The sequence below is a fragment of the Suncus etruscus genome, chromosome 4 (assembly GCF_024139225.1).
Source record: "Suncus etruscus isolate mSunEtr1 chromosome 4, mSunEtr1.pri.cur, whole genome shotgun sequence".
Lineage (NCBI taxonomy): Eukaryota > Metazoa > Chordata > Mammalia > Eulipotyphla > Soricidae > Suncus > Suncus etruscus.
Genome location: NC_064851.1, coordinates 155,050,030 through 155,122,118, shown reverse-complemented (window position 1 = coordinate 155,122,118; position 72,089 = coordinate 155,050,030). Strand labels below are relative to the sequence as shown.

Genomic DNA, 72,089 nt, shown 5'->3' with positions numbered 1-72,089 from the left:
CTGTGGTATATATACAGCTGTCAGGAGAGATAAAGTCATGAAATTTTCCTATACATGGATGGACATGGAAACTATTACGCTGAATGAAATACGTCAGAGGGAGAGAGAGACACACAGAAGAGTCTCACTTATCTATGGGTTTTAAGAAAAATTAAAGACATTATTGTGATAATGCCCAAAGATGAGGACTGGAAGGACCTGCTCATGATATGAAACTCACCTCAAAGAAGGGTGAGTGCAGTTAGAGAAATAATACACTAACAACTAGCACAACAATGTTAATGAATGAGAGAAGTAGAATGCCTGTTTAGAATACAGGCATGGGATGTGGGAGGAGAGAGATGGGGGCATTGGTGGTGGTAATGTTTCACTGGTGAAGGGGGTGTTCTTTTGGTGACTGAAGCCCAACTACAGTCTTGTTTGAAATCACTGTGTTTAGATAAAATTTTAAAAAAACGTTGAATCCAACATTCTACTGCCTACAAGAAACACATCTGCATAGTCAAAACAAACAGACTCAAAATCAAAGTTGCAGGCACAAGTCAGGAAGGAAGAAGGGACCTGCATGAGTAGCTTAATGACACAGCTTATAAAATTAAAAAACAATCAACAAGATGAACCCAAAATGGGTAGGCAGAAGGAAATAACAGCTTGTAGCAGAGATTAATGAAGTGGAAACCCAAAGGACAATCCAAAAGAACAATGAAAGCAAAAGTTGGTACTTTGAAAAACAAACAAGATTGATACACCACTAGCAAAATTCACCAGGAGTGGAAGAGAGAGGAGTTTGATAAACCAGATTGGAAATGAAAAGGGGGAGATCACTACAGAGATCAATACAGAGATCCAGGGGGTGATCAGAGACTACTTTGAGAGACTCTATGACACAAAACATGAGAGACCCTAGAAGAAATGGAAAAAAAAGAGAAAAGACATTATTGTAATAATGCCCAGAGATAATAGAAATGAGAGCTGGAAGGATCTGCTCACAATATGAAGCTCACCACAAAGAGTGGTGAATGCAGTTAGAGAAATGACTACACTAAGAACTACCATGACAATGTTGATGAGTGAAAGAAGTAGAATTCCTGTCTCGAATACAGGCAGGAGGTGGGGAAGAGGCAGAAAGGGGGCATTGGTGGTGGTAATTTGCACTGGTGAATAGGGGTGTACTTTCTATGACTGAGACCCAACTACCAAATACTGGGCCAGAGAGATAGCATGGAGGGCTGGAGAGATAGCATGGAGGTAGGGCATTTGCCTTGCACATAGAAGGAAGGTGATTCTAATCCCGGCATCCCATGTAGTCCCGAGCCTGCCAGGAGCGACTTCTGAGTGTAGAGCCAGGAGTAACCCCTGAACACTGCCGGGTGTGATCCAAAAACCAAAAGCCTCACCCCCTAAAAAAAAAAAACAAAAAAACAGTACCAAATACTAAGTTATAATAACATGAGGGAATAAGAAATTAAGACAAAAAAAAAAAAAGAAATTAAGACATTGGAGACTTTAAAATTATCAATATATTATCATATCCTATAAATAGCAAGGTTTTGATTTGCTTCTTTTACTATTTGATTCCTTAATATCTTTTTCTTGCCTAATTTCTCTGGTTAAGACTTTTAAAACAATGTTTAATAATAATAATGAGAGCAAAAATTCTTATTAAGTTCTGAATCTTAAAATAAACACTCAATTTTCCACCACTGTGTTTGATGCTGGCTGTGGATTTATAAAATGTAGACTCTTTTTTTTTTCTTTTTTTGGGGAGCACACATGATGATGCTCAGAGGTTACTCCTGGCTATACGCTCAGAAATCACTCCTGGCTCAGGGGACTATATGAGATGCCAGGGATTGAACCCAGGTCCATTCTGGGTCAGCTACGTGTAAGGCAAACACCCTTCCACTGTGCTATCAATCCAGTCCCAAAAGTAGCCTTTATTATGTTGCGATATGTTCCTTTTATTTCCAATTAACTGGTGTTTTATTAAAATCATAAATGAATATTAAGTTTTGTCAAAGACTTCTTAGCATATATTCATATGTGATTTATAACTTTCTGCCATGTGGTACCATAGTAATTGATTTGTACATATTGATTCGTTCACGCTTCCCAGGAATGAATCACACTTGATAGGATGAATATTCTGTTGATATGTTACTGTATTAGCTTTTCTAAAAGTTTTGGAGAACTTTTTCCTCCATAGTCATAAAATATATCATTCTGTGGTGTTTATTTTTTGTGTAGGGTGGGACAATTCTTCCTGCATGAATTTTTCAAAGAACTTGATCTTGAGGAAATTCCTCTTTGAAAGTTGTATAGAATTTATTGGTGAACTGAATTTATCTGGTCCTGCACTTGTTGCAGTCCTTCATAGTATAAGCTTCATTTTCTTCCTGATTTAATTTTAGAAAGTGTCTGGTGTTTTTCAATTGTTCATTTCTTATAGGTTTCCCAGTTTTGTTTTGTTGTTTAAATTATCTTATGGTCCTTTGTGTTTTGGGTTATTTTATTTTTGGTGGGTGGGGGGCATACCCAGCAATGTGCAAGGCTTACTTCTGGTTCTATGATCAATAATTACTCCTGGCAGTGTGAGAGAGACCATGTGTGACCAGGGATGGAATTCAGGTCAACCACAAGGCAAGTGCAAGTGCCCTATCTACTGTACAATCTTATTGGCTCAAGTCCTTTGTATTTGGGACCAGGCAAAATGCATCTAGTATGTATTTTCAAGATATGTAGTATATTCTCAGGGCCAGAGTGAGAGCATAGCGATAGGGCATTTACTTTGCATGCAGACGATCCGGGACAGACCCCAGTTTGATCCTTGGCATCCCATATGGTCCTCCGAGCCTGCCAGGAGCGATTTCTGAGTGCAAATCCAGGAGTAACCTCTGAGCGAGGCTGGGTGTAGCCCCAAACCAAAAACAAACAAAAACACATAATATGTCCTCTACAACAAACATAGCACTAAAACTTTAAGTTCTGATTTCTTTTCAAAAATTTTTTTCCGGGCCCGGAGAGATAGCACAGTGGTGTTTGCCTTGCAAGCAGCCGATCCAGGACCAAAGGTGGTTGTTCGAATCCCGGTGTCCCATATGGTCCCCCGTGCCTGCCAGGAGCTATTTCTGAGCAGACAGCCAGGAGTAACTCATGAGCACTGCCGGGTGTGGCCCAAAAAATAAAAAAATTTTTTTTTCCTTCTCTATCAACTTTACTTATCCTTTTAGAGATCTAGCCAGTTTCATTGATCTGTAGTGCCTCCATTTTGGTTTATACTTCATTTATTTCCATTCTAATCTTTATGTGTCTTTTCTTATGTTGATTTTTTCCCCGTTCCTTTTCTAGTTCCTTTAGTTTTAAGGTTTTATTAGTTTTTGTGTATTTGGGGAAGCCTTTATTTCCCTCATGATATTTGTACCCTTTACCTCTGCATTGTTGTTTGGAGTGGTTGTAGTGACCAAATATTGTACACACTTGGTTGTGGTGCTGACATGCCTGTTACATTGTGATGTTCACTGAGGGTTGCCCACTTCTGTTTGCATGCTCGTGGCTGCAGTAGAGACCACATATTTGGGTTACAGTGATCATAAATGGCAATGTTGGGTTGCAACTTGGCATGTGAGGCAATGCTGGGGATCAAACTTGTGGTTTGATGCCTACAAAGGTTATGCTAGACCATTAAGCAGCATTTCTGGCCCCTTACAATTGTATTTAAATTATAACATTTAGGGGCTGGGGAGGTGGTGCTAGAGGTAAGGTGTCTGTCTTGCCAGCGCTAGCCTAGGACGGACCGTGGTTGGATCCCCTGGCATCCATATGGCCCCCCAAGCCAGGAGTGACTTCTGAGTGCATAGCCAAGAGTAACCCCTGAGCGTCACCGGGTGTGGCCCGAAAACCAAAAAAAAATTATAACATTTAAATATATTTTGATATATATGCCTTATTACATTTAGAAATGTGAGAGTTTCCTTAGTCTACTGGATTTCAGTGGTAGATTTTTTCCTCCCTAAAGTCTTAGGAACTTTCAACTATTGTTGCTTTAACTAGGCATTATATTCCCTTATTTTTCATTACTTTCTGAAAATCAGCGTATCCTAATATTGCATCTTATAAAGGAATCTTATATTTCTCAAAGGGGCTTTTTTTCTCTTCTCTTCCATTTGATTCATTATTAGAATATTGTTTTCAATTTCTGATATTCTTTCCTCTGCGACATTGAGCTTGCTATACTTTCCTTGGAGGTTTTCATTTCATTCTGATTTTTATTTCAACCAATTCCTTCTACTCCCAATCTCAGGAAGAACACCCTCTTTTGCATTTCCCTATTTCATAAAAGTTCACTTTGAATTATTATGTAATTAATGTATTTAATTTTCTTCATAGTAGTTCTTTTAAATTTATTGTCTGCTAAACTCCTGTTTCTGACACATTTAGGATGACCTTTGAAGAGATTTCTCATTGATCTAGTTCTCTTCTTTTTCAGCATTTGGTTTGTTTGTCCACTACGAGGGGTTGTGACTTTTAGTTTGAAGATGCATTTGCTTTTCAGAAACAGGTGTATAGGTCAGAATGGTCCATCTGTCCTGTGAGAAAGTTTCTTTTCTTTCTGGCCCATGTCTGGAGGAGCAGCTTGAGTATAGAGTCTCTTGATCCCTCATCTCTTGTGAGTGTCTTTGTCTGAGATGTTCTTCTAGGCCCAGCTTTAAGCTATACCTCCTGCTGTTGGTAGCCTTGCTACAGCGGTGCCCTTACCATGATTCCCAATAAAGAGTTGGTGGGGTTGAGTGTGTCCTGCCACCCAAGTGTGGGCACTGATCCCTCTACAATACTGATCCATGGGTGAATTTGTGAACCAAAGACTTTTACAGTTCTCCTCAGTAGTCAGTCACTTGCCCTGCTTGGCTCATAAGCTCATGCAGTCTCAGCCTCTGCCCTGCCCCAGAGTTCCTCAGCAGCCCATGGGCTGCCCATGGGTCACCCCACCTGACCTTCCCCTTCCCTGCTCTGTCTATGATTCTCACTAGTAGCCCTGACCTCCCTTCCTCTCTCCATCATTGATCACACATCCTCCAGTGAGAGAGGTCTGAGCATCATGATATATAGAGATGATTTTTATTTTGACTTCTAATATTATGAGGGACTTTCAAACCATACTCAGGAGGCCCCCCAACACCCCCCCCCAGGTCACTCAGTTCAAAGCAAAGGGCATGATACTGCTCGTGCCCTGAGATTGCAGGAATGACCTGGCCTATCCACTTGTGCTCAAGGGCCTCCAGGGCTACACTCATCAATGTTCAGGAAACCATGTGTTGCTGGGGATCAAACCAGGGTTGGTCACATGCAAGGCATATGCATTAAACCCACTGTGCCCCCTGCTTTCTAAGGGGATTTTTCTTTGCCAGGATCTTTCCCTTCACGTGAACAGTGACTTTATAAACTGTTAAGGTTCTTTTTGTTTTTGTTTTATGTTGTGTTTTGGTGGGAACTACACCTGGCCTAGAGATCACTCCTGGTGGTACTTGGAGAACCATATGGAGTGTCAAGGAGAAAACCTGACTCAGCTGCATGCAAGGCAAGAGTTTAATATCTTTACATCACCTCTTTGACCCCAGAAAAAATTTTTACTAGATGAATAGGGCTACAAAATTCAAAACTTGGTCCAGAAAGCAGAACAAGTAACAGTTGTTACTTGTTACTTCAGTGTGACAGAAAGGACTGAGGCTCAGGTGCCTGAAGAGAAAGAGCTTCATGAGGAACAGCCAACTTAATCAAGTTTTCTGTATAGTGCTGGACCCCAGCATTGAACTGTATGGCTTAGTTGGTAGAGAAACATCAGGAATGGTTCATAGGTCCCCTTGGCAATGCTTAGGAGACAGCAAACCCCTATCCCCCAAAAAATAATTTAAAAATTTTACTTTAACCACTTTTATCAGGGTATCTGGATTTATAATACTGTTAATCACATAATTTTTATGCATCCATTATTCCAACATCACATCCATAATCAGAGTCTGCTTCCCTCGGCAGCCTCCCAAACCCCTCTTATGAAATCTCAGTTAGAGAAACACAATCTTCCTTTCTAATGACTTTGACCATTGTTGTTTCCTTACTGTTATTTTTATCCTTCATATGGAGTAATATTTTATTTTTAATTGTAGAGATGGAAATACTACACCAAATAAAAACTAATTTACCAAAATTAAATTACAAACGATCATAAGTTGATAAGTAAAATATTTTAAACTATATCTTTCTTTTATAAATGCATAAAAACTAAAAATTATAATGAATAATTTTAATTCATTTAGCTTAATGATTAGTATGAGTAATTCTGTTCTAATACATTTAAAATTTATATGATGTAGATAAATTGTACAAATGTAAAATTAATAAGAGTAAAGAAATGGGGCTGGAGAGATAATATGGAGTTAAGGCTTTGCCTTGCATGCTGAAGGACGGTGGTTTGAATCCCGGCATCCCATATGGTCTCTAGCCTGCTAAGAGCAACTTCTGAGCATAGAGCCAGGAGTAACCCCTGAGTGCTGCCGGGTGTGACCCAAAACTCAAACCCCCCCCCAAAAAAAAAAACAAAGAGTAAACAGAATTAAGAAAATTTTAAGGAAAAACTCCAAATAAACCTATCAAAGTATAGAACACACTTTTATATTAAAATATAAAGAATTTATTTGGACTGACTCCCATAGTTAGACATTGACCTGTTTTCTTCAACTATGAAATATGAATTCAGAGCTAAGGAAAAGTATCTTAGTGTCTTGTAATAAATAATTTGGAACAACAAAAGACTAACATTTTACATTAAGAAACAATATTAGTGTGTAGGGAATATCAGTGGAGTGTGAAAACTCAAAATACAGAAATTTTGATTAGTTGAACTGAATACAAAGGAAGTCTTATAGAAATAAAATTAAAATTTAATTACAACTGTTAACATGGACTACACATTTCAGAGTATCACACAGTGTATAAAAAAGCAGAGTTCCACCTTAACTGTGCTGTTTAAAAGAAACATAATGGTGTAAAAAGAAAGAAATTTCAAGATTGAATAGACTATTCAAACATTAATAAAAATAAAGTTGTTATCCTATATGTCAAAAAAATAGACTGTGGGCCCATAGAAATAATATAGCAGATAAGGCACTTGGTTTGCATGGGACTGATACAGCTTCTATCCCTAGCCTCCCATATGGTCTCTGAAGCACCACCAGGAGTGATCCCTGAGCACAGAGCCAAGAGCAAGCTCTGAGGACTTTCAAAGGGTATGCTTTTGGGCTATGACCCCAAAACAAATATACTTTACATTATATGTATTATATATGTTATAAAGCAGAATATATTTCATATGGAATATATTATATACACACTGTATATGGCATATATACAAAAAGGGGTCAGATATTTCATGACACATATACACTTGATAGTATTTAATAAGTATATATAGTAATGCAAAGTATTAAGACTATACTAGGAATAACTCTTACATGTAGATAATTTACCTGAAAGTCATCATTTTAATCCTTGTTAGCCTAACAATGTAACCACAATCTATATAAGGAACACTTGAAGAATTTCAAAGAAAATATAAAAACTTGGGAGAAGTAAAATGTATTATAAAATTGTTTCAAACTAGTGTGTGTGATATAGATATAGATACAAATGGATAAAGGTACATGCTAGCATATATAAATACATACACATTAAATAATTTATATGTAATGTATACAATGTGTATAATGTGTGTATGTATGTATGTATACACTTGTGAGTTTCTTCTTGTAAGGTGCAAGGAGAAACAAACTCATGTTCCAACACAGCAGGACTTTCTCCTAATATAATCTTCGCAAGTTCACCTTTGCCAGTCATTTCCAGGCAATAAAAATCTAACTTGTCTCATATAACAATTCCTTTTTTCCCTGGCTCATCCTACCTGGGTTCAAAAGCCCCTGTCTGGAAGCAGGATGCTATGGGCTTGCTTAACTCCCCTCCCGCACACACGTCCCCTTCACTTCCTGCCTGTGATTGGTCAGTGAGAAGAGAAGGCGGGGAAGAGAAGGCTCACAGTTTTGCAACCTGCTATGATCTCTACTTAGAGCAGCACATCCAAATTCTGACTCTCCTAAGAACATCCGAGGAAACTTTAAAGATAACCCTTATTATTCACAATTCCCGGGACTTGAAGCTAAATTCAAGCAGTTTATCTACCCTAATCTTCCTAGGAAATCTTATGTCTCCCTCCCAAGCACCCATAAAATACCTAGAAAACTACAAACTTGCTTTTGCCCTAAAAGCAAAGTTATAGATATCTAACTTGATATTCTACTGTTTAGGATATTTTTTCATGGGTCATATAACCATTGTGATGTCCCTAAATCCTTTTTTTTTTTTTTTTTTTTATGTCCCTAAATCTTAATAAACACTTAAGGAGCTGTTTGAAGCACATGGCAGGCTTTGAAATGAAAGTAGCACTAGCACAGCCTTGTGGAAAAGAGAAATACTACAGCTCTCTGACTCTCCTCTTTTCCTTCTTCTGGCCTGGTCTCAAACCATCTTGCTATGAGCAATTATCTCAAATTAGTAACCAGTTTCATATTCTCTTCCAGTGCTCAGGAAAGATGGCTATTAGCAAGATATGTTATTGCTAAAGCAGTAAAACAACAAAGGGTCAGAGAATTTGTGACACACATATCACTCAGCACCAAGGTTTAAATCCTATAAAGTATAATATAGAGCAATAGAAAGAACTCAATAGATTAAGTAGTTGTCTTGCATACAGGATGACTAAATTCAGTTCCCAGATCCATATGGGCCCTTAAGCACCAAGCCAGGAGCAATTCCTGCCGGATTATGGTTCAACGCTCCCTTCAAGAAAACATCAATCAAGGTTTAACTCATAAAAGAACCAATATGGGGGCTGGAGAGATAGCATGGAGGTAAGGCGTTTGCCTTTCATGCAGAAGAACGGTGGCTCGAATCCCGGCATCTCATATGATCCCCCAAGCCTGTCAGGAGCGATTTCTGAACATAGAGCCAGGAGTAACCCCTGAGCGCTGTCGGGTGTGACCCGAAAGCCAAAACATAAAACAAACCAAACAAGAAAAAGGAACTAATATGCTGCAAACATTTCACATTCTTATCTCATATAATAACCTTTATTGCAGATTTAGTAATCTTAGTAAATAGAAAGAGAAACAATCTTCAAGTATAGCAAAATGTGAAATAAAAATTTAAATTAGTCATAGGTCAAAGGAGAAAATAAAATTATAAAATAAACCTGATTCACAAAGGAAATTCCTACGTATCAAAACTTGTGCATCTGACATGTAATAAAAAGATATTAGAGGCATATACGAAGAAAACCATGTGTGTATAAAGTAAGAATTTTAATCTTTACTGAATGACAGTAGGGTGCTGTTTGTATATTTTATTATATTAGATCTTGTACACTCTTTGTGCCTTTAAAAAAGAGCAATCATTATAAGTTTTTTATTTTATTTCTTGGTGATCTCTAAAATAATTTTTCTTTTTCATAGTTAAAAATTGAACAAGTAAATTAGTGTTTAAGTGATGTGATACTGAAATGTTGTGTTATTACAAAAAGCTTTTCCATTGAATCAGGTAGACATCTGGAAGCATATTTTCTGCATCTCAATCGATTATTTTTAAAAACCTAGGCATTTTAGGGTTTCTTTCAAACTAGGAGTTAAGTGGTGGGCAATGCTCAAACTCAATAAGAAAAAGAAAGCTTTTTGCGCCCTCTGCTGCTTTACAGAGAAAATTCCAAGAAATAAAAAGTCAAATTTAATAAGGTAAATACATCTCAAGTTAATATGATTTGTTTGTTTGTTTTGGGGGCTACACCCAGCAGCACTCAGGGGTTACTCCTGGGTCTACACTTAGAAATTGCTCCTGGCTCAGGGGATCATATGGGATGCCGGGGATCAAATCCAGGTCCAATTTATGTCAGCCACTTGCAAGGCAAACGCCTACTGCTGTGCTACCACTTCAGCCCCAGTTAATATAATTTTTTAAATATCAAAAGTATTCACATTTGTTTGTGTAAATGAAGCGTCTATGGGGAAATATGGGAGGAGAGGAGGGGAGAAGAATTGACCTATCTATATCCAAATGCTGTTTGATTTAGCAGAAAGCTTTTTGTTTCATCCTTGTTCTACAAAGATTTTTTTTATGATATCTTAATTTAAACCCGTGGTCACAAACATAATTGTAGTTGGGTTTCAGTCATAAAAAGAACACCCGCACCCCTTCACCAGTGCAACATTCCCACCACCCATGCCCTAACTCCTCCCTTCCCCATTCCCGTCTGTATTCGAGACAGGTTTTTTATATCCCTCATTCAATGACATTGTTATAATAGTTCTCAGCATAGTTATTTCTCTAACTGCACTCACCACTCCTACAAAGATTTTTTAATTAATATCTTTTAAACTAAGACCAAATTGTTATAAGATTGGAATCTCCTATTTAATCCAATTATGGATTTGTCATAGAATTTAATAAGTTATTTGTTATGAAGCCAGTTTTACATTATAAAGTTCTATTGATTGCTAAATGGATGTGCACACGCTTTGTTAACTATCTATAGATAGCTCATAGGTACTAGACCTTTGAACTGCTACAGTTTAAAAACAAAGTCCCAATTCCTGTGGAGTCCACAGTAAGCCTTTCACAGCCAGCTTAGCTTCCTTTATCAATAACTAGATCATTCCAAGAGATTGTGGGATCACAGTCTGGACTCAGAGTTTTATTGAGGTATGGTGCCAGCAATGCATGCTCTTTAACCTGGGAGACTGACTCTCTGTGTCTTGGGCAGATGTGCTGTCAAATGGTGGTAATAGTAAGAGCTATTTCAGAGTTGTGTCAAAAGAGTATAATCAATATAAATAGCTTGAGTCAGTGCCTAGAAACCAGTAAGTGCACAGCAAATACAAGTTGTCATGATCAAATTGTGAAGCATAGGGGCCAGAGAGATAGCACAGCGGTAAGGCGGTTGCCTTACATGCGGAAGGTCGCTGGTTCAAATCCCGGCATCCCATATGGTCCCCCGAGCCTGCCGGGGGTGATTTCTGAGCATAGAGCCAGGAATAACCCCTGAGCATTGCTGGGTGTGACCCAAAAACCAAAAAAAAAAAAAAAAAATTGTGAAGCATAGTGAGTGCCTCATGAGATCATATTAGTTTGTGAAATTTTTATTAGCAGCTGGAATCAGGAGAGAAAAATATAAAGAGTATATATACAACTTTGAAATGTGGGTAAAAAGAGACTGAACCATTGAAAGAAATACCCATTAATGTAGAATTTTTCTTCCAGAAAAATGAGCTCTCAAAAGGAAAGAGGAAATAAACTTTCTCAAGAAATGAGATGAGGATCTGGAGAGAGAATGCAGCAGGTAAGGCTCTTGCCTTGGTTTGTTCCCTGGCTCCATAGACCAAAGAGGAATGATCCCTGAGTTCAGAGACAGGTGCAAGGCTTGATCACTGCCAGGTGTGGCCCATTTTTTTTTATAAAGGATATACAAGGGTATTTATTAACAAACACTCTGCCTACAACTTTGGTAACCTAGTAGAACAATTTCTCCAAAGATACAATCTACCTCTTAAAAGTGCACTCCTAAAATTTAAGAACTCTACAACCTAATTCAAAACAGTCACATCATTAAAGAAAATATATTGGTAGACAATAGTTGTAAGAGAATATATTCAATAACATGTGTTGTTAGGAACTGCAGATTTAAAGAACAATGAGTAGGGGTCCGAGAGAGAGCACAGGGGTTAAGACACTTACCTTGCATGCAATTGACTCAAGTTTGATTCCTGACACCACATGAGAATTGTCAACTCTGACCAAAAAGGGAAAAATTAAACATGCTCTAAGCTTACAACAAAGAAACTATACTTTTTTGGCATTTATCTAAGTGAGGTGAAAAGTTAAATTCATAGAACTAGGGATGTGACTCAGTTCCCTGCGTCATGAGGTCTTGGATTCAATCTCCAGTGCCACAAAGAAAAAACAAAACCAGGTCCATATTACATCAATATTGGATTGACCTGCAGTGCTGAGGGACCGTGATGGTTCCTGGAATCAAACTCTGGGCCAGTACGGTTAGGCATGTGCCCTACCGCTTAAGCTATCTTCTTGGCCCTCTGCTCTTTTTATTTCTAGTAAATCTACAACTTCTCTAAATCCTATCAAATACAAAAGAACAAAGAAAAAGTGACAGTTTGGAATCTGATAAGGATTAAAATTCTGCCCCTTAAAATGCATGTAAATGTTAGCCCTTACATTCAGTGATTAATTTTTCTCAGAAGAAAATCAAGATAGGCGGGGATGTGGAAAGAAAGGACCTCTCATTTTACTGCTGGTGGGAATGCTCTCTAGTCCAGCCCTATGGAAACAATATGGAGATTACTCAAAAAAAAAAAAAAACTGGAAATTGAGCTCCCATATGATCAGCTATACCACTCCTAGGGATATACCCCAGGAACACAAAACTACAATATTATGCAGCTTTCAGGAGAGATGAAGTCATGAAATTTTCCTATACAAGGATGCACATGGAATCTATTATGCTGAGTGAAATAAGTCAGAGGGAGATAGACACAGAATAGTCTCACTCATCTATGGATTTTTTTTTAAGTAAAGACATTATTGTAATAATCCCAGAGACAATAGAATTAAGGGCCAGAAGGACTGGCTCACAGTATGCAGCTCACCACAGAGAGTGTTGAATACTGCTAGGAAAATAACTACACTAACAATTATGCAGCCATCTGGAGAAGTGAAGTCATAAAATTTTCCTATACGTGAATGTACATGGAATCTATTATGCTGAGTGAAATAAGTCAGAGGGAGAGAGATAGACACAGAATAGTCTCACTCATCTGTGGGTTTTAAGAAAAGTTAAGGACATTATTGTAATAATGCCCAGAGACAATAGAGTTGAGGGCCAGAAAGACCAGCTCACCACAAAGAGTACTGGTGCAGTTAGGGAAATAACTAGACTAACAACTATCATGATAACCTTAATGAGTGAGAGAAATAGAATGCCTGTCTCAAATACAGGCAAGGGTTGGGAGGGTGGGGCATTGGTGGTGTGAATGTTGCACTGGTGAAGGGGGGTGTTCTGTTTATTACTGAAAACCAAACTACAATCATGCTTGTAATTATGTTTCTTATAAAAGATTTTATTTAAAAAAAAATACCGGGGTGCCGGAGCGGTGGCACTAGAGGTATGGCTTGCAAGTGCTAGCCTTGGACAGACCACATTCGATCGCCATGTCCCATATGGTCCCCAAGCCAAGAAAGATTTCTGAGTGCATAGTCAGGAGTAACCCCTGAGCGTCAACGGGTGTGGCACAAAAACAAAAACAAAACAAAAATACCAGTATAGGGGCCAGAGAGATAGCATAGAGGTAAGGTGTTTGCCTTGCATGCAGAAGGTTGGTGGTTCAAATCCCGACATCCCATATGGTCCCCCGAGCCTGCCAGGAGCAATTTCTGAGCATAGAGCCAGGAGTAACCCCTGAGCGCTGCCAGGTGTGACCCAAAAACAAAACAAAACAAAACAAAGAAACCAGTATAGGGGAACGTGGCCAACACAGGTTCAAATCCCGGTATTCCATATGGTCCTCGAGCCTGCCAGTAGCAACTTCTGAGCGTAGAGCCACTGGATGTGAGCCAAAACAAACAAAAAGAAAAAAGAAATACCAATATACCCAAAACAATTACAACTGAGGAATCAGTAGGTTAAATGTTTTTCAATATTTATTGCTAAAGAAAAACTGTAAACTAGCAACAATAACTTTAAAACTTTCAAGATCAGAAAACCATAAAAATAAAAAAGAAAATCAAGATAATATCTATGCTGCCTAATATTATTTGGCTTTCACACAAGCTAATGAAAGAAAAGCTCCCAAGAAAACTTACTCTACACTATAAATTTAGTATTTATTAATTTCTGAGCTTTTCTTTACAGCCATTAGTACTTAGCAATCCCTCAATCCCTCAATGATGTGGTATATGATGGGCAAAGAAATTTCCAGGAGTGATACATAATCAAAAGTGTGGTCAGAGCCAAAGAGATGGTGCAGGGATTAAGGCTCTTGTCTTACATGCAGCTAGCTGACTTCTTTTTGATATGTTGCGCCATACATGATCCCCTAGCACCACAAGGAGTGTTCCCTGAGCGCCACTGGGTGTGGCCCCAAACAAAAGTATGGTCATAGATGCAAAAAATTATGGCACTATGAGACCAAGCTTTGACATTACCAAAAACAAATGTTGTGAACTCATCATCTAGTACAACATTAAATAGTAGTCAGAACCCGTGTTCAGAGTATGAGATTTTTTCTCTGTCCCCTGTCCTAGGCTCTAGCTTCAGAATCTGCTTTATTTGCCTTGTCTGGACTGAATTAAAAAATGTTGCTTCCTATAAGGCCTCCTGGCTCATTTTCCCCCAATTTTGAAACTGGAGGAATGACCGCATTTTTCACCATTACTGGTTATTACAATTGTTCAATTTAGATTTTTTTTTTTTTTTTAGCTTTCCTTCTGGAAAGGATTATACCTCTCAGTAGCTAAATTTTGAAGTTCGAAAGATGAGAAAACTGGGCACTGTTAGGAATCGAATTAAATCAAGAAATCAACATGATTGTTTTACTCAAGCACATCAAGGCAGATACACAAACTTAAAACATTATTTGCACTATGATGAAAGATTAGTAAAAATGTTCAACACACCAGAAAATAAAAACAAAACATGTATATCCTATAGATAATGTAAGTTGACTCATTTCTCAGAAAAATATCTCAAATTAATCATAAAAAATTCTATTTTAGGACTGGAGAGATAGCACAACGGCATTTGCCTTGCAAGCAGCCGATCCAGGACCTAAGGTGATTGGTTCAAATCCCGGCGTCCCATATGGTCCCCGTGCCTGCCAGGAGCTATTTCTGAGCAGATAGTCAGGAGTAACACCTGAGTACCACCAGGTGTGACCCAAAAAACAAAAAAAAAATTTTATATTTTAAAAATCAAGAACACATCTATATTTGAAATAACTCATAAAATGAAGAGCTACAGAATGAGCCTCTCTGGAAAATAGAAAGAAAATGATGAGTGATGCAGTCCTATTCCATGACTCACCATTATGGATATCTATGGATCAAATAGCCTTGTATCAACGTAATTAAATAAAAAGTTATAAGGAACTCAGAGGAAATAGAGACACATTTATTATGAGAGTTTTTAATTCCCACATCTCAGTTCTTGATATAGTGAGTGAATAAGAAATGGGTTTGTCAATGGAATCAATAAATCATGTGATTAAGAGGCAGAGATAGAATTGCTTTGCCTGGAATTAAGTCCTATAGCTTCATATTTTCTTCACAGTCATATAATGCTGGTCATATTTTAGGGCATGAATAAACCAAAGTCAATTTAAAAAATTTAGATGACAGAAGTAAAAAAGAAGTGTAACTGTTGTGAAGGATGAGAAATAAAAACCAATCAATTCATTGACTACTGAAATCAATCCAAGTCAGTGCAGTAACTGGTTATAAAATTAATATGATCAAATTGAAAGCCTTTTATAAATAAATAATACTTAGAAAAAGAATATAAAATACTGCCATAATGGCAACAAAAAAGAAAATATCTAAAAAAAAACTTAAAAATAATTGGGTTTGGGGTCAGAGCGGAGGCGCTAGAGATAAGGCATCTGCCTTGCAAGTGCTAGTGTAAGATGGAACACGGTTTGATTCCTCAGATGGTCCCCCCAAGCCAGGAGTGATTTCTGAGCACATAACCACGAGTAACCCCTGAGCGTCAACGGGTGTGGCCCAAAATCCAAACAAACACAAAAATTAGGTTTATGTTTTAATTTGTTTCCTGGGCCAAAACCATGAATTCTCGCGTGCAAGCAAATGCCATACTTCTGAGCCACTTAAGTACTGTATTTAAAAAAAAAAGAAAAAAGACTATATTGAGTAAGGGTCCTGAGTTAAAAGGGAGAATGCTAATTTTAATATCTAAAGCAGATCCTGCCCAGCTAGTTTCAGATGTAAAGTTTTTGGGGTTAGCAAGGAGCTAAGTTTCTAAGTCAGGTTTCCTATTTCTGCAGGAAGACTCTCTGTGTAATAGGACTAGGTGAAAGAGCCATACTAAAGAAATGCAAATTTTATACCTGGTAAGAAGTTTTAACAGTCCAATGCTAGATCCTGACCAAGCTTTTTTGATGTAAATTCAGAGCTGACAGAGAGAAGAAAATTGTCTCTAAATGTCTTTGGTGCTGAAATTCTCTAGGTAAAAAGAAATTTAATCAAGGCTAATTTTTGGCCTGTAAATACACACAGCAGAAGGGAGAAATATTATAAACCAAATAAATGTGAAGGAATTATAATGTCAGGACCATAACACGAATCTCAAAAATATCTCTATGGAATTTTACCCATTATCTGTGCAGGGGTGAGGAATACCAGTGGGCCTTTTGGTGAAAATTCCTTGGGAATATTCGAAACAGTCCATCCACACTAAGAATATGACATCCTAGCAAGCCTTCTGTCTGTCCTCCTCATAGAAATATAGAAATTCCTATCAATGGTGCAACAGTTTAGTAAGCTCTTGTTATTAGCTGTCTATTCTGTTAAACTGGAGTGTTCTTTTAGGATGACATCATCAAACAAATGAAGTTGTCCAAAAAGGCAAAGCATTATTAGTGATAATATTACTTTTAGGGGCAGATACTCAGCTGCTAGGCCTGTTGGAAGAAGGAAGATAGGGGGCAGGGTGTCCATATTCACTCCCAAAAGCCCTGGTGATAAAGCCCTCAAACCAGTGTACCTGAAGTGTGGTTAGATTGGTGTCCCTAAAGAAATCATAGAGGCAGGGCCACAGGTGAAACAATTCTGGGTAATGGAGAGAGTATGCTGCCACATTTAAGAAAAATGTTTCTAGTTTCTTGTCAACTTTGGTGTCTGCCTATATTGTGAATAAATGTACAACTTACGAAATGCTTTCACCTGTTTCTATTGGCCGTATCAAACACCTTTACTTTTATCAATAAATAAATTCTTTAATTGAATCACAGTCTACTTTTACTTGGATTGCCTTTATATCTTTGAGTAAAAATATCTACATAGTTTTAATTTTTGTTGGTGGGAGAGGGAAGGGGACCCCCAAGCAACTCTCAGGCAGTCCAGAGGCCACTTTCACCATACAAGGCTCAGTTGCTTGCAGCTCTTATGACCCATTGCTCAGGCCAGGCAGTCTCCAGGGCTATACTTGGGGGCCATGTGAAGCTAAGCAACAAATTAGAAACATTGAACATGCTGGACATACACTACAGCCGTTTAAGGTATCTTTTCACTCTCCTATTTAATCTCTTTAATTTTCATTTTCCTTTGGACAGGCTTCCAAGTGTTGCTCAAGGGTCCTAGAACCCCTCTCTGTGAGTTGTCTGAGAAGCAAGTAGATTAGTTGGACATGAAGACTTGAGGACCATACAATACTGTTTCAGGGGTCACCAGGATTAATTTAGTGGTCTTTAGGAGCCTCTAGGGGGCTATATTGTGAAATTCCAGAAATGATGTAGTATCAGGGGTTAAATCAGGATTTTAGTATGCAAGACATGCACCCTAATCCCTAAACTACCATATATACTCTTGTATAAGCCAAGCCAAGTATAAGTCACCCCCCCCCAACTTTACCTTGAAAACTTAGTGACTCGAGTATAAGCCGAGGTGGAAAATGCAGCCACTGGTAAATTTAAAAAAAAATTAAAATATATACCCCCCAAAATTACAATAATTGAGAAATAAGTAGGTTAAATGTCTTTCAATATTTATTGCTAAAGAAAAATTGTAAGTTAGCAACAATAACTTTAAAACTTTAAATAAAATGCAGAAAACCATAGCTTAACAGGTAATCAAGCTAAATCCCAAAGGTTAAAATCCTTCAAAACTGGATTCCTCCTCCTCCTCATCTGTATGTCCAAACAGAGCTTCAGCTGTATCTGATGTGAGGATGTCAGCAGAGACATTGTTATCATCACTGAGTTCACAGATATCATCATCACTGCTGTCGGTATCATACAAAGCACAGAATATTGTGGGTTAAATAGTTCAGTGGCCTCCAATTCAGTTCACCTGCAACTTGTGGACTGAGCTGAAGCACCATCCCTCCAGCTGATGGCAGAAGACCACTGGAGACTACATTCATTTGATTTGGTATGCTACGCCAAATCAAATAACCTGTATTGTTGGTGTACCTAGCTAAAACCCTGAAGTTGGGTGCAAAGACCCTAAGACCCACCCATATCTGGGAGGGGTCTTGGGAACCGGATAATAGGTGTAACTACCTGCAAGACCTCCCATTTCTGGGAGGGGTCTGGAAAAGGATAGATAAACCTCTGAGCCAGGGGATTCGGCCCTTTTGCCGTTTCTCTCTTGGCCCGGCTTGGCTTCCTGGCTTTTGGATCTTTGGGCCGCATGGAGCCCAAAGGGAAGATGGCTAACAGGAGATAAGATGCAGGGCTAGCAAAATATAGCTGAATGCTTAAAAGGTTGACATAGGCCACACACCTGTGGTGGCTAGGGCATAAATAAAGATGATTCTTCCTGAAGGCTGCGTGTGAGTGAGTGATTTCACCTGGGCCTGGAACTCGCCGGCTGCATGGAGGTTGCAGAGCCATGTGGGCTGGATGGCATCATCCACCATCCAGCCCCATCGTTAATTATTTAATTCTACACTGTATGACCCAAGTATAAATTGAGTTCGGTTTTCTCGACACAAATTTTGTATATACTCGAGCATATAGGGTATCTATCTTCCCTGCCTCCTGACTAAATCTTAATGTATATCATCACCACATCACCATCCTTTTCCTCTTTATGACTCCACTTTCTAACATTTCATCTCTATTGATAAGTTATAGATATCTTATTAGGATATCAACCAAAATATATAATCACCATAGATATCTTTGCTTGTTCGGGGAGAACATTAAAGTTCAGAGTCAGAAAGATTAATTATAGAGGAGGTAAGATACTTGTAATGCTCACGGTTTCCTGAGCGTCACAAGGGTGACTCCTTAACATTGCAAGTTAGCCAGTGTTTAGTACTGGTAAGTTCAATGCAAAATTTGAAATAGTTCTTCTCATCCTACTCTTCCCAATTTTTGGAGAAGTTGAACAAGTATTTATATGGGTTGGGTCCACTTCATGTTGAGTGAGGCCTTAACTCTGATTCATTTGCTGACCTGTCCTTGATTATTTAACAGACTCATTCTACTCTTGCTAATGAGACTCAAGCTCTTCACCTCACAGTAGAAAACACACAATATTCATATACATATTGCATGGTTGTTTTGGGCTGCGTTAAGAATATAACATGTTCTCATTTATTTCAGAGGTTTTTGTTTTTTGTTTGTTTGTTTGGGAGCCACACCCGAGGCACTCAGGGGTTTCTTCTGGCTCTGAAGTCAGAAATCACTCCTGGCAGGCTCAGGGGATCATATAGGATACAGGGGATGGAACCGGGTTCAGTCGGGTAGGCATGTGCAAAGCAAATGCCCTACTGCTGTGCTATTGCTCTGGCCCCACTACGTCTCATTTGATGTTATGAGTAGATTCTTGGAAACTGCCGCTATAAAAATATTACACTCAAATGGGAAATAATTTTGTTTGCTTGTGTTTTTGAGCCATATAAGCAAAGTTTTACTACAGAACTCACCTATTATAGCATTTAGAGGAATGAGCTCACCTCAACAGCTGTATCACCTCACACTAAGTCGCCCTCAAACTACCTATTACAAGCAGTGTTTATTGTTTTCCTTTTATGTGAGCTCTTGCTCCTTCCTTCCCACCCCCACTCCTCACACTCTGTTGTGCTCAGGGCTCACTTCTAGCTCTGTGCTTAGGGATCACTCCTGGTGCTGCTTAGGGACCATATGTGATGGCAGGGATCCAATATGAATGGCTGTATGCACGGCAAGTACCTTAACCCCTGTACTATCTCATGTAACCCCATAGCCTCCCTTATGAAAATGACCCAAACTCAGGCATATTGTTTTTTGTTTTTTTCTTCGTTAAGGACTTTGATTGTTGTTTTCATAGCAAGACTAACTACTTACAGTATCATGTCCTACAGTACCTTCTGGAAACTAAACCTAGATGGCCAAACATTCAGATTGACCTGTGTTTGGATTGGGTAAGAGTTGTCAGCAAGGGGAACAAAGCAAGTGATGAAGTCTTGGTAGCCTTCCAATGAGATGTTTCAGCTGCTCACAACTGTCCAACTCAGGAGAAGTGAGTTCCTGACAGAATCTCCTGATTTCTCAAAAACAAACAAGTAAACAAAAATTGCAGGTTTTTTTTTTCCCCCAAGGGGAAAAAGTGAACAATTTGGTGTTAATGCTCAACAGTTTTTAAAGTGAGTTCATCTCCTTTATTTTACCTGCCTGTGTAAAGACAGGACTGTGGAGACTTGCAGAGTTAAGTGTGTACAAGGCAGTACAAATACACAGCTAGCATTGGGGGAGCTGCAGACTTCAGGACTTTGGATTTGAAGTCCTTTGTTATCTATCTGATCTCTCCCTTTTAATAGCAGTTTCAAATCATTCAAAATGCATTAAGTCCCCTGTTCTCATGCCCTTCAACAGATGAATGGCTAAAGAAACTGGTACATCTATGCAATGAAATATTATGCAGTCATCAGGAGAGATGAAGTCATGAAATTTTCCTATACATGGATGTAGAATCTATTATGCTGAGTGAAATTAGTCAGAGGCAGAGACACACAGAATAGTCTCACTCATCTATGGGTTTTAAGAAAAATTAAAAACATTGAGATAATCCCCAGAGATGAGGGCTGGAAGGACGGACTCAAGATGTGAAGCTCACAGTCATGAGTGCAGTTAGAGAAATAACTACATTAAGAACTATTATAGCAATGTCAGTGAGTGAGGGATGTAGAAAGCCTGTCTTGAATACAGGCAAGGGCTGGAGAGGGAAGATATGGGACATTACTGATAGGAAGGTTGCACGAGATGAATCCGGGTGTTCTGTTTATGACTGAAACCCGACTACAATTAGGTTTGTAATCACGCTGTTTAAATAAAGAAATGGTTAAAAAAAATTTAGACAAAACCGAATTTATCAACAAACCCAAATCTAGTGTGCATGTGAAAGTAAGAAAATGAACAGCCATGTCAAGCAAATAACTTTCATTTTAAAATGAAAAAGAAAAAAGAAAACTCAGAAATCCAGGTTTCTTCAGATTGAGATAGACTTAGTCTGTAAAATTGTCAAATTGTCAAATTTCAAACTTAATCTTGCTCCAAATCTCCAAGCCCCATAAATAAGCCAATACGTGGCTTGCCTACAGCCTCTTCTGGTGTTCAAATAAGCTCCAATGACACTGTGAAAGAATGCAACCCACTTTAAACAAAACAAAACAAACAAAAATGTCCCCTGTTCTCTAATGAGGCCCTGTCAGTCGGTGGAGACTAATACTAGCTGGTCTCGATAGGCCCTTTGGTAGCCATGGCAAAACACTAGGAACTGGGCCGGGCGGCCATTGCACAAGGTGGAGGACTCCGCAAAAAGATCCGGCTGGGTCTTCGAAGCGAGTCCCACGGCCAGAGGCGCGGAGGTGGGCCACGTGCAGGGGCGGGACAGTGTGTGCTGCGGCACCTGAGTGTGCTCTGCGCCGGAGGGGGCTGAAATCAGGGGCCGGAGGCCACGTGACTCGAGCGGCGTGCGGAGGTGGGAGGTGAGCGGGGCGGGGCGGCGTGCAGGGGGCGGGGCTGTATGCTCGGGCGGGGCGGGGTGGCGTGCCTAGGGCTAGGTGGGAAAGTGTTTAGGGGCGTGGCTATATGCCGGGGATGGAACGGGGAGGTGTTTAGGGGCGGGGCTGTATGCTGGGAAGGGGCGGGGCTGTTGTCGGGGGCGGAGCGGAGAGGGATGTTAGGGGCGGGGCGGAGAGGCTTTAGGGCGGGGCTTATGTCGATGCGGGCGTGGCTTTGTGGCGGGGAGGGGAGGGGCATCGTGCCAGAGGCGGGGCTTAGAGGCGTTTGGGGGCGGGTGGTCATGCGCCGGGCGTGGCCTCGCCGGAGGATGGCTTGTGTAGGTGGGCGTGGCTTGTTCCGGGGCGGGGCAGGGGCTCGTCGACGTGGCAGCCTCGGGCGCATGCGCGGCGGCCATCTTGGAGGCGGGGTCGCGCGGGGCGCTCTTACCTGCCGCAGTCGTCGTCCAGCTCCGCACCTGCGTCCCGGTCCCCAGGTGAGCGCCCGACAGAGACAGCCCAGCCGCAGCCTCCGCGGCCCCCGACGCGAAGCCCCAAGCGTGAGGCGTCCCGGGGCGCCTTTGGCCGGGGGCGCGAGTGAGACCCTAGGGCCCCTCGTGAGGGTCTGCCTGGGCCCCTCCCGCAGATGGGCGCCGGTGCCCCCCGACCCTTTGCCGCCCCTCCCGGAGAGGCCCGAAGCAGCCGGGCCGTGCCCGTGACCTTAGCCCGGCCTGGCCTGGCCTGCCCTGCCCTGCCCGCGCGGGGACGTGGCAAGGCCCGGGGAGGCCGGGCCTGGGACTTTTGCACCCCCTGCCCAAGCTAAGCTCCCTTCGTGCCTGGGGTCTTCACCCAAACTCGGGGGGACCCCCCTCCCACCCTCTTTTCCTCCCTGGCTGAATTTAGAGGGTTTGGAAGTAGAGTTCTTTGCAGAGACAACAGGTACCCTTTGATGAACTGGACCCTGGAGAATGGCAGCCTGCTTTTTCAGCCTGGTTTGCATTTAGCTCTTATTTTAAATCAGTTTAAGAAAGTTTTATTTGGGGTGGGGTGGGATGGGGAATCAGCAAGTTTAGAGAAACTCACTTAGCCCGATTCCAACTCTCTCTCACTATTAAATTCATTTCAGGAGACAAATCTTCCCATGGTGGGGGTGGGGGGGAATCAGTGGTTGCAATGGTGCAATCACCATTGCTTTTAATCAGTTTTTTTTTCCTTTCTATTTCGTGCATCCTTGTAAGTAGTTGTCCGCTTTTTAATAGAAAATGCAAGACAGGAACGCAATTGGCAGAAGAGGGCTTGGTCAGACTTTGGACTCAGTTAATCAGCCCATTTCCATCATTTTTTTTTTTTTTTACTTAATGGACGACGTGGATAATGCTTAAGCACAAGAACTGTTACAGAACTCTTTCCAGCTTCACTGCTGTGTGATAACTGTAGTTTTTTCCGTGGAAGGTTAGGTTGCTTATGTAAATCAATTTTACTCAGTGCAGTCTGCCCTAGCCGCCTGCCATTCCACATCTAAGGATTCAGCCATCCCATGTATGGAAAATAGGGTACTTCTGTTGGTTGTGGCAGAAAGAAATTTTCCCCAAACTGACAAGGTAACAAGTCAGAAAATATGGACGCTCCCATGGGATTAATGTAAAAATAAAAGTTACTGGCATCTTGTAGTGATAGACTTGTTAAACATTAGGAAAGACTCAGTTTTATTATGATTTTTTAACTTTTATTGAGATAGCACTGTTTTAGAAGTATAAGTGTTGGTATGTTTTTGGGCTGTCACACCCATCACCAGAGCACCAGTACCCTTCCTACTACGTTAGAACTTTCAGCCCATTGCTCAGACCTGCTCCCCTTGATAACCACAGTTCTGTGGTTATCATCGAAGGCAGCATTCTTCATCCTTTATATACCTGCAGACTTCTCCTCACATCTCTCCACAGACTTGCATTTATATCCAAGACTGTAGACAAGTGGTTCACAACCTTTCTGTACCTCTAAAACAGGTGTGATCAGTGGCCCAGTGGTTGACCATTGCTTTAAGATTTTTGTTAAACCTCTTCTCTTGTAGTGCCCCTGATGAGTGCGAGTGACTGGTTTGCTTAGCCCTCTTTCCAGTTCCTCTGTTGAAACAAAGGACAAGATTCCATCTCTAACAGATTGAGTGTCATTTCATTGTGTATATATACCACCTTTTTATCCATTTATCTGTTATTGGGGTCCTTAGGCTGTCTACAAATCTTGGCTATGAATATAGAGCTAGCTACCTTGGACTAGGCTTGCATGTATCTTTTCAAATTAGTGTGTCTGTATTCTTCGGATAAGTAGGAGTTGAATTGCCGGGTCATGTACAGTTTGATTTATGTGTATTTCTGGAAATCTCTACCAGTTCAGGAGAGACAAAATCAGTGTACATTTTTTATTAACTGTGAATGAATTCCTTTAGCTCCACACCTTTGTCAACTGTTGTCATGATTTAATAAGTAACAGTAGTTTATGTGAGAAAATTGACCCTGAAATCTCAGAAATATGTCATGTGCTCCTTTGTTTTGTTTAAGTAATTTTTGTGTTTATGTTTTCATAAAGAAGTGTATGTTTTTGATATAATGAGACAGGCTGGCATTATTTCTGGAGTAGAATCACAGGCCTCTGATGGAGCTGTTTATCGGAAGACTGGAGGCATTCCTGCACAGCTCTTTAGTTAGAAATCCTACCCTAATCCCATCTACCCATTTTCATTTTTTTTGGTCATTATTTCTATTCAGCATTTGAGTTGTATTAAGCATTGAAAGTAATCTAGAGGTTTTTATACAGAAGCATGTGCATGATAGTAAATATTATTTATATTTAAACATAGGGACTTTGGTATCCCTGGAGTCCTGTGTCATGGAAGCTGTGGAATGATCACTGTCATTAAACCAGTTCTCAAATAGTCAAACTTCAAAAGGCTGAAAGAAATGGACCAGTTCTGTGTTTTGGGGATGTGTTCATGTACAAGTTGTTTTGCCAGTCTCTTTGTTAGGAATCAGGAGAAAAGTGTAACGTCAGTGATAAAATTCCTCAGATGGCCTTTTCTCTCCCAGGTCATATACATAGCCTTTGGAGTGCTGGGATTGGGTGACAGGACTTTGCCCCTCTGGTTCTTTATTCTAAACTTTGTGCTATAGATCCTCCCTCTGCATTCCTAGCCAAGCTTCTAGAAAGTGTTGTCCATGTATGCCTCATCTTTCCTTCTAGTTTGATTCAACTTGGCATCTGTCCCCACTGCTTTTGTGGAAACAGCTCTTGCCCATTCATCTCTAGTTTGACCAGTCCTGAAGTATCATCATTTTGAGCATCTCTGAAGTTTATGATACTTGTTGCCCCTTCCCACCTAAAAATACTTTTCTTAGATTTTGAACTGTCCTCCTACTTTTCCTCCTTTCTTACTTTTCCATTTTCCTCTACAAATTCATTTTCTTCTGGCTCGTCTACATGGAATGGCTTAGGTCATCTTTTTCTATCTGGTATTGTGTTATAACATGCAGAATAGAGGAGGTGAGTAAATTGTTGAAACACAAGTGATTTCTAAGCTGCAGAATCTAATCGATGTATCTCCATGCAGTTTGAATTATCTGAATCCAGCAGGGCCAGTATTAAAATCTACCTGTGCACTCCCTCTGCCCCTAAGACACACCTTGACTTTTTCAGCATTTCCTTTGTTAGTTAATGCTAATACCCTTTATCCAGTTTTGTAAATTAGACCTATATCTCTCATTGCTCATATTCAGATGACTGAGTTTTCTAAGTATTTCTTGAATCTTTCCTTTCTACTGTCATCACAGTTTCTAGGCCAAAGTTTCTCAGCCATGGTAACTATTGATTTTTTTGTTTGTTTGTTTGTTTTGGTTTTTGGCCACACCCACTAATGCTCTAGGGTTACTCCTGGCTATTTGCTCAGAAATCGATCCTGGCTTGGGAGACAATATGGGATGCCAGGGGATCAAACCATGGTCCGTCCTAGGCTAACACCGACAAGGCAAACGCCTTACCGCTCCACACCACCTCTCCGGCCCCGGCAACTATTGATTTTTAAAGATAGATCATTCTTTCATGTGTGTTACAGGAGTCCTGTGTGTTACAGGCTTTTTAGTAGCCTCTCTACCCTACCCTTTCCTACTAGATGTCAGGAGTATCCCATCAGCACTGACAGCTAAAAGTGGCACCAAACATTGCCATGTGACTTTCGGGAGTGGAGAAGGCACCACATCCTTGCTCCCATTTGAGAATCTGTTTGAATTTATGTTCTTGCTACTTAAACTTTGTGTATATCCTTTTTTGCTTTAAACTTTTTATATGCTTAAAATATTATTAATTTTATACTTTTGTCCTTTACATTTTATTTTATTTTATTTACTTATTTATTTTTTGGTTTGGGGGCAATATCCGGCAATACCATTTGGTCCCTCTGAGCTCTCCAGGAATACAGAGCTGGGGGTAACCCCTGAGCATTGAGGTGTGGTCTAAAAACTTAAAAAAAATCCAAATATGAATAATCAAAAGATTTTTATCCTTTCATCAAGGTCGGTTCTGCTTGTTCTTTAGTTCTCAGGACATCCTTTCCTGACCTTTTCTTTAGATAAATCTTTTTACCCTCAGAACCTATGGCTCTGCTTACAGTTTAATGTACAGTGCTGTATTCTTTCTCTGTGTTTGTAAGTAGGTTGCTTTTCTTGCTTTTTATCTCTGGTGCCTTTGTTAGGTGGCACAGCTTTACTGGCTAAATGAGTGAAAACAAAATCAAATCAGTTGCCAAATTCAGAGTTTTGAGTATATACTTGATGGGCATGAACACTTCTGACTTTTATTTTTGCTTAGTTTTATAAAGGATTGAGTCTGCCTGTATCTGGTTGTTCTGCCAGCATCTGTTAAGGATCTTGTTCCTTGGTGGTTTTTCACTCTGCTTCAGAGGCATGCTCTTTAGCCATTCTAAAGATAAGTTTTAATATGAAAGTAAAAAACTGGGAATTGAGATTAAAATTATTTTTAAGTGTTGAAAAATCTTGAAAATGAATTTAAAAATTAATAACTTTTGAATTACACACATGAGAAACCTTTATTAACAACATTGCAAAACACAGAATCTCAATTTAAAATATTTTTAAAACCTGGTAATTTAAAAATTAATCTTTTTATAAACTTTAACAGGATGGGTCTGGAGATAGGGTAGCAGTTAGGACTTAAGCTCGATTCGCAGGGTCATATGCATCCCACCCCCAAGTATCTCTAGGTGTGACTGATTCTGATGGTCTCTGGGCCTCCTGAGCACTGCTAGGGACCCACCCCCCAAAAAAGAAAACATGTACAGGAATAACAGTGTTTTTTGGGAAGTTTGTTTCAGAAATGTTTTCAAGATTTTTATTTGTGACTAATATAGATATAAACTTAACATGCATTCATGTAGCAGAAATTAGTCATTTACTATTTGAAATGCATTGAGTGGTTACTTACATAGTTGACATAAAATTAACAGTTACAAGGTATGGGCATGAAAGTATAACATTATTACATTATAAACATTCAAATAAGAATCTTTTCTGGAATTCTGATAGATGCTTCACCTGAGAAAAGTGCCATCATACCTAGTAAAAGAGGACAGTTGTCTCTTGATGGTCATTCTTTTACTCTATACAAGCTTTCAAAGTGCCTTGGATCCCCTGCATATGTAACACATACCTGTTTTTCTCCCATATGCCAGTGTTGAACGATGATGGAAGAGAGCGGGATCGAGATAACACCCCCCAGGACTCCACCACCCAATCCCATAGGATCTGCCACTACCACCCCATCTTCAACTCCAGCTCCTCTTGGTACGTGCAGTTAGTTAGTAGTATGTAATTTGTTGTAATGAGGGGAGGTACTGTCACTTTTTCTTTGGAGTTAATTTTTAAAAATACATACACGGAGACTTCTCTGATCTCTTAGAATGAAGGACAGAGGCTTATTTAAGCCCAATGTGCTCTGTGCTAGGTAAACCTTTATTCTTCATATTATCTATGAGTCATCTTTCTTTCTTTCTTCCCTTTTTTTTTGGGGGGGGGGGGGACTTTGGGTCACACCCAGCAGCGCTCAGGGATTACTCCTGGCTCTATGCCCTTGGCAGGCTCAGGGGACCATACGGGATACCAGGATTTAAACCACCATCCTTGTGCATGCAAGGCAAACTCCCTACCTCCATGCTCTCTCTCTGTCCCTCTTTTTTTTTTTTTTTGGTTTTTGGGCCACACCCGGCGATGCTCAGGGGTTACTCCTGGCTGTCTGCTCAGAAATAGCTCCTGGCAGGCACGGGGGACCATATGGGACACCGGGATTTGAACCAACCACCTTTGGTCCTGGATTGGCTGTTTGCAAGGCAAACGCCGCTGTGCTATCTCTCCGGGCCCTGGCCCTCTTTTTTCATTTCTTTTGTTTTGCGGCCACACTTGCAGTATTCAGGGGTTACTCCTGTCTCTGCTCAGGAATCATTCCTGGCAGAGCTTGAGGGACCACATAGGGTGCTGGGGACCAAACCAAGGCTGGCTGCATGCAGCAGCTTATGAGTTGTCTTTTTTAAGACAAATCCCCCTATGTGGCATTACTTTTGTTTCAAATTCTTTGACATTGAAGGAACTCACTGACTTCGGAGATTTTAATTTTTCAGCCATGCTCAAAGCAGTAAGGATGAAAATGTTTTGTTTAAAAACACAGTGATGAATGAAAACACAAAGATCTAGGTGTAAGCCATGCCATAATTTATATAGCTGCTTTTCCCCCTTGTGGGACTTGCACATCCTTTGTATTGAATCATAATACTTGTTCATTTGGGGTGGGTTCCCAAGCTGTGCTATGGAAATCTGAGGGCCTCCCCAGTGATTCTTGTCAACTGGACCACATGGTGGTGAGACTTTGACCAGGCTCAGTCTGCTGGGCTATCTGCTGACCCCTGCTGTTGATTTGAAATTACTTTCAAAAGTAGTTTTTGGAATATGGTCTCTTAAATTGTGAACTTTTAGAAGAAGGAAGTCATGAGCTAATTTGAAATTTAAATGATTTCTAATTTTGTTTTATCCCCTAGCTACAACCAGTTCCTTTTCTTCTCCAAGTGCAACACCCATGCAGTCTTTGCCTCCACATGCGTATTCTACCCCACAACAGACCCTCCCTCCGTCAGGCCCTGCAGCACCACTGCCTTTTGTGCCTCCATCACCTGTTACTTCTGGACCCCCACTTACTACTTGTGCTTCACTTCCTGTTGCTCTACCGACTCCTGCTGCCACTCTTGGTAATTCACCTGCACCCCAGTTCCCACCATCCACATCTGCCCCCAGCACTCCTTTAGCTGCTCCCCCATCGGGGCCTCCTACATCAGGATTTTCTGTGGGTTCAGCTTACGACATAACAAGGGGACACGCAGGAAGAGCTCCTCAGACGCCCCTGATGCCATCGTTTTCCCCCCCTCCAGTCACAGGTAACTTTCTTTTAACTTTGAAATAAATAGCTATAACTAATGTCTTACTTTGCTTCAATCAATTTTCTTTTGATATAACTGTGTTTTCTATATAACTTTACAGACAGTTCTCCTGTGTAAAGTGCACATTCTATAGTAGTTAGCGTATTTACAGAGTTGTGTTATCAATCACCTAGTCAATTGTGGAGACTTAGAAAGTCTCCAAAGAAACTCCATCTCTTATGCCATATTCATGTCACTTACTTCCTCCCAGTCTTCATAGCCCTACTTTACTTTGGCCCTGTGTTCTGACTCTGAATTTGCTGATTCACTAAGCAGATTGAATAATAGGTGATCTTTTGTGATTGTTTTCAATCACCATGTTTTAATTTTGTTTTTGGAGCCAGAGTAATCCTCAGGGTTGCCCCTTGCTCTGTGCTTGGGAATCATTCCTAGAGGGTAGGGGGACCATCTGGGATGACAAGTCAGCTGTGTGCCCTAATCACTGTACCATTACTGTAGCCCCTCTTCATGTTTTAAAGTTCACATCTGCATTGTAGTATCTGTCAGTATTTTATCCCTTTTCATGGATAAATAGTACTACTTTATATGGTGACCATATTTTTTTATTTGTTTCATCTGTTAATGAACTTTTTGGTTGCCTCATACTAGTGAATGTGGTTCTCATGAATATGGTGTTCAGAAGGGATTTGGATCTACTTTTATTTCTGTGTATATGCACAGAAATGTTGGCTTTTGAAAAACTTCAATTTTTTTGTAAATTTTTTTATTCAATTTTTTTTTGAAAATGTCAAAAACAACTACACCTCATGTTGTGTGAATGGGGATTGGGTGGTTGGGGGGACATAGTCAAATAGTGCTCAAGAGGCCTAGAAGCCTTTCAGGCAGTACCCAGATTGATGGTGTTATATCTGACAGGTGCATCAGCCCAGGCAACCCCTGGCTATGCTTTGCGGCTTTGTGCTAAGGCCTTGCATATCATGTGCTCCAGTAGCAATAACACCATTTTATCTCAGTAGCAACAATTAAAATGGTCCCAGTATCTCTGCATTGTAACTCTTTTGAATTTCAGAATTTGGTATTATTGTGATCTTGTCATTTAAGTGATTAAAATTAAGCTCATGGAATTTAGCACTTGATTTTTTTGTGCCTTAAAAAAAATTTTTTTTTGTTTTTTGTTTTTGGGCCACAGCCAGTGATACTCAGGGGTTACTTCCGGCTATGTGCTCAAAAATCACTTCTAACTTGGGGGACCAGATGGGACGCCAGGGATCGAACCCAGGTTCGTCCAGGGTCAGCCGCGTGCAAGGCAAACACACTACCACTGTGCTATTGCTCTGGCTCCAAAATTTAACATACTCTACAATGTTAGAATTACAAGACATTTTGTGCACTTAAACATTAGGGTCAAATTTAAGAGTTTTATTTAAAAAAAAAGGGCTTGGATGTCTCTCAGCTGTGGAGAATATATATGCATGCATAAGACCTTAGGGTTTGATCTCTGGTGCTGCTGGAGGGGGAGGGTTTGGAATAATCACTGAATGGTGCATAGAGTAGTACCATTAGATCAAACTGGAAATCAGAGGTTCATGTGGACCATGAGTCAGTGGAAAATGGCCATTTTTTTTTTGAGGTCTTGTTATTCTGACATCCTCAAATGTTTGTTGTGAGCCAGTTAGGTTTGTAAAATATATTAATAAATATAAAAATTTTTTGTGTGATTTTTCTGCCTAAATACCTTTTTTGTTTTGGTTTTGGTTTTTGGGTCACACTCCTGGCTCTCGCTCAGAAATCGCTCCTGACAGGCATGAGGGACCATATGGGATGCCGGGATTCGAACCACTGTTCGTCCTGGATCAGCTGCATGCAAGGCAAACACCCTACCGCTGTGCTTTCTCTTTGGCCCCATAAATAACTTTTAAAAAAATATATTTTTAAAATTACCCAGAGCTGGAGTAATAGCACAGTGGTTTGGCATTTTCCTTGCATGTGGCTGACCCAGGACGGACCTGGGTTCGATCTCCAGTATCCCATATGGTCCCCAGAGCCAGGAGTGATTTTTGAGCACATAGCCAGGAGTCACCCCTGAGTGTCACCGGGGGTGGCCCAAAAAGCAAACAAAAAAAATTATATTACCATATTTTTATTAACCTTTACAAATGACTTTTTTATGTGGAGTATGATTCCCATGACTGAAATTTGAATTGGAAAGAGGGTACATGGTAGCCAGGGAGATGGTTCACAGGGCTAGAGCACATGCTAGAACACATGTTAGAACCCTGGTTTTGATCTCTGGTATTGCATAGTAGTACTACTGGTAATGCTCTCTCCCCCCTCAAAATAAGCTGGGTGTGTGAAAAACGTATACTTTATGATATGCTTTTATATATGGGCTTAGAAACTCACATGCTTTTGTTCAAGTCTTTAATGACACTAGGACACTTTAGAAGTTTATTGCTCTCCATATCTAAGTGCTACATAAGGTCATTGTGATGGAGGAGCCTCCCAAAGGGGTACTTGGAGGACTGTGACCCATCATGGCACATATCAACCAGCTGCTTAGTGATCGGTGCAAATGCCCAGGAATGCAGTACCCAGGATTACCTAGATCATCACCATAGTGGTGCTTGGGGTTTTCTAAAGCTGCATCTGGTGATACTCAGGGGACCATGTGGTGCCAGGTTGGCCACATGCAAAACGTGTGCCTTCACCCAAGTGCCACTTCTCAGATTCCTGAACTACTTCTTAACATAGATATTTTGGGGAGGACATATCCATTATTAGAATCTTTGGTCTGTGACAAGTGAAGACATTTTCCTATTTGGAATTTTGTTTTCTTTGTAACTTTGTAAAGATGTAAGTGATGACTTAAGTTCATAGTTAAATCTTGAAGCCACTGAAGCTATTTGACTTCTCATTCCTATGTTTTTTCTTACTGGTTTGTTTATGGACTAGATCACAAACATTAAAACTTTTTTTGCCTTTTCTAGGTGTTTTGCCAGCTCCCATAACTCAGCAAGCCAGTCTCACATCTCTGGCCCAGGGAGCTGGCTCTCCATCAGCCATCACCTTTCCAGAGGAGCAGGAAGATCCAAGAATTATTAGTGTGCAGGATGAAGCATCTGCAGGTGGACTCTGGGGATTCATTAAGGTAAAAGGACTTTCTTTTACATATATGATACATAATGACATCACATGTCATAGATGAGCGCTCTTCAGCTTTTTCACACCACTGGATTGACACCTGTCCTGTATACAGATCCACAGGCTGGCCCTTACCCCAGTGCAGTAGGCCAGAGTATTTTTAACCTTTCTTACTTGTGACTAACTGCTCTCTGGACCTCTACCGTCATGAAATTACATTTGACTAAATGTGCTTGGGCCTTTTCTGATTAGAGTTATTAAAATAACTGTATAATCAATCTCTTTTGGAAGGAAAACATATCTGGCAGTGCTCAGGACTGAATCTGGGACTCCAATAAGCAAAGCTTGCACTCCAGCCGTCTGAGCCACCTCCTCTGTCCCATGATAATCACTTGTGTGCAAATATTTATGCTCATATTTGTTTCATCAGGGTTAACTCCTGATGAATGTCAGAATGATCTCATTGAACTTAGGAGATAGAATTGCTTACCAGGAAGGTTGGTTGTACTGTCATCCCATTTCTCTCTGATTATTATTTTAAAAATAATCTTTTCCACTCTGGAAAGCAAGAAAGAAATATTTTTCATTTGCATTTCTCTGGTTGTGGATTTTTAAGAGCTTTTCATATGACTTTTGGCTATTTGTATTTGTGACTTTTATATATGTTTTCTGGTTTAAATTGGGACAATTTTCTCTTGAGGTTGTATAAGAATTTTCACTTTTCTGACACTGCAGCTTAAACATTTTCAGAAGTGTTTTTTTTTTTTTTTCACTTTTAATGATAAGAATTATTTTACCAACTACATCCCTGGTAAATCTTTCATTGTTGTTTCTGTTAATTCTGTCATAGTTACATATATTTTTAATTTATCCATTTACTGCTTAGATAGCAGGTATCAAGTATAACTTTTTTTTCAGCTACAAAATCAATGTTTTGATATTTTGATATGTCATGTTTTTGTTGCTTACTATATTGTGTGATATCATTTTCTATATCAGTATCTATACTTCATAGATATTTATATCTATACAATATATCAATCTATATCAATTTCACACTGCTCTGCTGCTTTTGCACTAGCATCTTGCACTGCTATTGTAACTCATGCTACTCATATTTGTGGAACACTTACTCTATTACATGGTGGGAACAGACATGTCACTTCAAAGCATCTGGGTACATTTAATTATTAAGCCCATTTCTTTTTTTCTTTTTTTTTTTTGGTTTTTGGGTTACACCTGGCAGCGCTCAGGGGTTACTCCTGTACTGGCTCTACGCTCAGAAATTGATCCTGGCAGGCTCAGGGAACCAACCATATGGGATGCCGGGATTTGAATCACCGTCCTTCTGCATGTGAGGCAAACACCTTACCTCCATGCTATCTCTTCGGCCCCAACCCCATTTCTTTTTTTTGTTTGTTTGTTTGGTTTTTTTACTCTTTTCACTTTTTTTTTTATTAGGGGAAAACATTGGGGCCTCTGAAAGCATCTAACTAGTCTTTATTTTGGACACTGACAGACGAGTTTAATATATAGTCTTGTATAGAAATAAATTGAAGTAAAAGTTCACCCAATAGAAGAGTGATGTACAGATATTCTTCTCAGGCCATCCTGCTCAAGTGTGGTCTGTGGAGTGCTATGGGTTTGTGATAAGAGAAACCTGAGCAAATACTTTGAAATGCATTAGCAATTTGATATTATCACAACCTTCTTTTTTCCCCTTATATAATACCAAAGTATGTGTCTGTAATGCATTAAGAACATTTTTGCTTTTTGTTTGGGGTGTCTATACCCAAAGGCACTTAGGGCTTGCTCTGATTCTGCATTGAGGGATCAATTGCTGGGCTTTGGGGACCATATGGGCTGCCAGGAATCAAACCAGGTTGGTTAAGTGTGAGACATAACCCCATCCACTATAGGGCTCAGGCCCTAGAACTTAAAAAATTTTTTTCTTCCTTCACCATCAAGTTATCATGGTTTTATTTGCTTAGGGTGGGTATTAAAATGCCAATTTGTCTTTTACAGGGTGTAGCTGGGAATCCGATGGTAAAATCTGTGCTTGATAAGACAAAACACTCAGTAGAAACCATGATTACAACGCTGGACCCTGGCATGGCTCCATACATCAGTATGTATCAGTATTTAAAACTGACCAGCAATTATTTTTTTTAACATGGTCTCAGTTTCTGCTCCTTATTGTAATTGCATAGAACTTTTATGAAGGAATTCTGATAATTCTTACATTAAATTGATTATGCAAGTTTTGGTATTCATCTTTTTCTTGTTCACACCATCAAATATGTTTTGAAAACAATGGATTTTGATGGAATAAGCGAATATGAATGATTAACAAACTTACTGATTTTAATTATAAAAGTGATTAAGTGTTGCTTTATATGAATTTTATTTATGATTGGTATTTGACACTTTGTTCATACTTAGTTTTGACATTTCAGTTATTTTAATGAAATGTGTGAATGCTTAACTTAGGAATATTTGGGGGGAACTTAATTTAACTGCTGTTTAATTTTAATGTGCATATTCAGTATATAATGAAACATAATTTAGCAGGATTGGTGATTAGAATTTCTAGCCGTTCTATTGAAGACAGTTTGGTGGACAAAACAAAATGTATGCTGTGTTTTTTACACTTTGCTGCTTTACTTTTAGTGAAATAGTAAATTGAATCAGAAATTAAGTCAGCTTGGGGCCGAAGAAATAAACAGCGGTAAGGCTTTTGCCTTGCATGCAGAAGGACGTTGGTTAGAATCCCAGCATCCCATATAGTCCCCTGAGCCTGCCGGGGGCAATTTCTGAGCATAGAGCCAGGAGTAACCCCTAAGGGCTGCCGAGTGTGACCCAAACCCCCTCCCCGCCAAAAAAAAGAAAGAAATTAAGTCAGCTGAATTGTTCTTTGTAATGGCCAGGGGAGTTAGATTTACACTCAATATATATAGTAATTCCATATATTTATAGTAATTAGGTTTGACATAATTTTTGCCTCTTATTTTCTTCACAAACTCATATTTTGATTGTGGGTGAGAAATTGCTACTCTTCCTATAGGTTCTGCACATTAAATCATTTAATGTGATTTAAAAAATTGCCTAGCTGCTATAGTATTTCCTATATTAAACCTTTTGAAGTCATTTTAGAAACTGTTATTAGAACTTTTGGTGGGTGTATACTCAAAACAAAACAAATAGGATTGAACTCCAGTTGATTGTATACAAGACAAGTTCCCTACCCGCAACTATATTATCCTTTGGCCCATAGGAACTCTTATTGTTTAAAATGTATTCTGTGAACAGAGTAAGTATGAAAAATAGTTTATTAAAAAGTAGTTTTATGTTAGACTTCTCTTTTATATATATTATTTATATATTTATATTATTTATATATATATATTATTATATATTATTTCTCAAGAAAGAAATGTGGTAAGTAGTGTCTCCTAAACTTCTAAGGAGTAACTAAAGAATGCTGTTTTTAAGGGGCATTATTAGTATATTGTAGGATAGTATTTCATAAAATAACAGGAGAACATTTTGGTGTTGTGCTCTATTTATGGTAGGTGATACCATGACCATTAGAAAGTGTGTTTGCAAATACTACTTCAGATAGTACATAGTTTTCGATACCCAATCTACAACAAGCTAGGCACAGAAGGGACCATTTATAGGAGCAGCCCGGGGGATGGGGGTGGGGTAAAGGAGGGGGATATGGGATGCATGCTGGGAACAGGGGTGGAGGGAGGACAGCATTGGTGGTAGGAATGCCTCTGATTCAATCTCATATGTACCTAAAATATTACTGTGAAAGATTTGTAATCCACTTTGGTCAAATTAAAAATTATTAAAAAGAAAATGAGCAATGAGAGAAAAAAATACTACTAAGAAGAGATGCTGTCAACAAGAAAAAAATTGGGGATAAGTTAAAGTTTGGGACTAGCACTTGTTGGGTCTTGTTGGGTTATTAGATTAGAAAGTGAAAATGTCAGGTTGAATACAAAGTATGATGAAGTTTGCATTCTCAGCCATCTTTCCTGCATCAAGAATAACCTTAGTTTTCTTTGCCTCACAAATTAATCTGTAGTCTATATCTTGTATCACTTTTTGAAGTTGTTAATAATTTATAAGTAGAATGATAGCATGTGTAGTGACAAGAATTCCATCATTTGGGAGTTGAAATCTTCTTTTGATGTTTACAGAATCAGGAGGTGAACTGGATATTGTAGTGACCTCAAATAAAGATGTAAAAGTTGCTGCCATTCGAGATGCCTTCCAGGAGGTCTTTGGCTTAGCAGTGGTTGTAGGGGAACCTGGACAATCTAGTATTGCCCCACAACCAGTGGGCTATGCAGCTGGATTAAAAGTGAGTAATCAATCGTCTTTTTTAAGAACCTAGCAGTTAATTTTTTCTTAATCATGATAATTTATGGTGTGTATGGAATAATGGGTTATACATATTGAAATGTTGTTCAGCTTGGCTTTTAATTCAGCTCTGTAGAGTTATGAAGAAGATGATAGTGGAGTTTGTAGTTAAAACATACAGGTTTTGAGGCCGGCGCAATAGCACAGTGGTAGGGTATTTGCCTTACACACAGCAGATCCAGGACAGACCTGGTTCAATCCTCCGAGTCCCTTATGGTCCCCCTAGCCAGGAGCAATTTCTGAGTGCATAAACAGAAATAACCCCTGAGCGTCACCAGGTGTGACCCAAAAACCAAAATAAAATAAAATAAAAAAACACCGTACAAGTTTTGATTGTGGGGAGATAGGTTGGTAACACCATGCACAAGAGCACAGAAAAAATGGTCATAACAGATTATCTTCAGTCAGAGACTGAAATACAGCCCTTGAATTGCCTCTGCTTTGTACTCTCACTGTTAGTAAACTTGAAAATGATGTCTTTCTTCCAGACTTGTAAAAGGGTTCCAGGCTGGAGGCTGTAGACTGATCCTCCCAGGCTGACTTTCCTAGGGAATTTAGTGAGAGGACTTGTTCTCACCTCAAAAGCCTTCCTTTGATTTGTCCTTTTCCTGTTCTTTTGACTTCCTGACTTAAATTCCTGGTTCTGGTGTCATCTTGGCACAGTGCCTCTCTCATGACAGTTGTCTAGTTCTTACCAGCATATTGAGAACTATAGATCTTATTAGGACCTGTATATCAAATACTTGGCCTTCTTTTTTTCTAAGCAAGGGGAAGACCATATGAATGAGACGGTCGAGAACATTCCGCCTGTCCCCCTCACATGTTACTTTTTTAAAATTTGCTATAAGGTACCAAATAATGTGCATATGAAACAAAATAGTTGTTTTTGAAACTTGGATGTGAGAAGAACGTTGTCCAAAAGAGAGCATGGCTTCTCCAAAGTGGAGAAAGATAGAAATAAGTAAGCAAAATGATCAGGGGAGGACATTGGCTTGGAGATAAAGTCCAGCTATTCTGATTTCTCACTTCTCTTGCTTCCTTAGTTGGTTTCTTTTTCCCCCCTGTGTTGTCCTTTATCTGCATCCCCTTCCTTGGTGATCCCATAGTGGCTTGGACTTTGGTACATAGCTTTGCTGACAGTTTTAACTACTATTTCCAGCAGAAACAGCTTGTTAATGAGTTTTCTGTACAAGTTGGAGTTTAATAAACTTATACTTGAATGTCTCCTCCTTGCTCTCTTTGAACAGTATTGATCTGCTTTGCTTTCCCCTCAGCTTCCTCTCTGTCCTCAGGTGAGAAATCCTGGAGACAATCTTAACTTGTCATGTTCAGGCTATAAAAAAAATCTTGGTAGTAGTGGATATCTTCTTATTCTTTCTCTGCTTGGAACCATTGCCTTGTCTTAGTTTGCAAGTCTCCTACTTACCACACATACAGCTTCTTTCCTCATAGCCCTAAAGCTCATTTGTGGCATCAGCTGCTTTCTAAAGGAATGCTTTCAGTGCATTCTCTCTGTAAAACCTTATTCCTCATTTCACCTCCAGGTACAGTCCAAACTCTTCCTTTGGTTGCTCCCTTTCTACTAGTCTCCCCTCTGCTCAATCCCCACAGTCATATTAGCCTTTTGCAGAGCTTATGCTCTTAAGGGCTTCTCTTTTCCTGAGGATGCCCTTTGTTGTGTCTATTTGACCCCCATCTACTCTCTGCAGTGAGGCCTTCCTGCCCTCTCCCACTCCTTTTATTCTCCTCCTCTAGCACTCACCGCTTTGATTGCTCAGGTACTTCCACATCTATTCTGCTTTTTCCCACTAGAATTAAGTTTTTAAGAACATGCTTGAGTCTTTGTTTTATTCACAGATGTGAATTCTTAGAACATTTCTTTAAAATAAACAGTCATATTAGATGTTTAAATATAAAACTCCAAATAACAGCATTCTAAATGCCAGGTTATATTTAAAAAATTGTTTCCTCAAGTAAACAGTCTGACACAGAAGACATGGTTCATGGTCCCTCGGGGATCTGATTGAATCTCTGTGTCCTATTCAGTCTGATGAGAGATTTTTCCCTGAAGATATCAGCTGTCTACTGGTGCTGTTTTTTCTGGTATTTTGACTGTCTAACAGTGGTCCGTAGGCATATAGAGTACAGGTACCCCCAGTGATACCCTAGAGAGCTCAATGTCTGAAAAGACCCAAATAATTTGAAGGAACTCAGTCTCTGCTTTCTCACCTTTTGTCTAATAATGCTGTAATTGAGTCTTTCTCCTTTCTCATCACCTTGATTAGGAAATACATACCTCTTACTACTTGTGTAGAAGATAAAAGCCCTTCTGAGATCACTGGAAGAGACAACTGGAAAGATTTGAATTAGAGCTAAGAAGACAAATGACTGGATCACTAAGCAAAATTCTTTTGCAAAGCATATGATTTTCAATTATTCTTCACAGATTGAAAAGGGATCAGATATAATTATTAGCTGTCTGGTCATTATTAATTTCTAATGGTAGGTCTTCCCACAACTTCAATATAACTAAGATTTTAAAATCAACAAAAAGCACACACTCAAAAGAACTAGAAAAAACACTAAGTAGTTTTCAAGACAAGATGCTTGAGTAAGGGACTGGAGAGAGAGCATAGAGGTAAGGCGTTTGCCTCGCATGCAGAAGGACGGTGGTTCGAATCCCAGGGCAATTTCTGAGTGTAGAGCCAGGAGGAACCCCTGAGCGCCAATGGCGTGACTCAAAAACAAAAAACAAAAAAAAAAGATGCTTGAGTAAGTATAAGCTCAAACAATGCCAGAGGTTCACCTCATTTGGTGCTTTATTCACCTTTCAGTGCTTTTATGATCAGACGGTTCTTGTAATTCTTTTAGAATGTATAGATCTGATTTTGAGATTACAATAAGGTTTAGAAAGTAATCAATTCCAAGATCAAGAATCATGAATCTTTTTTTTTTTTTTTTGGTGCTCAGTGGTGACTGGGGGGACCATTTGGGATGCTGGGTATCGAACCCGTGTACGTCCTCGGTCAGCTGAGTGTAAGGCAAATGCCCTAACACTGTGCTACCACTCTGGCCCCAAGAATCACAAATCTTAATAAGGGGAGATTGTACTTGTAAAAAGATGCATTCTGAAAGGACTTAGCCGTTTTATATCAGCTTTAAGTAGTTTATATTTACTGTGTTCCAGGGAATAGAAACTTATATTATTATAATATATGATTGCCATTTATTTAATATGAAGCAATAGAATGAGGATGTTAATGCAATACATTTCATTAAGGAGAATCTGAGTTGTACTGATTACAAGTAGTCATTAAATAAATTCTCATTGCTATATTATCTTTAATTTTCTCAGATAATATGGCGTGAATTTGAGGTTCCATCTCAGCTATAGTACTTTATATAAATTGAAATTTGGGGGGCTGGTAGTTTCCAGGGAACACTCGGGGGCCACTCCCAACACAGTTTCTCTGCTGTGGGGCAACAGTTGGGGCCTTGTTGTTCCAGAGATGGAACACGTCTTAGCCCTTGTGCTTTATTTCTGACTACTATGAATTCAGTATTTGGGTGTGTCCTTTTAAAACACACCCAGGGCCAGAGAGATACTATAGCAGCTAAGGCTTGGATGCTACTGATCAAAACTTGCATGTTTTGATCCCTGGCACTCTATATGGTCTTCTGAACTCGTCCCCAGGAGTGGGTACCGAGCCAGAAGTAAGCCCTGAAAAACACTGGGTATTTTCTCCCCCATGATACCACACTCTTCTCAGACTACTTTTCTGAATTGGAGAATGTCAGGTAATAATACCACCGTCTTTGAATCATATATATATATACATATACATATACATATACATATACATATACATATACATATACATATACATATACACATACATATATACATACACACATATATATAAATTGAGTCTCCTTCCTTTCCTTTTCATATAATGTCTTTATAAAAGATAAGACCATGTGGCCCACTGAAAAGTTAGGTGCTGGTTTTGGTGCTCTGTGCTGCTAGTGAAATTCTCTTTATTTTGCCTAATTTAATTTTGAGGTCACTGGAAGAGACAACTAGTACTCATTTCTAATAAGGTTTTCTTAAAACGTTATGGATTTAAGTCTTTTTTAAACTGATAGTTATAGACTTTTTTTCTTTTTAAAGATCAAATTGAGAGGATGATTTGAGGGGGGGGGGGGGGAGCATGGTTTGGGCTACACCCGGTGGCACTCGGATGACACCTGGCTCTGCTCTCAGAAATTGCTCCTGGCAGGCTCGAGGGACGATATGGGATGGATGCCGGGAATCAAACCCAGGTCTGTCCCTGGTCAGCTGTAGCAAGGCAAACGTCTTAACTGCTGTTCTATCTCTCCGGCCCAGTTATAGACTTTTAATGTGTTCTAAGGATGACACAAAATACAGTAAATAAGTAAAATACACATACAACAGTAACTATATACAAATCTAGTTATATCCTAGTGTGCGCTCTGGATAGGTGATTCTTTGAGTGACCAGAACAAGTCAGGTGTCATATTTGACATTGTACTTGGGCACTTTCTAGTTCCTTTGCAGAATGGAAAGTTTATATTTAGATGTGGGCAGGTAAGAAAGCCATTGCTACTGGACTAAGAAAATACTGAATAGGAGTTGAAGCAATAGTACAGCAGATCGAGCACTTGTCTTGCACTTAACCAGCTCAGGTTCAATCCCCAACACCCTTTATCTTCCCCTAAACCCCTCAAAGGAGTGATCCCTGAACACAGAAGCCATGAACATCGACAAGTGTGTCCCCCACAAGAGAAAATATAGAATCGAGGAAATAGTATATTTTATATAGCTGACTAAAGCAAGAAATGTCTAAATTGTGTATTTTATTGATGTGATATAGAGGTTGGACTTGTTTAAGAGTGGCATAGAGATTCGTTTGATTCTCAGTAATAAGGCATTTAAATTTGAAGAGTTAGTACTTGAATTTGTCTGTCTCAAGGTGAGAACTCAGGAAATCTTCTGATTTCAAGGTGTCTTTGTTTTTTACTTTGTTTTTTGCCACAACCTTCAGTGCCTAGAGGACTAACTGGAGTGCTGGGGAATTAACTGATTGGATACATCTAAGACACATTCCCTACCCATTGTTCTATCTCTACAGTTCTGACTGTTCTGAACAATATTTTTTATTGGGATGTCATGAAAAGGAGAAAGGATATATTTATATATATTACGTATATTTACATATATTACATCAATTATATAGTTTGTTAAATTTTAGCTAATACAAATAATGATATCAGATAATATATTGTCTCTGAAGACCTTTTACTGTCTGGTTTTATAAACTGGGTCTACAGTGTAATGTTACAGTAAATGTCATTACTAGATGATATTAAAGTCAGTGGATACTGAACTTGAAAAACAAATGGAAAATTTTTAATTTATACTGAAACTGAGCACAGTGGGTCGGGTGTTTGCCTTGCATTCACTGATCTGGGCTGAATCCTTGGCACCCCATGTGGACCCACAAGCCTGCCAGGAGTAATTTCTGAGCATAGAGCCAGGAGTAACACCTAAGCTGCGGGTATGGCCCAAAAACAAACAAAAAAAAAACTTTTTTAAATTTGTATTTATTAGTATAGATATAATGTTTATTTTGTGATTTTAGTATTTGGCAAGCTTTGCTACTTTGTATTTGCTTTTCAAATTTAGACATGGTCTTTATAATCTTTGATAATGAGTTTAATATTAAAATTCACTAAAATTGGGCCCAGAGAGATAGCACAGTGGCATTTGCCTTGCAAGCAGCCGATCCAGGACCAAAGGTGGTTGGTTCAAATCCCGGTGTCCCATATGGTCCCCGTGCCTGCCAGAAGCTATTTATGGGCAGACAGCCAGGAGTAACCCCTGAGCATCACCGGGTGTGGCCCAAAAACCAAAAAAAAATAAAATAAAATTCACTAAAATTGAGGAAGTTTTCTCTTTAAACAGTAGAGGGAGCTAATAGAAGGAGGAAATATAGAATGCTAGTCTACATTTTTTTTTTTAATAATTTTTATTTTGACCACAGTGGATTACAAATCTTTTCCAGAAATATTTTAGGTACATAGTGAGATTGAATCAGGGGCATTCCCACCACCAATGTCCTCCCTCCACTCCTGTTCCCAGCATGCATCCTATATCGCCCTCCTTTGTCCCCTGGGCTGCTAGTATAAGTGGTCCCCTCTGTGTCTAGCTTGTTGTAGATTGGGTATCGATTCTGTTGTCTTTGGCTTTGGATTTGGTGTTTAAGTCTGATTGTTTTTTATTTCTACTCAATGTTCATACTTTGTTTGGTCTTGGTCTTGATACCCTCCATTATTTCCCCCTCAATTTGTGAGGTGGATCAAGATGGTTCAAGTTATGTGGTTCTGTTTGAAGGAAAGAAAGAAAAAGGTGGGGGGACAAAAATCAAACAAGCAAAAAATGGAAGGAGTCCTTCCAAAGGCTATAAATATCAATTTAAAAGAAGAAAGGGAAAAAGGAAGAAAAACAACAATATCAAACAAAAAACCCAAAAAGCACCACAGCAATAAAGACAACAAGCAAACAGTAACCACAGTCCTGGAATAAAAAACAAAACAAAGCACAAAAAAAAAAAACAACAATAACAAAAAATTAATTTGTGCTTCTTTTTTTTTCTTTTTTTCCATAGGCACAGTTGCTATTGGGAAGATTAGGAAGGGAATTAATTCCCTTGGCCTAAGAGATATAGGGTTTCTCTGCCCTTGAAAGGCTACATTTTTTTTTTATCCAAGTATTTTTCTCCATCAGGTTTTAGTTAGACGTATATGAAAAGTTAAATTTAGTTCACACATTTATTCACCCTAAGAAAATTTTTAAGGAATTAAAGAAGCTAGAATTAATAACTAAATAGTTCTGAAACTCTGCCAAGCATTACTTTTATCCAAAACAGTCAGTTATAACCTCATTATATAGCTTACATTCACCAGATAGGGATATAGATAGCATCTAAGCATTTACAAAAAACATCAAAATTTGATAATTACTAAATTACTCAGTGCATTCTCTAGAGAACATTGCTATATTGTTTTCAGTTCTGAAATGCTATCATGAAGAATTTAATTCTCAAAACATTGAATGGAACTACCGTCTTTAAAACAAAAATAATTTTTTTAGGTGTAATTTAAGTCATCCTTGTAAGCTCATGTCTTAAATTGGCTTACATATTTCAGTTACTACCTTCATTTTTATTTCCTGAATAAAGTTTCATGTGTCTAGAATTGTCCTTTTTCTTAATTTTATTTTTAATATGAATTGACCACATAATTTCATTCATTATTTTGCTGAGCTTTTATTGAAAATAGGAAATTTTTAATGTGGCTGTTTTTACTTAATAGATTGATGTTTGCTATTTAGAAGTGATACAGATAAAATGGTAAACAAAAATCTGTCCTTTTAATCCAGTGTTTTCTTCTGTAAGAATAGAGTTAACTTTATAAGATTTGCAACTCCTCAATTTTGAGAAGTGGTATTAAGAAAAATGGCTATGCTGGATTATAATTAGATGTGCAGTTTTAAATAAAATAACTAATGTTGGCATATACTTTAAGGCTATATATAAAGACATTATATTGAAGTGATTTTACCTAGTAGATCTAAGAATATGCTATAAAATACTAAGATGGAAAAGGATTTTTAGAAAGATGCTATCTAGTCAGATTATAAAGAAATTTCCTTTAATAGTGATGACCAAATAGGATATAAAATAGTATATTTCATAGCAGCTGCTTCAAAATGATGCATGTAAGAATAGTTTCTTTATTTTTTCTTTTTTTGTTTTTTGTTTTTTGTTTTTGGGTCACACCCGGCACTGCTCAGGAGTTACTCCTGGCTTTGTGCTCAGAAATAGCCCCAGGCAGGCTCGGAGGACTATTTGGGGTGATGAGATTCGAATCACTGTTTGCAAGACAAGCAGTGCTGTGCTTTCTCTCCGGCCCCTGAAATGTGCACTTAAAAGCATTTCTATTGAGGGAGAAAAGTTGAACTTCACTCATGTATTGTTTCAATGTTTATATTGGCCATATATGTTTGTACATAAATGTATTTGTGTATTGTGTAATTATAATTTGTATAATTAATACTGCATCATTTAAACTGGTCTAATCTGCATTGTTGTTGTTCAGGGCGCCCAGGAACGGATAGATAGCTTGCGTCGAAGTGGAGTGATCCATGAAAAACAGACTGCTGTGTCCGTAGAAAACTTCATTGCAGAATTGCTGCCAGACAAGTAAGACTTGTCATTTTTCTTAGGAGTAAAATATAATTGGGCCTACGGACTTCGCACTGAATTCCTACCAAAAACTGAATTCTGTTGTAGAACTCAAGAGAAATAAGTTCTGGTCTAGTTATATTACTTACTGAACTGTGTAACTCAGCTACATTTATACCTTTGATTAGTCCTTTTAATTTTTTTGGGGGGGGGGCCACACCCACGGTACTCTGGGAACCCATGCATTGTCAGAGATTGGACCTGGGTTGGCTGTGTGCGAGGCAAGCACCTTAACCCCTCTACTGTCTTTCTGGCCAGGTGGAAAGTTATAAATACTTTGAAATGCGGTTTTAGCCATTTTGTACATCAGTGTTTAAAAAGGAAAAAGGAGAGGTGTGGAGAAGAAAAAGAAAAATGTCTGCTATAGACATTTTTGCAGAGGGGAAGTCAAAGGGGAAGGCAGTAAGCTAACTGGGGACATTGGCAGAAAGAAATGTGCACTGGTGAAGGGATAGGTGTTGGACATTGTGTAACAAACTCAGTCATGGATGCTTTGCAACTGTGTCTAGCAGTGATTCAAAATAAATTCAAAAATACAATTAAAATTTTGGGGAGAACCAGAGAAATAGTTAGGTACTTGCTATGCACCTGACTTACTCTGATTCAATCTTTGCCACTGATGGGTGTGACCTACAAATAAAAGGTGTTATTTTAGTGGTAGGATATGTTTCTGCTGTTATAGTGGAGGTAACACCCAGAATGGAAGCTGAGATTCATGGGTAAATAAGACTACAGCTGGATTTTGATGAGTGGGTAAAAACTTAAGGAATGGAAAAATAGGCAAGTGGGTGACTGGAAGTAATTAAGATGTATTCTGGGGTCAGATAGTCTCAGGAACGTGAGCATTGGACAGAAAATAAACTAAGTTATTTGGGGACAAATTAATGAGCGAGTGCTGAATATGAGGTTGAAAAACTCGGAACTTTCTGTGTAAGCACCAAGAAACCTTTCTTTGGTCATATTTTGTCCTTTTCCTGCTCCTTTACTACAGATTACGGACCTTTTATGAGGTATTGCAGGTTACTAGTTTTCTTCTGCTTGAGTTTTAAAGATGACATTGTAGTGTTGTTACTTCCATTTTTCTGTGAAAATTTTTTCTTTTCTGTTATTTTTTTCTGTTTTGACTTCCTTTGTCAGATTCCTACGCTTTTAAAATTGCTTCTATCCCATTACTCTCAAGTCTCTTTACTAGTTTATATTCAGCTTTACTTTCTGAAATGTTATATAAGCCCCCTTTATCACACTGTCTTTACTTCTTTCTTCCATATAAAAACTATAGTTATCAAAATACTTGTCTTTTCCCATCTCAAAAGCCTGCTACTCTTTGAAAGGTGTGCTGTTTATAAAGAATGCTGGAGTCTTCATGTTATCAAAAAGAATGTTTACCACTTTCTTTAATGGTAAACATTAAAGGGTATGTGTACAGGGTTTGTGTGGCATACTTTATTCTTGCAGACTAAGGCAGGCACTCAGGATCAAATCTTCTGCATAGTAATCTTTTAATTTATCCAATTTGCATGGGAGCATTTACCTTCTGTAAACTTTTCCATAATATACAGTTGTGTTATTTTTCTTAACAAATCTTGTTCACATGAAACAATTTTCTCTTGCATATTTGAATACCCTTATTCCCATGCTTTCACTTCCATCTTCACAAGAAAAGTAACTGGCATATAAACTAATTTATTTTCCCTTACAGGTGGTTTGACATTGGTTGTGTAATAGTTGAAGATCCTGTCCATGGCATTCATCTAGAAACATTTACACAGGCCACACCAATACCTTTGGAATTTGTGCAACAGGTAAGTGTCTGTATCTTTTTTACTGTAAATATGAAATTTTGCTTGCTCTCCTCTCTTTTCCTTCTATTCTCAATCTTCTACTTCTTTTTTAATAGATAAAATTTTATTTAAGCACCATGATTACAAACATGATTGTAGTTGGGTCTAAATCATAAACAGAACACACCCCCTTCACCTGTGCCACCAATGCCCCCCTCTCCCTCCTTCCCAACCCTTGCCTGTATTGAGCCAGGCATTCTACTTCTCTCACTCATTGAAATTGTTATGATAGTTGTTAGTGTAGTTCTTTCTCTAACTGCACCACTAGTCTTTTTAGTGAACTTCATATTGTGAGCTGGGCCTTCCAGCTATCATCTCTACTGTCTCTGAGCATTATTAAAATAATGTCCTAATTTTTCTTAAAACCCATGATCAGTGAGACTATTCTGTGTCTTTCTTTTTTCCTCTGATTTATTTCACTCAGCATAATAGATTCCATGTACATCCACGTATAGGAAAATTTCATGATTTCATCTCTCCTGATGGCTGCATAATATTCCATTTTGTATATGTACCACGGTTTCTTTAGCCATTCATCTGTTGAAGGGCATCTTGGTTGTTTCCAGAGTCTAGCTATTGTAAATAGAGCTGCAGTGAATATAGGTGTAAGGAAGGGATTTTTGAATTGTATTTTCATGTTCCTAGGATATATCCCTAGGAGTGAAATAGCTGGATCATATGGGAGCTCAATTTATAGTTTTTTGAGGAATCTCCATATTGTTTTCCATAAAGACTGAACTAAACAGCACTCCCACCAGCAGCGAATGAGTTTCTTTCTCTCCAAATCCCCACCAGCATTTATTGTTCTAGGTCTTTGTGGTGTGTGCCAGTCTCTGTGGTGTGAGATGGTCTCATTGTAGTTTTGATTTGCATCTCCTGATGATTAGTGATGTGGAGCATTTTTTCATGTGCCTTTTGGCCATTTGTATGTTTGTTTCTTCTCCCCATTTCTTGATGGGGTTAGATGTTTTTTTCTTGTTAAGTTCTATTAGTACCTTGTGTATTTTGAATATTAGCCCCTTATTTGATGGGTATTGGGTGAATAGTTTCTCCCACTCTATGGGTGACTTTTGTATACTAGGCACTATTTCCTTTGAGGTGTAGAAGCTTCTCAGGTTGATATAGTCCCATGTGTTTATCTCTGCTTTGACTTGTTTGGAGAGTGCTGTTCCCTCCTTGAAGATGCCTTTAGTCTCAATGTCATGGAGTGTTTTACCTTTGTGTTGTTCTGTATACCTTATGGTTTCAGGCCCGATATCAAGGTCTTTAGTCCATTTGGATTTGCCCTTTGTGCATGGTGTTAGATGGGGGTCTGAGTTCACTTTTTTGCAAGTGGTAAGGAGTTTTGTGGCTGTAAAAAGATACCTGTTTTAGTACTAATCTCAATTACCTGAAGTGACTCCAAGGATAGAACTAAATAAAACTGGGGCTGGAGAGATAGCATGGAGGTAAGGCATGTGCCTTTCATGTAGAAGGTCGATGGTTCAAATCCCGGCATTCCATATGGTCATTGCCAGGTGTGACCCAAAAGCCAAAAAAAAAAAGGAACTAAATAAAACTAAACCCTAACACTGCTCTGTTAAATTATATTTAAACAATTTAAATAAGTAAATTGGTATCTGTATAAAATTTTGTATGGACATTTAAATAAAAGAATCAAAATGATGCTGTATTCCTAACTTCTCACAGCTGGCAATACTGCTGTATATCCCAAGAGTTGTTATAAATTATATATTAAAAGTAATCTGAGGGGCCAGAGAGATAGCATGGAGGTGTAAGGCCTTGCATGCATAAGGATGGTGGTTCGAATCCCGGCATCCCATATGGTCTCCCAATCCTGCCAGGAGCAATTTCTGAGCATAGAGCCAGGAGTAACCCCTGAGCGCTGCTGGGTGTGACCCAAAAACCAAAACTAAAAACAAACAAACAAAGAAAGTAACCTGAAGGGCCAGAGAGATAGCACAGTGTTAGGGCATTTGCCTTGCTAGCAGCTGACCCAGGATGGACAGAGGTTTTAATCCCAGCATCCCATATGGTCCCCTTTGCCTGCCAGTAGCGATTTCTGACAAGAGAGCCAGGAGTAACCCCTGAACACTGCCGGTGTGGCCCAGAAACAAAACAAAACAAAAGTAACCTGAGATTCTGTACTGTTCCAACATAGCAAGTTCCAGTAACAATTTTAAATGTACTTTACCAATCTTATCTTTTCATAGGCTCAAAGCCTAACTCCGCAGGACTACAACCTGAGATGGTCAGGCTTTTCAGTGACAGTGGGCGAAGTTCTGGAAAAGAATTTGGTCAACATCAGCCAGACTGACTGGCACGTGGCTTTCACTGGCATGTCTCGCCGACAGATGATCTACAGTGCTGCCAAGGCAATAGCCGGCATGTACAAGCAGCGCCTGCCACCTCGACCAATGTGAGAAGGTGCGAGGACAAACCCAAACTACTGACATGTGAGGAGAGGAGAGAGACATGTCCCTTCTCACGTGTCGAGTTTCCCTGTATCTAACCATAGTTTTTCTGTAGGCTCTGGTGTCATTCCAGTAGATGGGAAGAGATGGGTCCTTTTTTTGTGCTTACAATTTTACATACCAGTTCTTAAAAGAAAATGTAAAACTATTTTTATAGGACAATTTGATACGCCAAATTTATAAGGTATAGATTCTTGTGCTATGTGACCTTAACTTAATGATAAATACTTGATTATTTGGGTGTAAGATTTAACGTGTTTATTTAATGCTCCTTAAAAACATTGTTTTTTTTTCATTCATGTATACCCTCATCTCAGGCCTGATGCCGAACTGTGTCCAACTAGTGACTGTAAGAAGCCTGCATTTTGAAGCACACTCTAACATGGGCCAGAATAACAAAAGTCATCATTTGTGACCATCATGTAGTTGCACATCCTGAAGAGACTAAGTAATTAGTTCTGGCTCTTCAGATTTATTCCATGCACAGTGTAGCCATTGCTGTATGACATCTAAGTGGCACATGATGTGAGTGTATGTAAACCAAAAAATGTGTTGGTTTTGGGTAATGTTACTCTGTACGTTCATTATTTCTGCTTACACTCGTTCTCCCAACTTAGAACTTTTTAAAAGGGAGTTCTTTGGTTCTTAATGGCATTATTTATCTCTTATTGTAAATAAGATTTTTTTCAGTTCCCCATAAACGCTGCTTTTCTCCCATTCTGCCTTTCCTTTTTATGAACGTTTCCAGAAACTTTTTCCAGAAAATTTTCTGAATATTTTATATTCAATTTGGTTTATATAGTTCATTATGTTTATAGATAGTGAAAGCTTCTCTCCCTAATATATTTTACCTTTTTGGGATTGATACAAATTAGAATTAGTTTGTCTTATACTATTGAGCTATATATATGCACATTCAAATAAGTTTTTGACGATAGTAACTTAATTTTTATTTACTTTCTATAATTCTTTGGATATAAAAATCAGCATAATTGGAAAGTTTTAAAAAAGGTGTTGAGGCAGTTGGCTGCACTCGCCAGTACATGCTCTTTATCATTTTTTATGGAATCTCTTGATTTGTGATATTTTTCAGCCTAAAGATGAGAAAAATAAGTTAATCCCATCAAACTGAATATATTAATTTTCTTTTATTTCTTTTTTGTTTTCTTTTGGGCCACACCCGGTGACGCTCAGGAGTTGCTCTTGGCTTGGGGGACCATTTGGGACACTGCTGGGGGATTGAACCATGGTCCATCCTAGGTCTGCTGAGTGCAAGTCAAAAACACCTTATCATTGTGCCACCGCTCCGGCCCCTACCTATGTTAATTTTCAAGTAAAGTAAAGGAGGCTCGGTGAGAGAAGAGAAGTCAGCAGTTGTTACGGCCTAATGAGGAGAGAACTTTGTAAATGAGTGGTGGTTATGGAACTCTACCTCTGTAACTTTTTCCATCTTTTATGACTAAGAAAGAAAAGGCTTCCTCTACCTTTGTTTCTTTTTTAAAGGCTTCCCTTTTCTAAGGTACTTTATTGTGGCACTGGCTTAACAAGACACAACTAGAACAGTATGCCCAAATTCTCATAATTTCTATGTTTCTAAGTTTCCCTCTTATTAAAAGAGAATATTGCAGCACCTAAAGATACTTAAATTTTAATCTTTTTTTCTTACCAAGTCTTACTTGGGGGTTGTTTTCATAGACCCATAAACAATGGCACCCTGCTAGACTACAGTTTCCTAAAATCCCTAAACAGTATTGGCAGAGTTCTCTGGCTTCGTTGAAGCCAGCTCATTTTCTGCACCTTGTCATTTGGTAAGCCTTCTTCTGCTCTTTGGAACAATGTATGTGGTGAGGCCTAAGAAAGCACATGATCTGGTTCTGTTCTCTGGGTCTTTTTTGGCCCTATCTATCTGTGAAAGAGAAGAGAGCATGACTGGTTCCACATGCTTTTTATCCCAACCTTTCACTTTGTCATGCTTTGACTTCACCATTGTCTATGGACAAGAGAAGTTAACTCCCACAGCATGGCAGCTCTAGCCATCCTTTTTTGATATGTTATTTTATTAGTTTTTTTTTTTAATTTTTTATCAGGCACTTCATTCTGATATGATAGCAGCATAGCATCTTGCTTCCCTTTACTAGTCTTCAAGCTTTACCCATTTCAGGTTCCTTCCTGTTCATTTTCTTTTGATTCCAACACTAAAATTTTAAGGGATGAGTCACTGGGAGCTACTTGCTGTTTTCTTCAACCATCTTAGGAAAAGCCCATCTTTAACACAGATGTTTTGGTTGTCTCTAAAGGTATATACGTTTTGTATTGATGAAGAATAGAACAGATTTAGGAAGAGTAATGTTAGCCTCTGTTGACAAAAGCTGCTCATATTTCCATTCGAGGTCATCCTGCTGTTAGGTTTGTCAAGAAGTCAGGGAACCTGAGCTGTGTGTGTGCCACTGGCAGGCAACGTTGGCTAGTACTTTCTATTCTGAGTTTCTTACCATTTTTATTACCCATTTTTTGTTCTGTCAAGGTACCCATTATTGAGAAAATTTGAAGTGAATGTATATAGCTAAAATAGAGGTAGGGTAGGATAATTAAATGAGAGTGCTGACAAAAGTTTACCTGTATTATCTATTAAAATATGCAAATGAGAAACACTCAGGGTCAACTAAATTACTTTAAAATGTTGGACTTTTTTCTTAGCTTAAAAAAAATTCTACACAGGAATTTGTGTTTTGTGAAGCCAAATTGATACTCTTATGTTCTAAAAGTGTTGGGTTTATGAAAGCATTACTAAAATAAGCGGATTTTTATTTTACTTCCAAAATAGTGTTTATTTTTAAGGTACTAGGATGATGTGCTAGATAGAAAGAATTCTGTAAGTATGTAAATATGTCACAAATAAATAATACCTCGATTTATTTCCAATAAGTGTCTGGGGTTTTATTAATGTTAGCATCCCCTTTTTTATTTTTTGAACTCAATGGGCTCCCAAGAGCAGTAATTCTAAAGGGACAATACTATCTTTCAAGTGTAACTATAATGTTAAAGCTACTGCTTCCTTTAGGTCGAGAGAATTCAAAAAGTTTAGAGTAGAAGATCCATTAGAGGTGGTGTTACTGGATACAAAGTTCAAGTACATTTATGAGACCTCTGGAGTGCTCAGAGAAAATAAAAACTTGGAGGTCAAGGGTGAATTAAAGAAAAACATGTTTACTCATTATTGTATTTGTTATTCTGAACCTATTATCAAGGATGAGAATTTTTTTTAATCTTTTAGGTAAATAGATAGGGTACTTGCCTTGGAAGTGGCCTACCTGGGTTTGATACTGGGTGTGTAGACTCCTTCCCCCAACAACAAAAAAATTGCAGGAAAAAACCTTGCAAAGATAATATTTGTGAGTTAATATAAATATTTAAAATGCTACAGAAATCTTGGAGAATTCATTTTATAATTTAAAGTGGTAAGGGAAGGACAACCTAAGTTGGAGAAAGTTCCATTGTGGGTTGTACACATTAAAATAAGAATGAACTTAGGTAGTGAAATCAGTTGTAGATTAAGCTGTCTCCAAAAACTTTACAGCAAGTGAGTTATAGTGGTGGAAATCAAAACCATTGATGCATAGCATTTAGTACTTTTGCTTCAGGGAGTTTTAGGTACATTCATTAACCTTTTAAGTATTTGTCAAAAATATACTGAATCAGTGTAATACAGAGCTAAGTCCTTGTGCTATTATTTTAAAATATTAAGAATCTCTACCTCATTTTAAGAATTGTTTGAAAGGGTAGTCTGATCTTGGCTATTTAAATACGAAGGTATCTGTAATGTGAAAATATCCATGACATTTGAGTAGTCCCCAACATTGAAAAATTATGAACTAGGTATACCTTTTAGTGTCATATTTTGAGCAGTAATTCAGAAAATTCAGTTAAATTAATTTCAAATTTAAAAGATGAAGGTATTTGTACTCTCTCAAGAGATTTATTGTTTGGATCCCCAAACAATGATCTGTGCATCTCCATTTTCTTTCTGCTGCCCACCCTACTACTTAGTGTTAAATAATATGCAATCTTGCTCAACAGTAAATCTTTCTAGAGACGTTTAACTGCAGAACCTGTCCTCTCCATATGTCAGACAGGGACCATCAGCAAACCTATCCAAGTGTTCTTAACCAATTTTATAGCCTCACCCCAACACCCAAGGCATAATCTCAGAGGTTAAGGGCCTTGCCCAAGAATAAACCCTGACAGTTGAAGAACTGAGCCTTATTGCAAATGTAACTACCGACACAGCAGTCTGAAACAAACTGAGATAAACAGTTTCTGCCCATGCAAATCTGTAATGTTTGGAAGAAGAGCCCTCTTGACCAGATACACAGATGTCAGTAAGAGAAATTAAAAATCAGTTTATGAGAAAACTCATGTAAAACTTGACAACACAAAAGAAAACTAATAAAGTTCTAGTATCTGACCCTAAAGAAATTGAAAACTATCAAGCAAATTCAAAGTAATCCTCCTGAAGCTTAGTAAAGCTTAGGAAGTTTAATAAACTACATAGGCACACATAAAAGGGATGCATAAATAAAAGCTCAACTAAGAAGTAGAAACCTTTCATTTAAAAACAATGAAACACCCAAATAGGAATCTGAGAGCTAAGACAACGGTGGCTTAGATGCTGCAGAATTCAGGAAGAGCTTTAAAAGATTTGATGAGAGATGGCATCAAAAAGGCAACATAGGGGGCCGGAGAGATAGCATGGAGGTAAGGCGTTTGCCTTTCATGCAGGAGGTCATCGGTTCGAATCCCGGCGCCCCATATGGTCCCCTGTGCCTGCCAGGAGCAATTTCTGAGCCTGGAGCCAGGAATAACCCCTGAGCACTGCCAGGTGTGACCCAAAAACCAAAAACCAAAAAAAAAAAAAAAAAAAAAGGCAACATAGGTAGTTCCTTGCTTTGTTCCAAAGAAGCACAACTAAAATGAGGATTGGAACATTTTGTGAGTTTCCCCCTGCACAGTGGTCAAGCTCAAGTACCTCAACTCAGAGAGAGAGACTCATGAGGCTGCATTAGAAAGGATGCTAGGGAAAGTACATGGTATATGACATAAGTTGATATTAGAGAACTACATAAAATCTGTGATGGAGGGTAGAGGAATGACAAGGGAAGCCATGGCATAGGGAGTAGACTGGGGGTAGACAATACACAATACAGTGCACAAACTTGGCCCAGGTGAGGCCCAACGTTGGTAGTAGCAAAGCAGGTCTTTCTGTGGAAATAATCTAATATTTAAAAAGCCTGATACCTAGAGAAATTAGAAAAGAGAAAATCAGTTTGAAGAAGGAAGGTAATGATAAAAAGTAAAGAAGAAAAAAAATTGAAAAGAGATGAAACCCAACACTTAGTTGTTTCTTTGAAAAGGTAAAATAGGGGCTGAAGAGACAAGACGAAGGACTTCTTTGCAAGCAGCCAACTCAAATTCAATCCCCAGCAACACATATGTCCTCCAATCCCCAAAAGGAGTGATGCTTGAGTTTAGAAACAGGAGTAAGCCCTAAGCACAGTTGTGTGTAGCTCCAAAACAAAACAAATATATAGACTACAATGGAGGAAATGCACAAAATTATGTATATGAGACAAGTGTCAACAGAAAATGAAGAAAAATATTATAAATACTTAAATACATATTGGACAATTTCTATGAAATAAATGAATTTTTGAAAGTATAAAGCAAGACTGAATCAGGAAGAAAGAAAATATGAATCAGCCAATCACAAGGAAATTGAAGCTGTCCCTCACCATGAACAAAAAAGCTCAACATGAGATGGTTTTATCAGTGAACTTTCAATTAATACAGCTATTTTTCAGGCATTCAACCAATTGTAAATGAAAGGAAACTCCTAAACACATTCGATGAAGACATTATCTTGATTTTGAAACCAAATAAGGATATCACAAAATTAGAAACCATAGGCCAAACCTCTGGTGACTAAGGTTGCAAAAATCCTTAACAGAACCAAATTCAACAGTTCATTTAAAGAGTTATAAATTATAGATGCCCATTATAAACAGTAGACATGATTCACCCAATCAAAAGAGAAAATCAATTAGCCAATACAGAAAAATATTTTGACTATATTCAATTTAAAAATAATTAAAATGCACCACAAAATATGGCAGATAAAAAGGATTTCAAATTGGAAAGGAAGTAAAACTCATTGTTTGCTTGATGACACAAATATATGGAAAATCTCAATGACCTCAGGAAAAAAGGGATAAGACATAGCAAAATTTTAACTACAAATTATTATCCTTAAAATATTGAATTTCAGGGCCAGAGTGGTGGCGTAAGTAGGGTGTTTGCCTTGCACACACTGACCTAGGATGGACTGTGGTTTGATTCCTTGGCGTCCCATATGGTTCCCCAAGCTAGGAGCAGTTTCTGAGCACATAGCCAGGACTAACCCCTGAGCATCACTGGGTGTGGTCCCAAAACAAAACAAGTTGAATTTCTGTATGTAAATTACCAAAATCAGGAACATTATACTACTGATTATAATTCTATAAAATATATAAATGCCGTGGAATAAATTTGGGGGATGGAGGTGGGCCATCCCTAGCTGTCTTCAGGGGGCAATCTAGAATGCTGGGATCAAAACTGAATCAGCTACATGCAAAGCAAGTCTCTTAGTACTGTACCAACTCATGGGGTCACCTTGGGACAAATTTAGCTAAAGGGGTAAAAGGTTTTTATACTAAAAATAAAAAATATACTATTGGAAGAAAAAGAAGATAGAGAGGAACTGGAGATGGTTCAAAGTGGCAAAGTATAAACTGCCTGTGTGAGGCCCTGATGGTCTCTGAGAACTGCCTGAAGTACCTGTGGGAATATCAGATGAGTGAGGTCACCCAGGTAGGGGATAGAGGGATTAGAGAGTACAGTGGGCTGGATGCATGCTCGTGACCAGGAGTGAGTGATTTCTGGGCACAGAACCAGGGGGAGTAATCTTTAAGCACAGCTGAGTGTTGACCAAAACAAAACCAAAATATCTAAAAATAAAACCAATTTAGTATTGAAAAATAGCCACATACCAAGTAGGGAAAGAACTGAGAACACAAAAATTAAGTCACAGATGTATGAGGAACTAATGTGTAAGGGCTCCTTCACTTGCCATAATTCAACTCTGGGAGAACGAGTATGAAGCAGGGTCCTCATGAGAATTAATTAACCAAGACATAAGAAAAAAAGGCTTGGGGGTCAGGAGGTTTCCAGTCGAATGGACTGTGAGCGCACCAAACTTCATCTACAATCTTGGATTGAGCCTATCCACATTGGGGGGGAGGGGCATCCACAACAGACCAAAGTACCTGTCTCCTACTAATCAAGTGGGTCTTTTACATCTCAAAAGGGATGGGTAAAGGAGGAAAGGAAACTAGAACAGTCTTTGTTTTGAGTAAAGCTGGGTGTGATCTCTGTGTATGTAGCAACACTAATGTATGAAAAAGCAGCCTAGACCATGCAATAGAGCAAAATCTCTTAAAAGGTATTATGTAAAATTGGGGCTGGTGAGGTGGCACTAGAGGTAAGGTGTCTGCCTTGCAAACGCTAGCCAAGGAAGGACCACGGTTCTATCCCCCAGCGTCCCATATGGTCCACCTAAGCCAAGGCAATTTCTGAGCGCTTAGCCAGGAGTAACTCCTGAGCATCAAATGGGCGTGGCCCGAAAAACAAAAAAAAAAAAAAAAGTATTATGTATAATGAACATGTAAAAAAATGAAACCAGGGGCCAGAGCGATAGCACAAAGGTCGGGTATTTGCCTTGCACGTGACTGACCCAGTATGAACCTCGGTTCGGTCCTTCCCCACCCCACCCCCCGTCCCATATGATCCCCCAAGCCAGGAGTGGATCCCCCAAGCCAGAAGTGATTACTGAGTGCATAGCCAGGAGTAACCCCTGAGTGTCACTGGGTGTGCCTCCCCCCAAAAAAATGACCAAAAAAAAAAAAAAAGAAAGAAACCAGATCACTAATACCACAACAAATAATTCAAAATGGATTTAAAACTTTAATACTTGGGATTATTAAGGCATAGAAGAAAATAGGCTTTTGTTCAATATTGACTTGAGAGAGAGACATCATTGATTCAGTTTCAAAAGCAAGTAAAATGGAAGCAAAAATAAACTGGGGGCCAGAGAGATATTGCAGCAGCCATATTTCAATCCCTGGCAACACATATGGTCCCTAGGTATCTCCAGGAGTGATCTCTGAGTGCAGAACCAACAGTAAGCTCTGAATACTTCTGGGTATAGACTAAACACGAAACAAAACAATAGAAAATAAACAACTGTTTGACCACAATATTTTGAAGCTCATACTTATCTATTGAAGGAAAAGTGAAAAACTCATTAATGAAGATTCAAAAACAGTTCTTCAAACAACCAATCCAATGGAATTATAGAAATTTTAGGTAAAAAAATTCTTGAGACATACGTATGTATAAACACAACATACAAAACTCTGTAGTGCAGTAACAGCAGTAAGAGGAATATTTAAAACAATAAATGATTACAATAGACAAGCTCTCCATACCTTAAGGAACGAGGAAAAATTAAAAGCTAACTCCAAAGTTAGTAGAACTTATTTTCTTGGGGATGTAGCTCAATAATAGAGCACTTGACATGTATGTATCATGTTTTGGATTTGATATAGATACAAGTATATATATTTTTTGCATACATGCATATGCAGACGTAAGTAAAATCAAAGTAAAATAGGGATTAGTTCATACTGTACTACTCGAGTATAAGCCAACCCAAGTATAAACTGACCCCCTTAATTTTACCCTAAAAACTGGAAAAATTTAGTGATTTGAGTATAAAAACCAAGGTGGAAAATGCATTGGAAAAAGCCATTGGTACATCTCAAAAATAAAAATATATACACAAAACAATTACAATAATTGAGGAATCAGTAAATAAATAAGTAAATAAATACATGATTACATTTATAAAACATGATTGTTTTATGTGCTGTATACCATTAACATACCACATTAATTCATAGTATTCAATGGAACTTTTAAAAAGTGAATAAACCATTTAAGACAGTAAAGCATTGAAAATACATGGTTAAAAATCCTGAATCCTTATACTCCAAAACCCTTGATTATAGGGATTCAGGATTTATAACCATTTACTTATGACTTTACTGCCGTAAATGGGTTTTTCACTTAATTAAATGTGCCATTGAATATTGTGGGTTAAATAGTTCAGTGGCATCCAGTTCAGTTCAGCCACCTACCTCTTGAGCTCTTGGCTTGTGGACTGAGCTGAAGCAGCGCCCCTCCAGCAGAGGGCAGAAGATGACTGGAGACTGCATTTGATTCAATGTGCATGCACCAAATCAAATAACTATGACCCAAGTATAAGCCGAGTTCGGGTGTTTTTTTTTTTTTTGGGGGGGGGGTCACACCCGACAGCAGCTCTTATCTCAACGCTCAGAAATCGCTCCTGGAAGGCTCAAGGGACCATATGGGATGCTGGGATTCAAACCACGGTGCTTCTGCATGCAAGGCAAATTCCCTACCTCCATGCTATTTCTCCAACACCCGAGTTTAGATTTTTCGGCACAAAATTTTGTGCCAGAAAAACTTGGCTTATACTCGAGTATATATGCTATATCTGCAGACATCTGTGAAACAAGAATAAAAACCATAGAAGGATCTTGGTTCTTTGAAAAGATAAAGACCGAAGAGATTGTACAACTGTATCTTCAAAAACAACTGTATTATGAACAACCTTTTAACCACAGATTTTAAAAAGGGGGTGGGGTAATTGGAGCCGGAGAGATAGCACAGCAGTGGGTATTTGCCTTGCTTGCGGCAGACCAAGGAGGATACCTGGCTTGATTCCCAGCATCTCATATGGTCCCCCAGCCTGCCAGGGCGATTTCTGGGTGCAGAGCCAGGGGTGGCCCCTGAGCGCTATTGGGTGTGGTCCAATAACCAATCAATCAGTCAATAAATAAAGTTTAAAAATAAAAAGGGGAAGAATAAAGCTAGAGAGATAGTACAGAAGTTAAGGCATACATATATATATATATATATATATATATATATATATATATATATATATATATATGTGTGTGTGTGTGTGTGTGTGTGTGTGTGTGTGTGTAATTGTTTTTTGGTTTTTGGGCTACACCCGGTGATGCTCAGGTTACTCCTGACTTTGCTCTCAGAAACTGCTCCTGGCTAGGGGGACCATACGGGACTCCAGGGGATCGATCCACAGTCTGTCCTAGTTTAGTGCATGCAAGGCAAACGCCCTACAACTTGAGGCACTGCTCCAGCCCCGGCACTTTTTTTTTTTTAAATAAGTTATTTTTAATTGAGTCACTGTGAGACAGTTACAAAGTTGTTCATGATTGAGTTTCAGTTATACAGTGTACAACACCCTTCATCAATACACATTTCCTGCCACCAAAGGCCTTTGTTTCTGTCCTGCCCTCCCCATTGTCCTCTCCCTGTCTGTCTCGGTGGACGATCTATCTTTTCTTTTTTCTTTTCTTTCTCTTTCACTTATTTGTTCCTTTTTACACATTGTGTTTGCAATATTGTTACTGAAGGGTTATCATGCCTAGTACTTTATCTTCTTTCAGTACCCAGAGTGATCATTTCCAATTCTCTTTGTCATACTGGTCCTTTCTCTGCCCTAACTGCACTCCCCTGATATTTGTGGCAAACTACCTACCCTGGACTAAAAGGCACTCGTCTTGTTATGGTTGAATCCCCAGAACTCTGTATAGTCATATAGTCGTCTCAGTCTTATCAGTAGTGATCCCTGAGCACAGAGCCAGGAGTAAGCCCTGAATACCATTGAGTATGACCTCAAAACACAAAGGGGGGAAATAAGTGAAAAGACTCCTCCCCAGAGAAGCAAACAGATAGCCTACAAGCAAATGAATGATGATGTGCCATGAGAATACCTCACAGCCATGATAATGAGTTAGATCAGAAAAGATTGGTAATAAAGTGTGAGGATGCAGAATAAATTAGTACCACCACTATGGAAAATGATATGGAAATTCCTTAAATGTTAAAAATGTAACTAATAAAAATGTAACTAATAAAGCAATACTATGAAATTCAATAATATGACACTATTTACTTAAAAGAATATTTGCATTCTTGTGTTTGAAGCAGTGTATTCACTGTAGCCAAAATATGGAATTGTACTAAGTGGCCATTTGACAGATGACTAGAGTTAAGAGTATATACTCAGTGGAGCACTATTCTGCAATTAAAAATAAAAGTGCGCTTCTGGGGACTACCTGAATGGATGTTGAGATGCTTGTCCTAAGTTAAATAAAAGAAAGTAAAAGAATCATTGGATGAGATCACTAATATAGAATCTGAATTACTAAATCAAGTTAAAGGAGAAGAATCATCTAACTCCTCAACTATGAAAACTATTACACAGGGAAAAGCAGTGGAAGAATGAGAAGAGGGATCTGTGTGTGGTCACACAGTATTGGAACTTATGGTGGAAATTGTGTTTACGATTATACCCAGACATGAAGCTAAACTCTTAAAACTTCATAATATTGTAAACTAATAAGTTTAATTATAAAAATTATATATATAATTATAGATACAAAAGTCTTTCTGAATTAAGTGAACTCAATAAAAATTATATTTGCCTAAGAAAAATTAGAAATAATGTATTGGTTAGATGGGAATACTCTTATTGGTGGAACCAAGCGGTACTGTTACAAAAAAAATGTAGGTTTTACAAAATATTAAAAAATAAACAATTACATGTCCCAAACCCTATTGGGCTATTTATCTGAAGGAGGTGAAAATAAAAACCAGAAAAGATATCTTTGCTACCATGTTGACAGTAGTTAAGACATGGAAAGAGGGGCCGGGCGGTGGCGCTGGAGGTAAGGTGCCTGCCTTACCTGCGCTAGCCTAGGAGACGGACCGCGGTTCGATCCCCCGGCGTCCCATATGGTCCCCCAAGCCAGGAGCGACTTCTGAGTGCATAGCCAGGAGTAACCCCTGAGCGTTACCGGGTGTGGCCCAAAAACCAAAAAAAAAAAAAAAAAAAAGACATGGAAAGAACATACATGTTCATCAGTAAATGAATGGATAAGGAAAAATGTGTGTAACTCACTGTATTACATATTTTTAAATATTTAATATTTAAATGATTTTATATTTAAAGTCATTTAATATTTAAAATCAAGAGAAGACATACCCAAGCTACTTCTGCTAGGGATATGGAATGGTCTCACATGAAAAACAAAGACAATTTGAAAAGAGCAGTCCAAATCCTCATGGATAAATAGCAATATATTTGTCCATTTCAGTAATTTATCTAAATGTCAGTGGAATCAACCTTTCCATCAAAAGGCAAAAGAACTGTATAGATTAAGAAATAAAATTCAGGGGCCAGTGAGGTGGCACTAGAGGTAAGGTGTCTGCCTTGCAAGCACTAACCAAGGAAGGACTGCAGTTCGATCCCCCGGCATCCCATATGGTCCCCCCAAGCCAGGGGCAATTTCTGAGCACTTAGCCAGGAGTAACCCCAGAGCATCAAACAGGTGTGGCCCAAAAGACCCCCCCAAAAAAATAAATGAAATTCAACTTTCTGCTGCTTACAAGAGAGATATTTGAACTCTCATAATAATTTTAGCTGAGAGTAAAAGACTGGAAAACAATAATACAAATGGTAAACTAAAGAGAGCAAGGAGACCAAATAGCTTTTAAGCTAAAGAAAGTACTAAGAGATAGGGGCATACAATACAGATTGCAAAGGGATAAAAAGATCAAGAGGACTTAAACTCTTAATATATATAAACCAAATGAACTCTTAATATATATAAACCAAATGAAGGACAGCAAAGTTTATAGCAACTGCTAATAGATTTGAGGAGATACATTGTCAGCATCACAACTGTAAAGTAATACTTTAACATCCCACTCTCATTCATCATAAACAAGGTTTATCATCAGAACATAACCAAGGACACAAAGCCCTAACCAAAGATTTGGAAGAACTGGTATTAACAGATATGCACAGCATTGCCTACCTGCTGAAAGTCAATTCACATTCTCCATTGCACAATATCTGACATGATGGGGCACAATTCAAGTGTCCTTAAAGTCGCAAAAATAGAAAACAAACAAAGCTGCTTTTCAGACAATAGTGCCCTAAAGGTAGAAGTTAAGCATAAATATAAAGCCAGGGAAAGCGCTCTGATTTGGAAACTGAACATTTTATCAAACCATCACCATGTCAAAGAGGAAGTCAAAAAAGAATAAGAATCCTCAAAATGAAAATGAAGATACAAAATATCAGAACCTTTGGGTTCTAGCAAGAGAGGTATGAAGAAATACATAGCAATACAGGCTTACATTGGGAAACAAAAAAAAAAAAACATTAAAATCAAAAACTTAGTCTCACATCTTGAGAAACTAGAAAAAGAACAGAATACCAAATCTAGTAGAAGAAATAAAAATTAAAAGAGAAATGATGCAGAAATAAAGAAAATAATACAAAGGGTATATGAAACAAGCAGCTGGTTGGGTTTTTTGTTCGTTTTCTGTTGTTGTTGTTGTTTTTAAGAAAAATAGAGACACCGGTGGAGCAGTGTGTAGACGAACTTGAAGACAAATTACAAGCCTGCATTGATAAATAAACCAGAAAAGAAAGGAGAGACAAAACAATGGAAGAAAATGGAAGGTACTTAATGAACAAAGACAATAGAAATAATCTCTGAATTATAGGAATACCAGATGGGGAGGAAAAAGGGAAAGGAGAAGAACATGTAGGGCATTATGTAGGGCAATAATAGCAGAGAATTTTCCACTCTCTGAAAAGAGTCTGCTGTATAAATCCAAGAGGCATAAAGAGTGCCAAACAAAACGTACCCTACAGAACAAGACATATTGTAATCCAAATGGCAAAAACCCAAAAAAACAAAAAACAGAGAGATGGACTCTTTAAAGCAGTGAGAGAAGAAAAACCTTAAGTATAAAGGAAAGGACATACAAGCCAACTAGATCTCCCATTTGAAATAACCCAGGCAAGAAAAGAGTAGAATGAGGATTGATACATGTCAGAGACCAAACCCTAATATGGAATTCAGCAGGACAAACCAGTCTGATGTGGCCAGAGTATATAACCTAGCATTGGCTAGCCCCAGAGCCCAAAGAAATACCACAGTGTCCTATCAGGCATACATTCCAGGAAGCTTGTGACATCCTTGAAACTTCACTAACCTTGAGGTATTCCTGTGCTCCTTATGTAAAGATGGTATGTAAAGATTACTCACAAGTTGACCTCTGTAATGCAGGCTGTTTTATCCTGCTTTCTCTCCACCCCCTGTAAAAATTGTGCTTAAAATAGCCTGTACCAATCAATAAACCAGAGCCTTGACAAGCCTTATTTTGCTTGGCACCCTTCTTTCTCCCCATTCTCTTTTCAGGCTGGGACCCCTCTATACCCATGAAAATAACCTGTCCTGCAGGCAGGACAGATACAGACTCAGATTAAAGGGATGGAAAACAATTAAACAAGCTACTGGAAAACAAAAGAAAGCTGAGACAGGTATACTTGTATCAGAGCAAATGGCATTCAACCTCAAGAAAATACTTAGAGACAAGGATGGATCAGGGGAATTGTAGACCAAGAAGTACTAACTCTAATCAACATTTACACACCAAATGTAGAATCAGCAAAGTATATAAGGCTTTTGTTCACAAACCTACAGAAATATATGGACAAAAATGTTTCTACACCACTATCGCCACTGGACAGATCCCCTAAGCAGAACACTGGAAAAGACATAAGAGCCCTAAATGAGAAACTAGAAGAGCGGTGACTAATGGATCTCTACAGGGCCTTTTATCCTCAAAAATTTGAATACACATTCTTCTCAAGTGCACACGAAATATTCTTTAGGATAGACCACATTTTAGGACATAAACCCAACTTAAATAAATTCACAAATATAAGAATTATATCAAACACCCTATCAGACAATAAGACCACAAAGATCAAGATTGATTATAAAAAGAAATGTGGAGAAAATCCAACACCTGGATACTAAACAACATGCTGTTTGTAATCAACATGTTTGTAATCCTGGTATCATGGTGCTCAAATAAAGATATTAAAATATTTTAAAAATTCAAGTAAAAGGGACCTTTCAAGAGGGGCACATAGGAAGATGACCGCTGGCTGATAACTGGCTGGCACTAACACTTTTCTAATTTTTGCTGCATTGCCCCTTGTCCTAAAAGCAATTCCCTTTGGCTGTCACGAAATGTAGCATCACGTGTCAATCACACGGGGAAAACTGGCTTAAAAATAAACCATCAAAATGCAAGCTTTTATTCCTGGACATACCATGGGAAAATGTTGTGTAAAATATCCATACTATAAAGCCAACTGCAATGAAATTCTTTCATAATATTAAAATAATTTTGTTTTTATGGTTAAAATGTACAAGAAGCAAGAATAAAATAAAGAGAACCAAAAAAAATTGGAGCCAGAGCAATAGCACAGTGTTAGGGCATTTGCCTTGCAAACAGCTAACTTGGGACAAACTCGGGTTCGATCCCTACCATCCTACATGGTCCCCAAACCCACCAGGAATGATTTCTGATCATAGAATAAAGAGAACGCCCTGAGTCCTGCTGGTTGTGGCCCCCAAACAAACAAACAAAAATGTAGCATAATCAAAACTCATCTGCCCCTATTCTTAGTGGCTCATCTTCCTTGTTAACAGATGAGCAATTCTGCATGGGGCGACACTCACCCACATCATGAACAGTTCTCATGGTGGGGGAATCACTGTTGTACTAAGATTGTCTTTCATGCCCCCATGATGAGATCTGGATCTGTGCAGCCTCTTTGAGACTGAGAGGAAATGTCTCTGGCATGAAAAACAACAGGCTAAGAAGGATGAAAACAAGGACTCTGAATGCTGTTCACAAGCTACTAACCAGCCTCTGGTGCTTCTCTGCCGTCTGGTTTAAATTAAGAACAAAGACCCTTTCTGTTTGAACCACTACTGGTAGCTAAACATTCCCTCTAAGAGATAATTCAGGGTCCCACCCTCTGCTTACAGAGCCTTGTTCCTCTTCGGGGAAACTGCTTTTCAAGGGATTAAACTAATTCATCCAGCCTGTCCTTCATTTTTTCTCTACAGCCTCAAATTGGGTCTGTAAGATCTAAATGCCAAACAACGAATTTCCTCTACCAGCCCTCCTGAGATAAAGTGTCCATTTTTCTGGAACTTTCACTCAAATGTTTGGAAGCAGAGGACAAAGCAGATTAGGGTAATGTGTCAGGTGGGGACTGCAGTTAGATGGAGGAATGTCACAGACCGATTGGTCATGACACTATGGAATCTTTGCGGTTCTCTTGAAAGATGTGTGCAAGGGCTGTTGTGGGAGACAGAGGCCAAGGATTCAGGTTGGATTCAAGCTCTGTTCCGTTCAAAGCACAAAGTAGAATATCTATATCTATATCTATATCTATATCATCTATATCTATATCTATATAGATATATTCAATTTCTTGACAAGTCATAATTTTCAAACAAAGCTATTTAGACAAAACTAATTTTACCAAAAGAAAGCACTGGGTAAATTGTTCAAAACATAAATTGACACAGCAGTTTTCCTTTTGAGTCCACTTTTTTTTGGGGGGGGGGCCACACCCGGCTATGCTCAGGGGTTACTCCTGGCTGTCTGCTCAGAAATAGCTCCTGGCAGGCAAGGAGGGGCAGGGGGGGCCATATGGGAAACCGGGATTCGAACCAACCACCTTAGGTCCTGGATCAGCTGCTTGCAAAGCAAACACCGCTGTGCTATCTCTCCGGGCCCTTGAGTCCACTTTTTGCTCTCACAGAGGCCTAGCCTAGCCAGTATTGTTTTGGTTTTATGCATACTGAACTGAGGCCTGATATGTTAACCCTTACTATGACTGTACGTAGGCTAAGAGCAACGTTAGATTAGAGCAGTGCTTCTCAATTATTTTCTGTCATGCCCCCCTAGGAAGAAGAAAACATTTTTTGCCCTCATCCTCGTGACTGTAAATAGCTTTATTAAAAAAAAAAAAAAACTTTAACCTGCAAAACAAAAATATATAATTTGAGCTAATTTTTTTAAATCAGTGGTGATGTCTGGATTAATGGCTACAATGAGCATGTTTTGCAATTCATAGCTTTTTGAAGCGGGGTTTGAAGAGGACACAGCAACTCTCAGAGACATAAACACGGGGCTTAGCTTGTTATGACAGTGTTTGCTGAGGTCAAACAGGGCCCCCCCTTTACGGAGTCTCATGCCCCCTGGAGGGGCGCATCCCACTATTTGAGAACCACTGGATTAGAGGATGAGTAATATTTCTATAAGACTAAATAAAAATACTTGAATCTACACAAATGTTCCTCATAGGGTATGTTTATATGTCTAAGTAATCTTTAAAATGTCAGCTAAAGTTATGTCTCAATAAATATTTATGCTACATCCCTTTATTTCCCAAAGGCCTCATGGACAAGCAACCAACGTTTCTCTGGCCCTTAATGCCTGTGACTACAGGTTATTTTTTCAAGCATCTTATCTTAAAGGTGCTACGTTTTTTCAAATGTCTTCTCTGTGAGTACAGACTGCTTTGAAAAAGTTCCTATAGAAGCAAATTGGGGCCTTTTAAAATTTAGTAACTTCCTAGGTCTCAGGATTTGCTAACACAGGGGCGGGGGGTGGGGGGGAATATAGCAGGGAAAGATAGAAGATAGGGTTAGAAATGAGAGGAGAGAGTGGGGCCGGTGAGGTGGCGCTAGAGGTAAGGTGTCTGCCTTGCAAGTGCTAGCCAAGGAAGGACCGTGGTTCGATCCCTTGGCGTCCCATATGGTCCCCCCAAGCCAGGGGCAATTTCTGAGCACTTAGCCAGGAGTAACCCCTGAGCATCAAAACAGTGTGGCCGATAAAAAAAAAAAAGAAGTGAGAGGAGAGAGAAAGGAGAGGGAGAGGAAAGAGAAGAGAGGAAGAAGAGAGAGAAATGCAGACTTCTGAGGGGAGATAGAGCAGGGAAAGGCAGCATATCTCAAACACGAGGCTCTAGCCCTAGGTTTGAACACTAGGCCCTGCCTGAAGCATCTAGGACCAAAATCCCTGCACCCTGCCATGGATATCTCCAAGCTCTTCAAAGCCTGAAAATTTCTGACCAAGTAGGTTTGATGCAGATGTGGCCACCCAGGCTGAGAGATGATGGGAGAGAATTAAACCCAGAGAAATTAGGCAAATAACAACAGTGATGAGGGAGTGAGTGGGGGGAGATAAAAGTCAGGTAGGCATTGACCAACTGCATATGTGTACTGTGACTCCAGCATTCAGTTCCTGTTGAGGTAACAAGCCAGCAAGTAGCTGACATTTTCCAGACAGAGGCTCTGAAGGTAAGTATATCCTGATTCCAGAGGTGCTGGCTCATGCCTGGTTGAGAACTGCACTTCCCACTGGCTTTCTGTTCCCAAGGCCATCCCCCTGGCTGCAGGCAAGTTTTTGTCAGCACAAAGCACAGAAAACAAAAACTAACCTAAGCCAAGAACAGGTGCTTATCACAGCACCTGGTGCTGAGTAGTGCTCAGTGAATTTCTATTTGGGAGTTTGAATACATGGCTGGACCCCTCCAGCTAACACTGAGCTTTCCATAGCCCAGAAGGGCCACTCAGCAGGTGAGCCAGATTCCAGTCAGCAAGTTACTGTATAATCAAAATAATTAACAACAGCTGTTCTCCTCCTTCTCCCTCTCCTCCCCCCCTTCTCACAGAACTCATTTGTAGAATATGAAAACAATAAGATAGTATGGTAATAGTATCCAGAGGCAATAGAAATGAGAGCCAATAAAACCAGTGCATGGGAGGAAGCTTTTCACTAAGAGAGGAAAGTGCAGTTAACATAGAGAAGGGCCCACTAGGAAAATGAGAATTAGAAATAATCACTCTGGACTAAAACTTGGTACTGAATGGAGATAATATGATAGGCTTGATACTGGCCCAGTAACAATATTGCAAATCAGAGTATATAAAAGGGAAATAGAGGTAAAAATATGTCTGCTTAGAGGCAGGCAGGGGGAGGGCAGGAGGGTAACTGGGGCGTTGGTGGCAGGAAATGTGTAATGGTGAAGGCTGTAAGACTGAAACTCAATCATGAACAACTTTGCAATTGTGAAAAAAAGAACTATATTATGAACAATATTGTAACCGTGATGTTTAAATAAAGTAATTAATTTAAAAAAACTTGCAGAGCTCTGGGCCCAAATGTAGAAGATGTGAGAGGGGGTTATGCGAATATTCTCCTTACTGCTGCATTTAATTTTCCTTTCCCTCCAGACTCCATCACAATATCTGACAATGCAATTTTCACACACGAGGAAGTTTTAGGTCTTGTCTATAGAATCAGCCTTCACTGGCATAAAGGAAAGCAGTAAATGTGGGCTGCTCATGGCAGCGTCTATCTGGATTGATTTTCTCTCGAGTGAGTAGCAGAGGATTTAGAAATTATTGGGAGGAGAAAGAGTACAGACCACAGGTTCCTGTAATATGAGAACTCTCCTGGCCACAGATTCCTCAACATCTCTCTGTTGTTCAACCAGATAACAAAGAACCCAGCACTGGTCTTAACCAAGCTCAATAGATTTTCTAGAAGTGTATCTTAAAGAAATAAATTACTTTCAGACTCTATAACTTCATCAGTGGAAAATTTGCACCAGAAGTTTGGTAGTAAGGTGGCTCCAAGTTCAAACCATCCTTAGCCACTCTCAAGGCATTAGGTCTCAGTCAAATATAGCACATAAAGGTGGTTTGTTCCCTGTAACATGGGCTGTGAAAAGAACCCAACCTTGGGTCTATCTCAGGCACCATAGTCTCCTAAATATTGGTAGGTATAGCCCTGGAGACCCCAGCATACTCACATGGCTGGTCCTGGGGACTCTCAAAATTAGAGAATCCAATCAGCAACCCATCCTGGCACTTAACCATCAGTTAACCTAATATCACTAGAAAAGTGCCCTCCAGCCTTCTGAGCACTGCATGGGAGGCTCGCCCAAATTAAAACTATAAATAGGGTTGTGTGGGAAAGTTGCTACTTCCTGAATTTGTCGCAGGCTGTCAGAGGGTACATGAAACTTCACTCCAAGCCTGCATAAGGTTGCCAACTAAGGATTGATTTTGGTTCATTTATTTCATTTTGTTTTTCTTTGTGTTTTGGGGACACACACCAGCAGTGCTCAGGGGTTATTCCTGGCACTGCCTTCAGAAATTACTCCTGGCAGATTTGGGGGACCATATAAGATTCTGGGGATCAAATTCTAGTTGACCACATGCAAGACAAATGCCCTACACTTGGCCCAACTTTTTGTCTTAGCAGAAAGAATGTGTCTCAAGAACAGCATGATGCCTCTTGCCATTAGTTGATGCAACCGAACTATCAAAAAGTCTCTTGCCCCCATGGATAAGCTGGTGATAGGAATGTCTGAAAAGAGAATCTGGATGTCACTGCTCCTGAGGACCAGTGCCTGTTTGTGTGTTGTGTGCTGAGAAGCACAATCTGGCTCATTGGCCACACCAGCTGGGTCTTCAAGGTCATTCAGACAAATGAGTCCTTTCCAAAGAAGACAAAAGAAACACCTCTCCATCCTGACTCTTCTCTCCAGGCCAGAAGGTCCCCCTGCATTTGTAAATGGACGTTCCCTGCTATCCCCTGATCCCAGCCTCACCTACTCTCTCCTGCCCTGAGCATTCCATCTCTAGTCCCAGAAACATCTGCTTCAAGTCCTCCAGGAGTTCAACATCACCTGAAAAGCTGCTCAGCTGGGGCTGCCAAAATTACTTTCCAGCCTTTTTGGAGCCCTGCTCCTTCTCTGCTCCACTCTCTGGTCATTCCCCTACATCATGGTAAACTGAGCATGTTCTGAGTTGAAAGTTCTGGCACAGATATTTTTGTCATTCCAGCAGAAGCTAGGCCCCCTGGGGGTGGAGGCAATGGCCAGGGGTAAGGTGGAGAGGTGATGGAAGAAGATAAATTCCCTTTACATACCAATAGAGGAAGATAGTCTTGAACAGTGGCCAGACCATCTTTGCAGGCCATGATGATAGCCATTTCCAACTTAGCATACCCTAGCACTACATTAAGGCCCTGAGATTACAGTGAGGCTCATTAGATGAACATCTGTTGGAAATCAGTATGGGGAGGCCAGATACAATTCTGAACCAGCATCTGGGGGGAGGCGAGACAGAAAATGTCCCACAGGCACCATGTTGGGGATCCATTAGGACCATGACCTTTCCCTGCCTATAGTCCAGGATCCACACTTGAGTAGAGCCAGGTAGCTGAATATGTACATATATAGACCCAGAGACATCTGTAGCAATAAGGTGACTTCTAAGAGCACACCTGCAACTTGGAATTCAGAGCACTACAGTCATCCTCAGGCAGATGGTCTCAACCTAGTCCCCCTCATCACCCAGAGAGGGGTGTAACCCGATATTCCTGCTCACAATTCAGTATACTGAAATTCCCAGAAACAGAGGGATGCATCCAAGATTATGCATTCATAGAGTATGCTGCCAAGCATGCAGAATTCGGCTAGTTTTAGGATTTTTCTGGGATGCAGGACTAGACTCAGATGAAGCTTGTCTGTCCTAGCATCATCTGTCTGTTTCTAAAGCCTCATTATTAGAATGGTCAGCTGCACCATTCATGCATTCAGTCATGCATTCACTGGCATTGCCCACACCCATTCCTTGAGCACTCCTATGTGGCAGACAGATGGTGTTCTGGGCCTCAGAGTCATAATCGGACAGAGAACAGATCCAGATCCTCACCAGGAGGAAGTCGACAGGCAAGAAGTGACTTGCTGGGGCCCGAGAGATAGCATGGAGGTAAGGCGTTTGCCTTTCATGCAGAAGGACCGTGGTTCAAATCCCGGCGTCCCATATGATCCCCTGTGCCTGCCAGGGGCGATTTCTGAGCATAGAGCCAGGAGTAACTCCTGAGCACTGCTGGGTGTGACCCAAAAGCAAAAACAAACAAGCAAAAAATCAATAAAAAAGACGGGACTTGCTTAGAATAAGAGCCTGTTCCACCTGTCTTTTTATGGTTCCAATGTCAGCAACATGTAGTAGCAAAATCGAATAGCCCACATCATGCTGTAGGACTTGATGAAGAATCTGAAACAACCTCAGCCAAAGGGGCTCTACAGAGAAACTCTGGAACTGCATGGCGCTGCCTCTTCAGTCTAGAACTAGGGTGGCCAGGGGGCTGGGGGAAAATGTGTGTGCAATGAGGAGGGCTATAAATAGGTAAGGTCAGCTCAAAGCTGCTGCCTGCCTGCACCCAGAGGTGCCCTTGCCATTCCAGATCTGGAAACTGAGCCTAGAGAATAAAAATGAGCTTGAAGGAGCTTGAGAACTGCAACAGTAAGATCCAAGATTGAACCCCTCACCTGCCCCTTTCAGTGAGAACTCATTCACAGCCCTCAATGGCATAAGCTCCACATTT

General features: G+C 39.3%; 1 protein-coding gene across 1 annotated transcript; it reads left to right on the top strand.

Moving 5' to 3' along the window:
- Window positions 1-22,248: 22,248 nt before the first annotated feature.
- PRRC1 (proline rich coiled-coil 1) lies at window positions 22,249-49,799 on the top strand. Its single transcript, XM_049771863.1, has 9 exons — window positions 22,249-22,320; window positions 27,561-27,672; window positions 28,917-29,309; window positions 32,300-32,460; window positions 34,479-34,581; window positions 36,662-36,825; window positions 45,066-45,169; window positions 46,911-47,013; window positions 49,266-49,799. The coding sequence occupies exons 2-9, from the start codon at window positions 27,570-27,572 to the stop codon at window positions 49,473-49,475; spliced, it is 1,341 nt and encodes a 446-aa protein (XP_049627820.1). The 5' UTR covers window positions 22,249-22,320; window positions 27,561-27,569; the 3' UTR covers window positions 49,476-49,799.
- The last annotated feature ends 22,290 nt before the right edge of the window (window positions 49,800-72,089 follow it).

Excerpts from the sequence above, each read along its gene's own strand:
- PRRC1 (XM_049771863.1), top strand. The coding sequence starts at position 27,570 with ATGATGGAAGAGAGCGGGATCGAGATAACACCCCCCAGGACTCCACCA. Across the intron at positions 34,582-36,661 it reads TGGCATGGCTCCATACATCA|AATCAGGAGGTGAACTGGAT; the intron begins GTATGTATCAGT and ends TGATGTTTACAG. Across the intron at positions 36,826-45,065 it reads GCTATGCAGCTGGATTAAAA|GGCGCCCAGGAACGGATAGA; the intron begins GTGAGTAATCAA and ends GTTGTTGTTCAG.